General features: G+C 48.2%; 1 protein-coding gene across 1 annotated transcript; it reads right to left on the bottom strand.

Annotated features, from left to right (window-relative positions):
- Window positions 1–35,931: 35,931 nt before the first annotated feature.
- On the bottom strand, window positions 35,932–58,762 carry LOC140719983 (zinc-binding protein A33-like). Its single transcript, XM_073034896.1, has 9 exons — window positions 58,690–58,762; window positions 57,715–58,099; window positions 55,479–55,542; window positions 54,695–54,790; window positions 54,047–54,280; window positions 50,591–50,613; window positions 50,398–50,516; window positions 38,749–38,993; window positions 35,932–35,988 (listed from the first exon to the last, which is right to left on the bottom strand). The coding sequence occupies exons 1-9, from the start codon at window positions 58,760–58,762 to the stop codon at window positions 35,932–35,934; spliced, it is 1,296 nt and encodes a 431-aa protein (XP_072890997.1).
- Window positions 58,763–72,089: the final 13,327 nt, after the last annotated feature.

The following is a 72,089-nucleotide window of genomic DNA, read 5'->3' as shown; positions in this document are numbered from 1 at the left end:
ATTTCGGCGGTACTGAACATTGATTTACAACCCCATCCTATTACCGCAATTTTTGGTTTACCGATGATGGACTTACTTCACTTATCTCCTTCCGCCTGTCGAATGATTGCTTTTCTCACTTTGATGGCTAGAAGATCTATTTTGTTGAATTGGAAGGAAATTAATCCTCCCACGGTATTTCATTGGCTTTCTCAAACTATGTTATGTCTAAATTTAGAAAAAATTAGAAGTGCTGTATTTGATACTTCTATTAAATTTGAAAAGATATGGAGACCATTTATTCAATATTTTCATATGATGTAATGGCCCTGTGCCAGGCTTATCGGTTTTTTTCAGTTTTAATCGTATGTATGTTGAGGAGATCGGAGTTGACGTCATTGATGTTTATGTATGCTTGTGAGATACTATGAACAGCCCTTTTTTTTCTCTTTTTTTAATAAGTTTTTTTAAGTTTTTTTTTCTTCTTTGTTTTTTTTTCTTTTTCTTGATACTAGATTAGTAGATTAGCTAACTTTCTTAGATAGATTTATTTTTTTTTCTCTTTTTTATACTATATATTATGGAATATCTAAACTTACCTTGTTCATATATATACTATATGGTTTATGTTTTGGGAAACTTACTTATGCTGTATTCATTGCATATGTATTTCTTTATGTATAATGGGAGTCTATATATTTGTAATCCCTTACCATTATTTGAATTGTATCTCATTCATAATATTTTAAATATTAATAAAAAGATTGAAAGAGATTCTAGACAAGTCTTTTTAGATAAAATAAAAAAAGCTTGGGAGGATGACCTAAATTGTCAGATTTCTGATGATAGATGGAATAAAATTCTTAAACGGGTTAATAAATCATCTCTCTGTGCTCGTCATTCTCTTCTACAATTTAAAGTGGTTCATAGAGCTTACATTTCTAAACAGAAGCTCTCCAGTTTTTACCCGAATGTTTCTTCACTTTATAATAAATGCAACTCTGCTGATGCCTCTTTAATTCATATGTTTTGGTTTTGCCCTACAATTGAAAAGTTTTGGCAGGAAGTATTTCATACCTTCTCCCAACTTTTTAGGGTACAATTTGACCCAAATCCCCTTACTGCCTTGTTTGATATGATTGCAAATGAAGAAATAACTTTAAATACTCTTAACATACAGGTTTTAGTTTTTACCTCTCTTTTAGCAAGGAGAGCAATCTTGCGTAAATGGAAGGAGTCTACCCCTCCTACATATCTTCAATGGCTACGTGATATTATGTCATATTTAAATTTAGAAAAGATCCGCTGCTCAGCCTTAAATTCGAAACAATCTTTTTATGATATTTGGGGACCTTTCCTAAATTACTTTTCCAATTTATAAAGTTTAACAGTGCACAGACTTTTATGTATATTTTTATCTTCTCTTCTTAAGTGAATATGTTTTTTTTCTAATTATCCATTGTCATCCATCAGCTTTTTTCTTTGGTAGTTGGTAGAGGGTTGACTTTTTTTATATATATAAAACATTTCTTTTATGATGTATGACCTATCTTTAAATTTTTGATTACAGAGTGGTATACTTTTATGTGTTATGCTATAGCATTTTGATCAATTTTATTACAATATATGAATGTACACAAGTTATGTTGAGATATATCTATGTGTTGCACTCTGTAAATCTTTTTTTTTCTTCTGAATAAAAATACTGTAAAAAGAAAGCAGAACCTGTTGGTTGAGTGTAATAACTGTTCCTGAACCTGGGGTTGAGGCTCCTGAGGCTCATGCACCTTCTTCCTGATGGCAGCATTGAGAAGAGAGCATGGCCTGGGTGGTGGGGGTCCTTGATGATGGATGCTGATTTCCTGCGACAGCACTCCGCAGAGATGTGCTCAGTTGTGAGGAAAGTTTTACCCGTGATGTGCTGGGCCATATCTACTATGATGTGCTGGGCCATACTACTGAGGACAGACAGTTCCTGCTTTCTTGTAATTGCACTTGTGTCCCGGGCTTGGGACAGATCCTCTGAAATGTTAACATTGTGGAATTTAAAGTTGCTGAACGTCTCCACCTTTGAGCCCCGATGAGGATTGCCTCATGGGTTCCTGTTTCCTCCTCCAAAGTCCATAACCAGTTCATTGCTCTTGCTCTCATTGAATGAGAGGCTGCTCTAAGACCATAAGAGATAGAAGCAGAATTAGGCCATTTGGCCCATCAAAACTGCTCTGCCACTTCATCATTGTAAATCCATTTTTCCTCCCAGCCCCATTTTCCTGCCTTCGCCGCGTATCCTTTCATGCCCTGACCGATCGAAAGTCCATCATCCTCTGCCTTAGCAAAAGGAAAAGCAGCATCCGTCATCAAGGCAAGATGAGGTGAGGCACCTCCCACTCCATACCCATCCATTTCTGTCCCTCCCCCTTCCCACTCTCTTGCCTACAAACCTCGCTTTCATTCTTACCATTCTCTCTCGCTCCCTCCCCTCTCTCAACTCTCTCCTCTCTCTCACACTCTCCTCCCCTCTTCCACACTCTCTCCCACACTTCCCACTCTCTCCCAACTCTCTGCTTCACTCTTTCCTCCCCAGTATACCCCATTCTCCTACTCTTGAACCCTCTCTCCCCACATTCTCTTCCTTTCACTCTCATCCCTCTTCCCTCCCTCTCCCCTTCCCTTTTCCCCTTTCTCCACCCCTCTCCAGTCTCCCCCACTCTCACCCTCACCCCCACTACACCCCCACTCTCAGATCAATGATTCTGTGCTCTGTTTACACTTGTTTAGTGGATTGTTTGTATCACTTGTTCCTTCATCAATTCCTTCACTCTTTGTTTTAGACTTGGGATTGTGTTTTTCATTATATATTGTACTTCTCACTTACTGTAATCCAACAAACAATCCCGCAGCATCCTCGGGAAGTTCCCACTCCCCACTGATCGAATCCTCTCATCTTGCTGATCTCGGTCCGACACGTCCACTCTTTATTATTTTCCATAGAGGTTGCCTGACCTGCTGAGTTCCTCCAGCATTTTGTGTGTGTTGTTCTCCGTTACTCCTCCTCCTCTCTGCACCTTTCTTTTCCCATTTCTGGCACCTCTCTCCCTTCCTCCATTCTTACCCATCTCTCCCATGCACTCTCACTCCCTCTGTCCCTCTCTCACCCCGACTGTTCATTGCAGTCTCTCTGTCTCCACCTTCATCACTCTCTCTCTCTCACACAACACACAGACCTCTCCCCTGTATTACTCTCGCAATCATTCCCACACTCTCCCTCACTCCAGCCCACTCCATCTCTCCCGCCTCCACGCTACTCCACTCCTTTCTATCCCCCTCTCTCCTTCCCTCCCTCTCTATCCCACCCCTGTTCCCGCTCTCCTTCTCTTGTTTGCCCAAATTTCACGTAAAAGTGTTCTCCCTCTCTGCCTCCCCAGCCTCTGTCTTTGCTCATGTTCTTACCCTCCACCTTCCTTCCTCCTTCCCTCGGTGCCTCTCTTCACCCTCTATCACTGCACCCACTCGCTCATCCCACTCTCACCCTGTTCAACCTACTTACCTGCTCTCTCCCATTCTCCCCCCTATAGTCTACCCTTTGTCTCTTAACATCTCTCTCCCTCACTCTCTTTCTCTCTTCACCACTGTCACATCTGTCCTTCGCCACAGAGAGAGGGGAAAGAGTTAGACGGAGATGGAGAGGGAGGAGTGAAACTGATCGGGTCAGCAATTGATTGTATCGGCATTGGCTTCGTTCAGTGAACCCAGCTCCGCCTTTCTCCCAGACTGCATATCCTTCCCTCCATCCGTGCATTTATAGCACACTGACAGAGAGAGAGGGGGAGACAGACAGACAGACAGACAGGGAGACAGAGAGAGAGGGAGAGACAGAAAGGGAGAGGGGGAGAGAGGGAGAGACAGCAAGAGAGGGAGAGAGAGAGGAACAGAGAGACAGAGAGAGAGGGAGACAGAAGGGAAAGAGAGTGAGTGGGAGAGGGAGACAGAGAGGGGGGAGGGGAAGAGAGACAGAGAGGGAGAGGGAGACAGAGGGGGAGAGAGAGAGGGTGTGGAGAGAGTGAGAGAGAGATAGAGGAGAGAAAGTGAGTGAGAGAGAGTGATAGAGAGTGGGGGGAGAGACAGAGGGAGAGAGAGAGAGGGACACAGAAAGAGAGTGAGACAGAGAGAGGAAGGGGAGAGGTAGAGAGAGAGGAGGAGAGGAGGGGGAGTGAGAGATGGAGACGTACAGGGAGAGGGTGAGAGTGAAATTCCTCTCCTGTCTGGTTCCATTCAGTCCTGTATCTCCATCTTCCCAGTATCTCCTGCTTCTCAACTTCCCCCGAGCTCTTTACCCGTTCTATCTCTCCTCCTTCTACACAATTACTTCTCCCCACATCTCGTCATCCCTTAGTCTCCCTCCTCCCTCGCCCCCTTCGCAATTCCCTCAGCTGTTTCTTCTCTTCCCAATGTCCTGATACTTCCCCTCGCCCTCTCCCTCCCTCTCCGCTGAGGGTTTGACAGTGAATCAGAGTCACCAGAAGTTGAGTAAATCCGTGACCTGCGGAAGCGACAGCAGGTAAAGCCTTTCGGCTGGATGAGGAGGGCGCGGGAGGAATATGTTTCATATGAGTGATGTAGGATTGAGGAAGGTAGGGAGTAAGCAGAGGGTAAGGGGTCAGTGTGAGAGTGGTGTAAGACGGAGGGAGTGGGGAGTAATGGAGGAGAGTGAGGGGGAGGGATAGTAGAGTTTGGGATGAGAGAGGAGAAGCGGAGAGAGACTAGAGAGAGGAAGGTGAGAGTGAGAAAAGAGAGAGAGAAGGACGAGATTCGGGGAAAGCGCGTAAATAGACCCTTCAGTCCGTCTGGACAGTTCCACCCGTGTTCACAGAGCCAGTGCTGTTTGCACACGGTTGGAATTTACTCCTGTAAACCTTCTCCACCCGGTGTCGGGTCGGAGCTGGAGAGCTTTGTGACCTGGTATCAACACTCCCCACCCCCTCCATTTCACCAACACAATAGAGCTGGTTACTGACATTCCTGTTTACATCAACGGCAGAGGATAAGGGGGTTGAGAGCTCCAATCTCCTGAGAGTGAACACCACTAACAGCCTGTCCTTGTCCAGCCACAAGGACACTATCGCCAAGAAAGCTCAGCGGCCTCTCTGCTTCTTCCAGAGGCTGAAGAAAATCGGCGCCTCCTGGACGACCATCATCTATTTTTACAGAACACATCCTGTGCGGAAACACAGGATTGTCAGGATTGTCTGTTGTCACGGCAACAGCACTGGCCACCACTGGAAACATTTCAGAGAGTTGTGAACAAGTTCAGTACATCATGGAAACTGTGGACACTGTTTACACATCTCTCTGCCTCGATAAAACAGTCCACGTTATCAAAGACCCCACACACGTCGAACATTCTGACTTCCTGAGAGATGGACCACTAACTTCACAATCTCCCTAATGCACTGCTGTGATTAATTGGTCTGTATGATTCGTTAAGTTAATTAATTGTCCCTTCACATTTCGCGATCCCACATTCCCAGTCCCGAGGTGATGAATTGACCTTTATGGACGCGATGCGAATCAAAAGTTATCACTGTATCTTCATTCATTGAAAGCAACTGTCCATATTTACGATCACCTCTCCTCTCTTCTTCTCTGTCCCCCCTCTCTCATTCTCTCTGCCTGTCACACACTCGCCCTCTTTCTCTCTGTCTCTCTCTCCCTCTCTCTTCCCCTTCTCTCTACCCCTCTCCTTTCCCCTCTTCTTCCCCCTCTCTTACGTCCTCACTTACCCTCTCTCTCCGCCGCCTATTCTGCAGCACACTAAACGGAAACCACAAGCCTTTATCTTCTGAGAGAACATTGAATCTTTCCAACCGACGAGAAATTATACAGCATCTGTAATCCACTGAGTGTGTAAAACCGTCTTCACAGTGCGGGGTGAGGGAGGGGTGCTGGTCTGGACGGGTGGGTGGCGGAGACAGCAAGCTACAGGAAAGGGGGAATTGGGGAGAAAACGAGAGGCAAGCGAAAGGTTAGGCATAAACGGAGTAAGGAAACAATAAGGGAAAGATGCAGGTTAGTGACTGTGTCGGGAAGAATGTTTGGAGGAAAGAGTGGGAGGGTGCAAAAGAGAATGGATGAGGAAAAGAAGAGATAGAGAAATTGAGGAATTGTATATGTATAGAGAGTGAGAGGGAGAGACGGAGAGAAGAGAGTTAAGGGGGAGTGAGAGGGAGAAAGGGGGAGAGAGAGGACTGTGGAGTAGAGTACCTGGGCACAGGTAAACATTATCTTTGAACTGTCCCACACTCACCTTGAAATCACGTCCTCTGGTAATTGAGATATTCACCTGGTGAACAAACGATGTCGGTTCTCTTCTCTCAGATCTCTACTCAGCCTCAGTCTGCCTCTGGTCTCCCCTCAGCCCCCATCGCTACAGAGGAAACAACTGAAGCCTCTCCAACCTTTCATTCCCTCTGATCCATGAGGAAACCCCTCTATTTCCAGAACATTAACTCTCACCCGATCCTCCCTCCACCGTAACAGGGTTAGAGTTCCTCCTGTTGTCAACCAACGACCAGCGGTTCTGTGGTGGCGATAGAGTCACCCGGATGGTGAGATGTGTCCAGGTGCCAGGGACAGGGATGACAACGATCAGGTCCCTGGCATTCTAAAGGGGGACGGCGAGCAACCAGACTTGTTGGTAAATATTGGTACCAATGACAGGTAGAAAATGTCAGCAGGCCCTGAAAAGAAATTTTGTGAGTTAGGTAAGGGGTTTGGGAACCGATGTGCTACCGCCGGGGATGAGGAAGTTGGTTTGTAGACAGAGACAGTATGTTGTGAGACTGCTGGCAATGAGAGGCTGCTGATAGGGCAACCTGGCAGTCGACAGGATGAGTTGCAATGGAAAAGACCCACAGAATCTAAAAGGCTGAACACAGGACTGAAGGTATTACATTTGAATGCGCGCATTGTACAGACTGACGTGGAGGAAGAGCTACAGACTGGCATACATGAGGCTGAGGGCATCACTGAAAGCGTGGCCCTGTTGGTAAACATAATAAAATCAAACCATCAGAAAGAGCTGGCATAGGGTCGGAAGGTGCTGAGTCGTTGTGGGTAGAGCTAAGGAACTGCAAGTGCAAAGAAAACCCTGGTGGAAGGTATGTGCAGACCCCCAAACAGTAGTAAGGATGTTGTCTACAAACTACAACGGGAGATAGAAAATGCAAGTCAGCAGGTCAATGTTACAATAGTCATGTGGGATTTCAGTTCACAAATAGATTGGGAAAACCTGGTTGGTGCTGGATGGCCCGAGGGAGAATTTCTAGAATGCCTGCGAGGTTGCATCAGAAAGCAGCTTGTGAATAAGCCCAGTATCGCTAAATCATATCGTTTCATTGCGGCCCGGTGGCTGGGGACCATTGCACTAAGGGATCTGCTATTCAGGATAGGGTGTGATGCAATGAATCGGGATTGAATTTGCAATTTGAGAAGGGGGAAGCACAACGTAGATGCAGTGTTGCAGTGGAATGAAGGAAACTGCAGAGGCGTGAGAGAGGAGCTGGCCAAAAGTGATTGGAAAAGACCTTTGGCACCGATAACCTCAAAGCAACAATGGGTGGAATTTCTGTGGCCTCTATTTCCTCATCTCTGTTCATGTCCTCTGCATATTTTGCAACAAAGCTATCAAATACATCATCCAAGTCGTCGCCACATAGCAGAGAATAATCAGTCCCATCACAGACCCCTGTGGAATACCACTGGACATCTGCAGCCAGACAGAAAACGCTCCATTTATTCACACGTTCTGCCTCCTGTCAATCAGCCACTGCTTTATCTGTGCTGGACTCTTTCTGTAATATCATGGGCTCGTAGCTTGTTAAACAGCCTCATGTCTGCCACCTTTTCAAAGGCCTGAAATTCAAAGTACACATCAACCGATTGTCCTTTGTCTATCCCGCTTGTTATTTCTTCAATGAATTTCAACACATTTGTCAGGAAACTATGCTGACTCCGGCCCTTTTTATCATTTGCCCAAAGTTTCCTGAAACATCATCCTTAATAATCGAATCGAACATCTTCCCAAACACTGAGGACGGACTAACTGGCCTAAAGTTTCCTTCCCTCTGCCTCTCTCGCTTCCTGAAGAGTGGAGTGACACTGTTGTACTCCCCTTTCTCCGGAATCCCTCTTCCACACCACACTGTTCCTTATTCTTCACCTATTCCCTATTCTTCCTTATCTCTCTTCATCTCCCCCCTCTGTCTTCTCCCACTTTCAATCCCCATTCTCCCTTCTTTCTCTCAAACTGCAAAAGATACCTTCACTCTCACACCCTCCCCACTCTACCTCCTCTCTCCCACTCCATACCCTGATTGTGTTCTCCTCCGTTCCATGTTCCAGTTTCTCTCTCTGCAACTGGTCCCTCTCTCTCACACTTTCCACTCCTTCCCTCTCTCACATTACCCGATCCCCCTACGTTCTCTATCATTGCACACAGCCCCTTCTCTGTGTCTGCAACTCCCCACGCTGCCTTCCTTCTCTCCCACTGCCCAACTGCCCTCACTCTCTCCCTTCCCTTCTCTCTCACACCGTCCCCACGATGGCTTCCCTCTCTCCCACTGCCCAACCGCCCTCACTCTTTCCCTTCCCTTCTCTCTCACACCGTCCCCACGCTGCCTTCCCTCTCTCCCACTGCCCAACCGCCCTCACTCTCTCCCTTCCCTTCTCTCTCACACCATCCCCATGATGGCTTCCCTCTCTCCCACTGCCCAACCGCCCTCACTCTCTCCCTTCCCTTCTCTCTCACACCGTCCCCATGATGGCTTCCCTCTCTCCCACTGTCCAACCGCTCTCACTCTCTCCATTCCCTTCTCTCTCACACCGTCCCCACGCTGACTTCCCTCTCTCCCACTGTCCAACCGCCCTCACTCTCTCCCTTCCCTTCTCTCTCACACCGTCCCCACGATGGCTTCCCTCTCTCCCACTGTCCAACCGCCCTCACTCTCTCCCTTCCCTTCTCTCTCACACCGTCCCCACGATGGCTTCCCTCTCTCCCACTGTCCAACCGCCCTCACTCTCTCCCTTCCCTTCTCTCTCACACCGTCCCCACGCTGACTTCCCTCTCTCCCACTGTCCAACCGCCCTCACTCTCTCCCTTCCCTTCTCTCTCACACCGTCCCCACGCTGCCTTCCCTCTCTCCCACTGCCCAACCACCCTCACTCTCTCCCTTCCCTTCTCTCTCACACCATCCCCACGCTGCCTTCCCTCTCTCCCACTGTCCAACCGCCCTCACTCTCTCCCTTCCCTTCTCTCTCACACCGTCCCCACGCTGCCTTCCCTCTCTCCCACTGCCCAACTGCCCTCACTCTCCCTCTCTCTTTCCTACTCCTCACACTTCATTCTCTCTCTCTGTTCTCTGTCCCCAATCCCCACGTTCCCACTCTCCACTCTCCTGCCTCTGTCCCCCACTGCCCGCACTCGCTTTTCTTTCTCACATGCATACTGCTCGGTTTCTCTCACTTTTCCCACTCTCCCTCAATTTCTTCTCCTACTCCTGAATCTCCCATCTATCTTTCTCCCTATACTTCACTTCTCCCCACTCTCGCTTCCCTTTCTCCCACTCTCCCTTCTCTTTCTCCCCACTCTCCCTTCCCTTTCTCCCACTCTCCCTTCCCTACTCACACTCTCCACTTCTCCCCACTCTCTCTTTCCCTTACCCCCACTCTCCCTTCTCCCCACTCTCCCTTCCCTTTCTCCCCACTTTCCCTTCCCTTCTCCCACTCTCCGAGTTCATCAAGCTTGTTTGTACGTTTTGATTTGACCACAGCATCTGCAGTGGACTTTGGGTTCAGCATCTAATAGCTCTTGGCTGGACACAGAGCCCAGGGGAGAATGTTCTGTAACACGGGGAAGAAAGCCAGTGCAGGCAGGCAGAATAAGATCCCCGGGTGGAGGGATGAAAGGGAGGGGTTTGAGAGTCTGGCCAGCATGCTGGCAGACCACGGGAAACCAGTGGACCGGTCGGAGCAGTTAGACCCCCGTGGCGAGAAGCTGGGCCACCACGTGGTCTCCCTCCTTCAGGAATCAGGGTTCCCCAAAGCCAGGGGGAGTCAAAGGGGTGTCTCCTGGTTGTTTGCGTCCCTGCTGAGACGCCAGGTGGTCAGAAGGACAAGGAGCTGGAAGAGCTCAGGCAACATAGGTCCTTTGAAAATAAAATTATAAAGTAATTGGGGAAAGTAAAAATTAAAATTAAAATTATTTAGAACTCCATGGAGCATGTGGGGATCCTCCGATATCCAGGCAATCTTTCTCTTCTTTCTTTCTTTTTTTTTCTTTAGACAAGGGTTAAGGGGGGGGGGTTAAGGGGAGGGGGGAGGGTTCATATTATTTTTTCTCTCTCTTACTATTTTATCATTACATTTATTCTTTGTCATTTTCAAAAAAATTAATAAATAAATAAATAAATGATAAAAAGAAGAGCTCAGGCAGCGCTGCTGGACGCCAAGGAGCTCGAGGTCAGGGGGACTGCTCCCCCAAGGAGCTGACCCAACCGGCGGATCGGTACCGTCAACGACCAGACGAGCACCCGGCCGCCTGGCTGCTCCGGCTGTGGGACGAGGGGGGCCTAACCTCAGCCTCTCCCATCAGGAGGCAAGCGGCCTGGGAAGCCTCTCTGACCAGCAGAGCACAAACAATGCGCAGCGCGCGCCACAAACAGGAGTCCGCGAGGGCACTGCCCTGCGGGATCGGGTAGTGACCGCGGTGAGAGCCCGATATCCCACCCTTCTGGAGTGGGATCTCCACAGGCGGCCGCAATGGGGTACGGTCAGCGATGACACTACCCTGCGGGATCAGGTAGTGACCGCGGTGAGAGCCCGATATCCCACCCTTCTGGAGTGGGATCCCCACAGGCGGCCGAATGGGGTACGGTCAGCGAGGGCACTACCCTGCGGGATCGGGTAGTGACCACGGTGAGAGCCCGATATTCCACCCTTCTGGAGTGGGATCCCCACAGGCGGCCGCAATGGGGTACGGTCAGCGAGGGCACTACCCTGCGGGATCGGGTAGTGACCGCGGTGAGAGCCCGATATCCCACCCTTCTGGAGTGGGATCCCCACAGGCGGCCGCAATGGGGTACGGTCAGCGAGGGCACTACCTGCGGGATCAGGTAGTGACCGCGGTGAGAGCCCGATATCCCACCCTTCTGGAGTGGGATCTCCACAGGCGGCCGCAATGTGGTACGGTCAGCGAGGGCACTACCCTGCGGGATCGGGTACCGTCAGCGAGGGCACTACCCTGCGGGATCGGGTAGTGACCGCGGTGAGAGCCCGATATCCCTCCCTTCTGGAGTGGCATCTCCACAGGCGGCCGCAATGGGGTACGGTCAGCGAGGGCACTACCCTGCGGGATCGGGTAGTGACCGCGGAGAGAGCCCGATACCCCACCCTTCTGGAGTGGGATCTCCACAGGCGGCCGCAATGGGGTACGGTCAGCGAGGGCACTACCCTGCGGGATCGGGTAGTGACCGCGGTCAGGGCCTGATATCCCACCATTCTGGAGTGGGATCCCCACAGGCGGCCGCAATGGGGTACGGTCAGCGTGGGCACTACCCTGCGGGATCGGGTAGTGACCGCGGTGAGAGCCCGATATCACACCCTTCTGGAGTGGGATCCCCACAGGCGGCCGCAATGGGGTACGGTCAGCGAGGGCACTACCCTGCGGGATCGGGTCGTGACGGCTGTTATGCCTGCAGCCCCCTCCTTTGTGAGAATCGCAAGATCACTGTTGGGTTGGGTCAGGGGGCGCAGGAAATGAGAGAGAGACGTGCGGAATGTCTCGTTCCCCGGCGATGTAAAGCTACGGGACATGTCCATTGTCTCCTGGAGACAAATTTGTGGATTGAGATACTATGCTACGTGCTACTCCCTCAGGCAAAGTGGGCTGGTTGAGGGAGAGATTGCATCACCCCAACCTGATTGACATCTACGACCCTGCGAGTCTGATTAAAAGAGGGTCTGTAGATAGATAGATAGATAGATACTTTATTCATCCCCATGGGGAAATTCAACTTTTTTCCAATGTCCCATACACTTGTTGTAGCAAAACTAATTACATACAATACTTAACTCAGTAAAAAATATGATATGCATCTAAATCACTATCTCAAAAAGCATTAAAAATAGCTTTTAAAAAGTTCTTAAGTCCTGGCGGTAGAATTGTAAAGCCTAATGGCATTGGGGAGTATTGACCTCTTCATCCTGTCTGAGGAGCATTGCATCGATAGTAACCTGTCGCAGAAACTGCTTCTCTGTCTCTGGATGGTGCTATGTAGAGGATGTTCAGAGTTATCCATAATTGACCGTAGCCTACTCAGCGCCCTTCGCTCAGCTACTGATGTTAAACTCTCCAGTACTTTGCCCACGACAGAGCCCGCCTTCCTTACCAGCTTATTAAGACGTGAGGCGTCCCTCTTCTTAATGCTTCCTCCCCAACACGCCACCACAAAGAAGAGGGCGCTCTCCACAACTGATCTATAGAACATCTTCAGCATCTCACTACAGACATTGAATGACGCCAACCTTCTTAGGAAGTACAGTCGACTCTGTGCCTTCCTGCACAAGGCATCTGTGTTGGCAGTCCAGTCTAGCTTCTCGTCTAACTGTACTCCCAGATACTTGTAGGGCTTAACCTGCTCCACACGTTCTCCATTAATGATCACTGGATTAATGATCACTATTCAGGATAGGGTGTGATACAATGAATCGGGATTGAATTTGCAATTTGAGAAGGGGAAGCACAACGTAGATGCAGTGTTGCAGTGGAATGAAGGAAACTGCAGAGGCGTGAGAGAGGAGCTGGCCAAAAGTGATTGGAAAAGACCTTTGGCACCGATAACCTCAAAGCAACAATGGGTGGAATTTCTGTGGCCTCTATTTCCTCATCTCTGTTCATGTCCTCTGCAGATTTTGCAGCAAAGCCATCAAAGACATCATCCAAGTCATCGCCATATAGCAGAGAATAATCGGTCCATCACAGACCCCTGTGGAATGCCACTGGACATCTGCAGCCAGACAGAAAACGCTCCATTTATTCACACGTTCTGCCTCCTGTCAATCAGCCACTGCTTTATCTGTGCGAGACTCTTTCTGTAATATCATGGGCTCGTAGCTTGTTAAACAGCCTCATGTCTGCCACCTTTCCAAAGGCCTGAAATTCAAAGTACACAACATCAACCGATTGTCCTTTGTCTATCCCGCTTGTTATTTCTTCAGTGAATTTCAACAGATTTGTCAGGAAGCTATGCTGACTCCGGCCCTTTTTATCATTTGCCCAAAGTTTCCTGAGACATCATCCTTAATAATCGAATCCAACATCTTCCCAAACACTGAGGACAGACTAACTGGCCTAAAGTTTCCTTCCCTCTGCCTCTCTCGCTTCTTGAAGAGTGGAGTGACACTGTTGTACTCCCCTTTCTCCGGAATCCCTCTTCCACACCACACTGGTCTCTACTCTTCACCTATTCCCTATTCTTCCTTATCTCTCTTCATCTCCCCCCTCTGTCTTCTCCCACTTTCATCCCCACTCTCCCTTCTTTCTCTCAAACTGCAAAAGATACCTTCACTCTCACACCCTCCCCACTCTACCTCCTCTCTCCCACTCCGTACCCTGATTGTGTTCTCCTCCGCTCCATGTTCCAGATTCTCTCTCTGCAACTGGTCCCTCTCTCTCACACTCTCCACTCCTTCCCTCTCTCACATTACCCGATCCCCCTACGTTCTCTATCATTGCACACAGCCCCTTCTCTGTGTCTGCAACTCCCCACGCTGCCTTCCCTCTCTCCCACTGCCCAACCGCCCTCACTCTTTCCCTTCCCTTCTCTCTCACACCGTCCCCACGATGGCTTCCCTCTCTCCCACTGCCCAACCGCCCTCACTCTTTCCCTTCCCTTCTCTCTCACACCGTCCCCACGATGGCTTCCCTCTCTCCCACTGTCCAACCGCCCTCACTCTCTCCCTTCCCTTCTCTCTCACACCGTCCCCACGCTGACTTCCCTCTCTCCCACTGTCCAACCGCCCTCACTCTCTCCCTTCCCTTCTCTCTCACACCGTCCCCACGCTGCCTTCCCTCTCTCCCACTGTCCAACCGCCCTCACTCTCTCCCTTCCCTTCTCTCTCACACCATCCCCACGCTGACTTCCCTCTCTCCCACTGTCCAACCGCCCTCACTCTCTCCCTTCCCTTCTCTCTCACACCGTCCCCACGCTGACTTCCCTCTCTCCCACTGTCCAACCGCTCTCACTCTCTCCATTCCCTTCTCTCTCACACCGTCCCCACGCTGACTTCCCTCTCTCCCACTGTCCAACCGCCCTCACTCTCTCCCTTCCCTTCTCTCTCACACCGTCCCCACGATGGCTTCCCTCTCTCCCACTGTCCAACCGCCCTCACTCTCTCCCTTCCCTTCTCTCTCACACCGTCCCCACGATGGCTTCCCTCTCTCCCACTGTCCAACCGCCCTCACTCTCTCCCTTCCCTTCTCTCTCACACCGTCCCCACGCTGACTTCCCTCTCTCCCACTGTCCAACCGCCCTCACTCTCTCCCTTCCCTTCTCTCTCACACCGTCCCCACGCTGCCTTCCCTCTCTCCCACTGCCCAACCACCCTCACTCTCTCCCTTCCCTTCTCTCTCACACCATCCCCACGCTGCCTTCCCTCTCTCCCACTGCCCAACTGCCCTCACTCTCCCTCTCTCTTTCCTACTCCTCACACTTCATTCTCTCTCTCTGTTCTCTGTCCCCAATCCCCACGTTCCCACTCTCCACTCTCCTGCCTCTGTCCCCCACTGCCCGCACTCGCTTTTCTTTCTCACATGCATACTGCTCGGTTTCTCTCACTTTTCCCACTCTCCCTCAATTTCTTCTCCTACTCCTGAATCTCCCATCTATCTTTCTCCCTATACTTCACTTCTCCCCACTCTCGCTTCCCTTTCTCCCACTCTCCCTTCTCTTTCTCCCCACTCTCCCTTCCCTTTCTCCCACTCTCCCTTCCCTACTCACACTCTCCACTTCTCCCCACTCTCTCTTTCCCTTACCCCCACTCTCCCTTCTCCCCACTCTCCCTTCCCTTTCTCCCCACTTTCCCTTCCCTTCTCCCACTCTCCGAGTTCATCAAGCTTGTTTGTACGTTTTGATTTGACCACAGCATCTGCAGTGGACTTTGGGTTCAGCATCTAATAGCTCTTGGCTGGACACAGAGCCCAGGGGAGAATGTTCTGTAACACGGGGAAGAAAGCCAGTGCAGGCAGGCAGAATAAGATCCCCGGGTGGAGGGATGAAAGGGAGGGGTTTGAGAGTCTGGCCAGCATGCTGGCAGACCACGGGAAACCAGTGGACCGGTCGGAGCAGTTAGACCCCCGTGGCGAGAAGCTGGGCCACCACGTGGTCTCCCTCCTTCAGGAATCAGGGTTCCCCAAAGCCAGGGGGAGTCAAAGGGGTGTCTCCTGGTTGTTTGCGTCCCTGCTGAGACGCCAGGTGGTCAGAAGGACAAGGAGCTGGAAGAGCTCAGGCAACATAGGTCCTTTGAAAATAAAATTATAAAGTAATTGGGGAAAGTAAAAATTAAAATTAAAATTATTTAGAACTCCATGGAGCATGTGGGGATCCTCCGATATCCAGGCAATCTTTCTCTTCTTTCTTTCTTTTTTTTTCTTTAGACAAGGGTTAAGGGGGGGGGGGTTAAGGGGAGGGGGGAGGGTTCATATTATTTTTTCTCTCTCTTACTATTTTATCATTACATTTATTCTTTGTCATTTTCAAAAAAATTAATAAATAAATAAATAAATGATAAAAAGAAGAGCTCAGGCAGCGCTGCTGGACGCCAAGGAGCTCGAGGTCAGGGGGACTGCTCCCCCAAGGAGCTGACCCAACCGGCGGATCGGTACCGTCAACGACCAGACGAGCACCCGGCCGCCTGGCTGCTCCGGCTGTGGGACGAGGGGGGCCTAACCTCAGCCTCTCCCATCAGGAGGCAAGCGGCCTGGGAAGCCTCTCTGACCAGCAGAGCACAAACAATGCGCAGCGCGCGCCACAAACAGGAGTCCGCGAGGGCACTGCCCTGCGGGATCGGGTAGTGACCGCGGTGAGAGCCCGATATCCCACCCTTCTGGAGTGGGATCTCCACAGGCGGCCGCAATGGGGTACGGTCAGCGATGACACTACCCTGCGGGATCAGGTAGTGACCGCGGTGAGAGCCCGATATCCCACCCTTCTGGAGTGGGATCCCCACAGGCGGCCGAATGGGGTACGGTCAGCGAGGGCACTACCCTGCGGGATCGGGTAGTGACCACGGTGAGAGCCCGATATTCCACCCTTCTGGAGTGGGATCCCCACAGGCGGCCGCAATGGGGTACGGTCAGCGAGGGCACTACCCTGCGGGATCGGGTAGTGACCGCGGTGAGAGCCCGATATCCCACCCTTCTGGAGTGGGATCCCCACAGGCGGCCGCAATGGGGTACGGTCAGCGAGGGCACTACCTGCGGGATCAGGTAGTGACCGCGGTGAGAGCCCGATATCCCACCCTTCTGGAGTGGGATCTCCACAGGCGGCCGCAATGTGGTACGGTCAGCGAGGGCACTACCCTGCGGGATCGGGTACCGTCAGCGAGGGCACTACCCTGCGGGATCGGGTAGTGACCGCGGTGAGAGCCCGATATCCCTCCCTTCTGGAGTGGCATCTCCACAGGCGGCCGCAATGGGGTACGGTCAGCGAGGGCACTACCCTGCGGGATCGGGTAGTGACCGCGGAGAGAGCCCGATACCCCACCCTTCTGGAGTGGGATCTCCACAGGCGGCCGCAATGGGGTACGGTCAGCGAGGGCACTACCCTGCGGGATCGGGTAGTGACCGCGGTCAGGGCCTGATATCCCACCATTCTGGAGTGGGATCCCCACAGGCGGCCGCAATGGGGTACGGTCAGCGTGGGCACTACCCTGCGGGATCGGGTAGTGACCGCGGTGAGAGCCCGATATCACACCCTTCTGGAGTGGGATCCCCACAGGCGGCCGCAATGGGGTACGGTCAGCGAGGGCACTACCCTGCGGGATCGGGTCGTGACGGCTGTTATGCCTGCAGCCCCCTCCTTTGTGAGAATCGCAAGATCACTGTTGGGTTGGGTCAGGGGGCGCAGGAAATGAGAGAGAGACGTGCGGAATGTCTCGTTCCCCGGCGATGTAAAGCTACGGGACATGTCCATTGTCTCCTGGAGACAAATTTGTGGATTGAGATACTATGCTACGTGCTACTCCCTCAGGCAAAGTGGGCTGGTTGAGGGAGAGATTGCATCACCCCAACCTGATTGACATCTACGACCCTGCGAGTCTGATTAAAAGAGGGTCTGTAGATAGATAGATAGATAGATACTTTATTCATCCCCATGGGGAAATTCAACTTTTTTCCAATGTCCCATACACTTGTTGTAGCAAAACTAATTACATACAATACTTAACTCAGTAAAAAATATGATATGCATCTAAATCACTATCTCAAAAAGCATTAAAAATAGCTTTTAAAAAGTTCTTAAGTCCTGGCGGTAGAATTGTAAAGCCTAATGGCATTGGGGAGTATTGACCTCTTCATCCTGTCTGAGGAGCATTGCATCGATAGTAACCTGTCGCAGAAACTGCTTCTCTGTCTCTGGATGGTGCTATGTAGAGGATGTTCAGAGTTATCCATAATTGACCGTAGCCTACTCAGCGCCCTTCGCTCAGCTACTGATGTTAAACTCTCCAGTACTTTGCCCACGACAGAGCCCGCCTTCCTTACCAGCTTATTAAGACGTGAGGCGTCCCTCTTCTTAATGCTTCCTCCCCAACACGCCACCACAAAGAAGAGGGCGCTCTCCACAACTGATCTATAGAACATCTTCAGCATCTCACTACAGACATTGAATGACGCCAACCTTCTTAGGAAGTACAGTCGACTCTGTGCCTTCCTGCACAAGGCATCTGTGTTGGCAGTCCAGTCTAGCTTCTCGTCTAACTGTACTCCCAGATACTTGTAGGGCTTAACCTGCTCCACACGTTCTCCATTAATGATCACTGGATTAATGATCACTATTCAGGATAGGGTGTGATACAATGAATCGGGATTGAATTTGCAATTTGAGAAGGGGAAGCACAACGTAGATGCAGTGTTGCAGTGGAATGAAGGAAACTGCAGAGGCGTGAGAGAGGAGCTGGCCAAAAGTGATTGGAAAAGACCTTTGGCACCGATAACCTCAAAGCAACAATGGGTGGAATTTCTGTGGCCTCTATTTCCTCATCTCTGTTCATGTCCTCTGCAGATTTTGCAGCAAAGCCATCAAAGACATCATCCAAGTCATCGCCATATAGCAGAGAATAATCGGTCCATCACAGACCCCTGTGGAATGCCACTGGACATCTGCAGCCAGACAGAAAACGCTCCATTTATTCACACGTTCTGCCTCCTGTCAATCAGCCACTGCTTTATCTGTGCGAGACTCTTTCTGTAATATCATGGGCTCGTAGCTTGTTAAACAGCCTCATGTCTGCCACCTTTCCAAAGGCCTGAAATTCAAAGTACACAACATCAACCGATTGTCCTTTGTCTATCCCGCTTGTTATTTCTTCAGTGAATTTCAACAGATTTGTCAGGAAGCTATGCTGACTCCGGCCCTTTTTATCATTTGCCCAAAGTTTCCTGAGACATCATCCTTAATAATCGAATCCAACATCTTCCCAAACACTGAGGACAGACTAACTGGCCTAAAGTTTCCTTCCCTCTGCCTCTCTCGCTTCTTGAAGAGTGGAGTGACACTGTTGTACTCCCCTTTCTCCGGAATCCCTCTTCCACACCACACTGGTCTCTACTCTTCACCTATTCCCTATTCTTCCTTATCTCTCTTCATCTCCCCCCTCTGTCTTCTCCCACTTTCATCCCCACTCTCCCTTCTTTCTCTCAAACTGCAAAAGATACCTTCACTCTCACACCCTCCCCACTCTACCTCCTCTCTCCCACTCCGTACCCTGATTGTGTTCTCCTCCGCTCCATGTTCCAGATTCTCTCTCTGCAACTGGTCCCTCTCTCTCACACTCTCCACTCCTTCCCTCTCTCACATTACCCGATCCCCCTACGTTCTCTATCATTGCACACAGCCCCTTCTCTGTGTCTGCAACTCCCCACGCTGCCTTCCCTCTCTCCCACTGCCCAACCGCCCTCACTCTTTCCCTTCCCTTCTCTCTCACACCGTCCCCACGATGGCTTCCCTCTCTCCCACTGCCCAACCGCCCTCACTCTTTCCCTTCCCTTCTCTCTCACACCGTCCCCACGATGGCTTCCCTCTCTCCCACTGTCCAACCGCCCTCACTCTCTCCCTTCCCTTCTCTCTCACACCGTCCCCACGCTGACTTCCCTCTCTCCCACTGTCCAACCGCCCTCACTCTCTCCCTTCCCTTCTCTCTCACACCGTCCCCACGCTGCCTTCCCTCTCTCCCACTGTCCAACCGCCCTCACTCTCTCCCTTCCCTTCTCTCTCACACCATCCCCACGCTGACTTCCCTCTCTCCCACTGTCCAACCGCCCTCACTCTCTCCCTTCCCTTCTCTCTCACACCGTCCCCACGCTGCCTTCCCTCTGTCCCACTGCCCAACTGCCCTCACTCTCCCTCTCTCTTTCCTACTCCTCACACTTCATTCTCTCTCTCTGTTCTCTGTCCCCAATCCCCACGTTCCCACTCTCCACTCTCCTGCCTCTGTCCCCCACTGCCCGCACTCGCTTTTCTTTCTCACATGCACACTGCTCGGTTTCTCTCACTTTTCCCACTCTCCCTCAATTTCTTCTCCTACTCCTGAATCTCCCATCTATCTTTCTCCCTATACTTCACTTCTCCCCACTCTCGCTTCCCTTTCTCCCACTCTCCCTTCTCTTTCTCCCCACTCTCCCTTCCCTTTCTTCGACTCTCCCTTCCCTTCTCACACTCTCCACTTCTCCCCACTCTCGCTTCCCTTTCTCCCACTCTCCCTTCTCTTTCTCCCCACTCTCCCTTCCCTTTCTCCCACTCTCCCTTCCCTACTCACACTCTCCACTTCTCCCCACTCTCCCTTCCCTTTCTTCGACTCTCCCTTCCCTTCTCACACTCTCCACTTCTCCCCACTCTCTCTTTCCCTTACTCCCACTCTCCCTTCTCCCCACTTTCCCTTCCCTTCTCCCACTCTCCGAGTTCATCAAGCTTGTTTGTACGTTTTGATTTCACCACAGCATCTGCAGTGGACTTTGGGTTCAGCATCTAATAGCTCTTGGCTGGACACAGAGCACAGGGGAGAATGTTCTGTAACACGGGGAAGAAAGCCAGTGCAGGCAGGCAGAATAAGATCCCCGGGTGGACGGATGAAAGGGAGGGGTTTGAGAGTCTGGCCAGCATGCTGGCAGACCACGGGAAACCAGTGGACCGGTCGGAGCAGTTAGACCCCCGTGGCGAGAAGCTGGGCCACCACGTGGTCTCCCTCCTTAAGGAATCAGGGTTCCCCAAAGCCCGGGGGGGGGGGGTTCAAAGGGGTGTCTCCTGGTTGTTTGCGTCCCTGCTGAGACACCAGGTGGTCAGAAGGACAAGGAGCTGGAAGAGCTCAGGCAACATAGGTCCTTTGAAAATAAAATTATAAAGTAATTGGGGAAAGTAAAAATTAAAATTAAAATTATTTTGAACTCCATGGAGCATGTGGGGATCCTCCGATATCCAGGCAATCTTTCTCTTCTTTCTTTCTTTTTTTTTCTTTACACAAGGGTTAAGGGGGTGTTAAGGGGAGGGGGGAGGGTTAATATTATTTTTTTTCTCTCTTACTATTTTATCATTACATTTATTCTTTGTAATTTTCTAAAAATTTAATAAATAAATAAATGATAAAAAGAAGATCTCAGGCAGCGCTGCTGGACGCCGAGGAGCTCGAGGTCAGGGGGACTTCTCCCCCGAGGAGCTCGAGGTCAGGGGGACTTCTCCCCCGAGGAGCTCGAGGTCAGGGGGACTTCTCCCCCGAGGAGCTCGAGGTCAGGGGGACTTCTCCCCCGAGGAGCTCGAGGTCAGGGGGACTTCTCCCCCGAGGAGCTCGAGGTCAGGGGGACTTCTCCCCCGAGGAGCTCGAGGTCAGGGGGACTTCTCCCCCGAGGAGCTCGAGGTCAGGGGGACTTCTCCCCCAAGGAGCTCGAGGTCAGGGGAACTTCTCCCCCAAGGAGCTCGAGGTCAGGGGGACTTCTCCCCCGAGGAGCTCGAGGTCGGGGGGACTTCTCCCCCGAGGAGCTCGAGGTCAGGGGGACTTCTCCCCCAAGGAGCTCGGGGTCAGGGGGACTTCTCCCCCAAGGAGCTCGAGGTCAAGGGGACTTCTCCCCCAAGGAGCTCGAGGTCAGGGGGACTTCTCCCCCGAGGAGCCCGAGGTCAGGGGGACTTCTCCCCCAAGGAGCTCGAGGTCAGTGGGACTTCTCCCCCGAGGAGCCCGAGGTCAGGGGGACTTCTCCCCCGAGGAGCTCGAGGTCAGGGGGACTTCTCCCCCAAGGAGCCCGAGGTCAGGGGGACTTCTCCCCCAAGGAGCCCGAGGTCAGGGGGACTTCTCCCCAAAGGAGCTGACCCAACCGGCGGATCGGTACCGTCAACGACCAGACGAGCACCCGACTGCCTGGTTGCTCCGGCTGTGGGACGAGGGGGGCCCAACCTCAGCCTCTCCCATCAGGAGGTAAGCGGCCTGGGAAGCCTCTCTGACCAGCAGAGCACAAACAATGCGCTGCGGGCGCCACAAACAGGAGACAGCGAGGGCACTGCCCTGCGGGATCGGGTAGTGACCGCGGTGAGAGCCCGATATCCCACCCTTCTGGAGTTGGATCCCCACAGGCGGCCGCAATGGGGAACGGTCAGCGAGGGCACTACCCTGCGGGATCGGGTAGTGACCGCGGTGAGAGCCCGGTATCCCACCCTTCTGGAGTGGGATCTCCACAGGCGGCCGCAATGGGATACGGTCAGCGAGGGCACTGCCCTGCGGGATCGGGTAGTGACCGCGGTGAGAGCCCGATATCCCACCCTTCTGGAGTGGGATCCCCACAGGCGGCCGCAATGGGGAACGGTCAGCGAGGGCACTACCCTGCGGGATCGGGTAGTGACCGCGGTGAGAGCCCGGTATCCCACCCTTCTGGAGTGGGATCCCCACAGGCGGCCGCAATGGGGAACGGTCAGCGAGGGCACTACCCTGCGGGATCGGGTAGTGACCGCGGTGAGAGCCCGATATCCCACCCTTCTGGAGTGGGATCCCCACAGGCGGCCGCAATGGGGTACGGTCAGCGAGGGCACTGCCCTGCGGGATCGGGTAGTGACCGCGGTGAGAGCCCGGTATCCCACCCTTCTGGAGTGGGATCCCCACTGGCGGCCGCAATGGGGTACGGTCAGCGAGGGCACTACCCTGCGGGATCGGGTAGTGACCGCGGTGAGAGCCCGGTATCCCACCCTTCTGGAGTGGGATCCCCACAGGCGGCCGCAATGGGGAACGGTCAGCGATGTCACTACCCTGCGGGATCGGGTAGTGACCGCGGTGAGAGCCCGATATCCCACCCTTCTGGAGTGGGATCCCCACAGGCGGCCGCAATGGGGTACGGTCAGCGAGGGCACTACCCTGCGGGATCGGGTAGTGACCGCGGTGAGAGCCCGATATCCCACCCTTCTGGAGTGGGATCCCCACAGGCGGCCGCAATGGGGTACGGTCAGCGAGGGCACTACCCTGCGGGATCAGGTAGTGACCGCGGTGAGAGCCCGATATCCCTCCCTTCTGGAGTGGGATCCCCACAGGCGGCCGCAATGGGGTACGGTCAGCGAGGGCACTACCCTGCGGGATCGGGTCGTGACGGCTGTTATGTCTGCAGCCACCTCCTTTGTGAGAATCGCAAGATCACTGTTGGGTTGGGTCAGGGGGCCCAGGAAATGAGAGAGAGAGACGTGCGGAATGTCTCGTTCCCCGGCGATGTAAAGCTACGGGACATGTCCATTGTCTCCTGGAGACAAATTTGTGGATTGAGATACTATGCTACGTGCTACTCCCTCAGGCAAAGTGGGCTGGTTGAGGGAGAGATTGCATCACCCCAACCTGATTGACATCTACGACCCTGCGAGTCAGGATAAAAGAGGGTCTGTAGATAGATAGATAGATAGATAGATAGATAGATACTTTATTCATCCCCATGGGGAAATTCAACTTTTTTCCAATGTCCCATACACTTGTTGTAGCAAAACTAATTACATACAATACTTAACTCAGTAAAAAATATGATATGCATCTAAATCACTATCTCAAAAAGCATTAATAATAGCTTTTAAAAAGTTCTTAAGTCCTGGCGGTAGAATTGTAAAGCCTAATGGCATTGGGGAGTATTGACCTCTTCATCCTGTCTGAGGAGCATTGCATCGATAGTAACCTGTCGCTGAAACTGCTTCTCTGTCTCTGGATGGTGCTATGTAGAGGATGTTCAGAGTTATCCATAATTGACCGTAGCCTACTCAGCGCCCTTCGCTCAGCTACCGATGTTAAACTCTCCAGTACTTTGCCCACGACAGAGCCCGCCTTCCTTACCAGCTTATTAAGACGTGAGGCGTCCCTCTTCTTAATGCTTCCTCCCCAACACGCCACCACAAAGAAGAGGGCGCTCTCCACAACTGATCTATAGAACATCTTCAGCATCTCACTACAGACATTGAATGACGCCAACCTTCTTAGGAAGTACAGTCGACTCTGTGCCTTCCTGCACAAGGCATCTGTGTTGGCAGTCCAGTCTAGCTTCTCGTCTAACTGTACTCCCAGATACTTGTAGGTCTTAACCTGCTCCACACATTCTCCATTAATGATCACTGGCTCCATATGAGGCCTAGATCTCCTAAAGTCCACCACCATCTCCTTGGTCTTGGTGATATTGAGACGCAGGTAGATTGAGTTGCACCATATCACAAAGTCCTGTATCAGTTTCCTATACTCCTCCTCCTGTCCTGCAGGAACAGCCCCTCAGACGCACCAGAAGAAACGCTAGCGATCCCGTAATAGCGGGAAGCCATTTTGAAGGAGGCTACGTGCGTTCAGTTCCGTTGCCTGGCACTGCTGGCTGGAACCACGGAAAACGGCTTTTAGCTAACAACGGGGAAAGCAACTCCCCCGACTCAAAGGATTGGCATCATAAAAGACCTGGGCAAGTTTAAACCGTCTCTCTTGAACCCAAAACGCTGCAGATTGAATGAACTAACAGTGACTGTTATATTTCCATTGGACAATACATTATCCCCTAGACAACGATAGAGCTAATTCTTATTGATAATTATTATACACGCGCTTTTTTAGATTTAGTATTGACGACGTATATTATCTGTATGTTTGCATTAATCTTATTTTTGTGCCCCTTTATCAATAAATACTTTTAAAAATAGTACCATTAGACTTCAACGGACCTCTCTACCTTTGCTGGTAAGTGACCCAGTTTCGGGGTACGTAACACGGCGGTGAGAGCCCGATATCGCACCCTTCTGGAGTGGGATCTCCACAGGCAGCCGCAATTGGGTACGGTCAGCGAGGGCACCCGGGTTATCAGGGAATGGGCACTGGTCAACGGCATCTGTCAAGGTGCCTGCGACCGCAACTTCCTCGAAGACACAGGAGTGACCGGTGCCCCAGCAGGATACCCGGTCACTACCACGCGTCCCGACTTGAGTCAGTCATCCTGCCCCCCATGGCACCAGCCAGCGGTAGGACCGTACGGGAGGCCATCACCCTCCTGGAGGGACTGGAATATATGCAGAGGGGGGCATCCACCCAGGTCCACAAGACCGAGGCAAGGGTTCCAAACACTACCCCTCCCCGCTTTACACGCAGGCAGCTGTACACAGACCTGCTGTGTGCAGGGGTGGACCGTGACAGCATAGATGGCATCCCCACCCCAACCTATATACCCTGTGGAAGGAGCACTACAGGGGAAAAACTAACTACAATAAGACCACCATCTGCCCCGGCAACCCAGGGGGCACCCCCAGCCCCCAAACCTCCCAGCCAGACCATGCCCACACCAATGCACCCTCTGCACCTCCCTTACCTGAAACTGCTTCGCCTGCCCTCAAGACAGAACTCAGAGATTTCCTGAGACAGGAAATGTCCCACCTCAACCATCAACGCGCCTCACCACAGGGGTGGCAGACCTTCTCCCTCTTCCCCCCCCCATAGGATGAAGGCCAGGGCCCCTGGTGCATTTGCTCTCTCGCCCTCTCCCGCCCGGGGGACCTGAGGCCACATATACCTGTCGTAGTACACTGGGGAAAGGGAAACACGCAGAGGTGGATGGCACTTGTCGATACAGGTGCCCAGCACACCATCCTCCCAGGCAATCCCGCCGCATAGCGCGCTACAGCCCCTTCGAGCGCCAGCTACTAGCCTGTTACCTGGCGTTCATCGACACAGAACACCAAACAGGCCCCGACCCTGTCGTCCTCCGCCCCCATCTCCCCATAATGCGATGGGTCAAGTCCCCTGATTCCTCCCACAAAGAGGGCCGTCCTCCATTGTCCAGTGGAAGCTACATTGCGGAGCGGGCTGAACCCGGTCCTGAAGGGGTCAGCCGCCTCCATGAACAAGTCATGGCTTCCCCCCAGTCCGAGGACCCTGCCCCGGACATCCCCAAGGTACAACCCTCCTCAGCGTGTTGGGGTCAACCCTTCGATTCCCTCCATCCCGACGACAAACTGCACGCCTGGTTCACAGACGGCTCCAGCCGCTGGAAAGGGGGAAACCATTGTGGACAGCGGCAGCACTTCATCCCGCCACGGGCAAAATTAACCACAGAGAGGGAGGGGGGTTCCAGTCAACTTGCCGAGCTGGCAGCAGTAACCCTCCCCCTCCAAAACACCACCGGACCAATCCACATCTACACTGACTCCTGGGCTAATGGCATTGCGGTGTGGATGGCCACACCGGGAGCACCGGATGCACTCCGGCCCTCACCCCATCCTCCCGTCACCACAACAGGGACCGTGTTCCCCTCGTCCTCACCTACCACCCCACCAGCCTCCGGATCCAGCATATTATCCTCCGCCACCTTCTACAGGACCCCACCACTAAGCACATCTTTCCCTCTCTACCCCTCTCTGCTTTTCGCAGGGATCGTTCCCTCCGCGACTCCCTGGTCCACACGTCCCTCCCCACAGATCTCCCACCGGGTACTTATCCCTGCAAGCGTAAGTGCTACACCTGTCCCTACACCTCATCTCTTACCACCATTCAGGGCCCCAAACAGTCCTTCCAGGTGAGGCAACACCTCACTTGTGAGTCTGTTGGGGCATCTATTCCATCCGGTGCTCCCGGTGCGGCCTCCTCTACATCGGCGAGACCCGACGCAGATTGGGGGACCGCTTCGTCGAGCACCTCCGCTCCGTCCGCCACAACAGACAGGATCTCCCAGTTGCCACCCACTTCAACTCTGCTTCACATTCCCATTCGGTTATGTCCATACATGGCCTCCTCTACTGCCATGATGAGGCTAAACTCAGGTTGGAGGAACACCTCATCTACCGTCTGGGTAGTCTCCAGCCCCTTGTCATGAACACCAAATTCTCCAACTTCCGGTAATTACCTCCCCCTCCCTTCCCCCATCCCACTTTCTCTCTGCCTTCTCTTCCAGCTGCCTATCACCTCTCTCATGATTCTGCCTTCTTCTACTACCCATAGTGCTTTCCCCTTACATTCCTTCTTCACCTTTCCTGCCTATCCCCTCCGTGCTTACCCTCCCCCACCCCTCGATCTTTCCTCTGATTGGTTTTTCACCTGGCACCTACCAGCCTTCTCCTTCCGACCCTCACCCACCTTCTTTGTAGGGCCCCTGCCCCCTCCTTCTTCAGTCCTGACGAAGGGCCTCGGCCCAAAACGTTGACTGCTCGTTTCCACGGACGCTGCCTGAGCTGCTGAGTTCCTCCAGCTTGTTTGTATGTGTTGATCTTCATTTAACTGTGTTTCCTAATATGATCTTCCAAACACAAAACTGATTCAAAAGTTCTCCGAATTCCCGTCTGATAAAACGTGAAATCAACTCTTTTATCAAAAATAAAATGCAACCTCTCGATTACCACACATTCCACAAGTTTTCATAAATGAGACGTTCATGATATTGGCCTAAAACAAGGAGGATCAGACGGGGAGCTGAAAGATTTAGAATGGACACTATGACAACAACCATTTTCCAGGAGGAAAGTGGATGGCCAAACCTCGAAATACAATTCAAAAAGTTAATATTTTCACACAAGAAGCTACATACATACCTGTTGAATCAAGAATTTCTACAAGTGTGTCATACATTTTATACCCATTCACAACTCTATACTCTGCCCCTTTCCTTATAAAACTGGCAACATCACCCCTCCACCAACTAACCTGTCAAGCCAAACGACAATATATTCCGTGCACAGGAATAAAAACTTAAAATGTGCAGGTTTCCTGAACAGATATAACATCGGAAGAGTCTGACAAATCAGAAATAAACATCTTAAAGTCTTGACCATTATAAATCAGATTTATTGCATTTCATTGATATATTTTAATACTATTATGTATGTTCACAAGTAGACTGGGATACAGATACCCCACCCAACACAACTTCATTTGAAGCTTCCCACAAAACACCACTTACACCGAGATACCTTTCTGCAGCTTTCACAATAATTTTAATTTCTTCAGTAGGATGAGATGTTTGAGCAGTACAATTCACCACTTTGGTTATAAACATTACAAAATTCATTTTATCCAGCAGTGAAGTATCTTTGGTGAGAGAACTGTGATGCCGGCATATATCCACTGACGTCACAGTCTGTTCTCTGAGTGGGATCACTTTATCCAGTTTACCTGCCCTGCTTGCTGTACTTGTCCTTGAACAGGCCATTCTGCTCACTGTGTTGTTCTGAACCCATTGAACTGGTCATTTCATGCCTTACTAAACCAATCCCTTCTGCCTACACAAGGAACACATCCCTGCATTCTCCTCACATTCACGTGGTATCTAATAGCCTCCATCACATCTGCCTCCCCCACCACCCCTGACATTCACTCCAGACACCCACCACGATGGGAATGGAAAACAAAACTTGAAACGCAAATCTCCTTTAAACATCCCGAGTCAGGTTTTTAACATCATTGTCTTTTAATAATTGTTCTTTTCCAACAGCAGCTATGCAGAGAAAAGATAGGAAATTACACTAAATTACAAAATACTTCAATAGTGCAAAAAGGACCAATCAGAGTGTGTTCCCCCTTTCTCCTGAAGTGCATTCCCTCTGGCATTGGACATTTCCTCCTTAGAGAAAAAATCCCGGCTGTCCACTCTGTGTCTCTCACATTCCTGTAAACGTCTGTCAGACCTCCCTCAGCCTCTGCCACTCCGGAGAAAATTACCCGAGATTGTCCGGTCTCACTTTATCCAGGCAGCATCCTGTTAAGCCTCTTCCACTCACCATCCAAAACCGCATTATTCCTGTATTCGAATGCAATTCTCCAGATGTGATTAAACTAGAGATTTATACAACTGCAACATAACTGTCCGACAATGGAACCACTATCTGGGAGTTATGAACTCGGATTCCAAGATCCCCCTGTAGATCAACACTGTCCAATCTCGCCCCATGAATATAACAGCAACGAGATAATGCTGAGGCTTTATAAGACACGAGTCAGGCCACACTTGGAGTATTGTTAACAGTGTTGGGGCCCATATCTCAGACAGGATGTGTTGTCATTGGAGAGAGTCCAGAGGAGGTTCAGAAAGATTATTTCAGGAATGAAGGGGTTAAAATATGAGCAGCACTTGGCAGCTTTGACCCTGTGCTCACTGGAACTCAGAAAAATGCGAGGGCATCTCATTGAAACCTACCCAATGTTGAAAGGACTGGATAAGGTGGATGCGGAGAAGGTATTTCCTGCGGTGGGACACAGCCACAAAGTCGAGGGGCCACCTTTTCAAACAGAGGTAAGCAGCTTATTTTTTTTTTATTAGCCACGGTGTATTGGATCTGTGGAATGCTCTGCCACAGACTGCGGTGGAGGCCGAGTGTGTGGGTATATTCAAGGCGGAAGTTGATCGTTTCCTGATCGGTCAGGGCATCAAAGGATATGGCGGGAGGTCAGATATCTGGAATTGAGTGCGATCTGGGATCAGCCATGATGGAAAGGTGGCTGACTCAATGGGCTGAATGGCCTAATTCTGTTCCTATGCCTTATGGATTATAAACACACACCCACTCTATCATGATAAATCTCCTCTGCACTCTTCCAGCACAAAACATCCTTTGTACAGAATGCTAAGCGGAACTGAATGTAACTTTTCAAGAACGTTGTCAAGTCAGGCAGCATCTGTTGAGAGGAATAGAGTCGATGGTTGGGACAGAACCCCTCCCTTACGGCACTAACACAGGCCCTTTGGCCCAACCTTTCCATGCTGTCCTCCTGTCCATTTAAACTAATCCCTCTGCCTGTCTTTGACACAGAACACAGAAATCTACAGCACATTACAGGCTCTTCAGCCCACAATGTTGTACCGACCATGTAACCTACTCTAGAGACTGGCTAGGATTTCATGATCGTATATCCCTCTATGTTTCTAAGCTCCATGAACCTATCTGAGAGTCTCTTAAAATATCCTATTGTATCCACCTCCACCATCGCTGCAGGCAGTGCATTCCATGCCCCCACCACTCTCTGTGTAAGAAACTTACCCCTGACATTCCCTCAGTACCGACTTCCAAGCAGCTTAAAACTACGTCCCCTCGTGTTAGTCACTTCAAGCCTGGGAAAATGCCTCTGGTTATCCACATGATCAAAGCCTCTCATCATCTTATTACAATTACTTATGTACAGGTTAGGAGAAATATAGCTTCAACATCACCTCACAGCTCTTGAACTCAATCCCACGGTTGATGAAGGCCATCACACCAGACGCCTTCCTAACAACACTGCCAACCTCCACAGCAGCTTTGAGTGTCATATGGACATGGATCCCAAGATCTGTCTGACCCTCCACACTGCCAAGAATCTTACCATTAATATTATATTGTGTTCAAATTTGACCTGCAGAAATGAATCTCTTCATCCGTGTTGAACTCCATCTGCCACTTCCCAGTTCTGCATCCGAGGCGAGGAAATAGATTGCTGAGCCTCTGGCTAGGATCATTATGTCCTCATTGTCCACGGGAATGGTCGCGGAGGATCGGAGGGAGGCGAATGTTGTCCCCTTGTTCAAAAAGGATAGCAGGGATAGTCCGGATAATTATAGACCATTGAGCCTTACATCTGTGGTGGGAAAGCTGTTGGAAAAGATTCACAAAGATAGGATTTATTGGCATTTAGAGAATCATGGTCTGATCAGTGACAGTCAGCATGGCTTTCTGAAGGGCAGATCGTGTCTAACAAGCCTGATGGAGTTCTTTTAGGAGGTGACCAGGCATATAGATGAGGGTTGTGCAGTGGATGTGATCTACATGGATTTTAGTAATGCATTTGATAAGGTTCCACACGTTAGGTTTATTCAGAAAGTCAGAATGCATGGGATCCAGGGATGTTTGACCAGGTGGATTCAGAATTGGCTTGCCTGCAGAGAGCAGAGAGTTGTGGTGGAGGGAGTACATTCGGATTGGAGGGTTGTGACTAGTGGTGTCCCACAAGGATCAGTTCTGGGACCACTACCTTTCGTGATTTTTATTAATGACCTGGATGTCGGGGTAGAAGGATGGGTTGGCAAGTTTGCAGAAGACACAAAGGTTGGTGGTGTTGTGGATAGTGCAGAGGATTGTCAAAGATTGCAGAGAGACATTGATAGGATGCAGGAGTGGGCTGAGAAGTGGCAGATAGAGTTCAACCTGGAGAAGGGTGAGGTGGTACACTTTGGAAGGACAAACTCCAAGGCAGAGTACAAAGTAAATGGCAGGATACTTGGAAGTGTGGAGAAGCAGAGGGATCTGGGGCTACATGTCCACAGATCCCTGAAAGTTGTCTCACTGGTAAACAGAGTAGTTAAGAAAGCTTATGGGATGTTAGCTTTTCATAAGTCGAGGGATAGAGTTTAAGAGTCGCAATGTAATGATGCAGCTCTATAAAACTCTGGTTGGGCCAGACTTGGGAGTACTCTGTCCAGTTCTGGTCACCTCACTATAGGAAGGATGTGGAAGCATTGGAAAGGGTACAGAGGAGATTTACCAGAATGCTGCCAGGTTTAGAGAGTATGGATTATGATCAGAGATTAAGGGAGCTAGGGCTTTACTCTCTGGAGAGAAGGAGGCTGAGAGAAGAAATGATAGAAGTATAGTTGATATTAAGGGGAATAGATAGAGTGAACATCGAGCGCCTCTTCCCCAGGGCACCACTGCTCAATACAAGAGAACATGGCTTTAAGGTAAGGGGAGGGAAGATCAAGGGGATATTAGAGGAAGATTTTATACTTGGAGAGTGGTAGGTGCGTGGAATACACTGCCCGAGTCAGTGGTGGAGGCAGATCCACTAGTGAAGTTTAAGAGTCTACTAGACAGATATATGATGGAATTTAACCTTAGGGAGGCAGAGTTTAAGGGTCGGCACAACATTATGGGCCGAAGGGCCTGTACTGTGCTGTATGGTTCTATGTTCTATCTATTTCTCGCTGGAATCTCTCTTTTAATTTAATTTTTCATTCAAGGCACGACACAGTACAGAAAACATAATGCATTACATTTTCCTCCATTTTCTTTTATACCTTACCCCTGAACAACACCACAACGTCATCAGTGGGGCCTTCTGGGAGTTGTAGTCATTTGTCCTCGCTCGCTCCCTGTCAAAGCCTGTTTCGTCAGCCACCACAGACGTCACCGAAACAGACCCACCGAGGCGCGAAGGGGAATCACACCCGTCCTTGTGGGCGCCGAGGCCGGCGACACCGACAGAAGCGCATCGCTGATCTCCGCCATGGCGATGGAGCGAAAGAGGAGGGGCTGATCATGGGCCGATTGCTTCCAGCCTATCGTAGCTCTGACGTAACACTGACCCCTGCCGTCATTGGCTGTAGTGCATGTCGCTCAAATGGGAACTCGGAGGGTGATTAGTTTATGTGAATGTCAGTCAGACTTCCTGTCTTTATAAGTTTGGATTTGGATTTATAACGGGACAGGAAGCAAATTGGGAATGTGAGTTTTTATGTGATGTGATGTGTGGAGAGGAAGTAGGTGATTTACTGGAGATTTACTGGAGATAATATTGGAAGGGATATCAAACTTGGAATTGTTCGGGATATGATTTAGAAAATGGGGGGATTTGTGGGGATCATCATATTCCAGTGTTGATTAATGTGGGCAAAATGATTGTTAGTAAAACAGGGAAGATTGTGTTACTGGCTGGGTCATTTGCTGAGATTCATAATCAGGATAATTTAAGCGAAGAAGTTAAACATTGTAGGGATATGTTTTTCAGAGGATACCCTGATGTGCTGGAAGTCAGCTGTAGCAATGATAGTATCACTGATGGAGAGATTTCTTTGTATGAATTTAAGAAGTCTATTAATAATGCATTGGGGTGTCCCCAGGAAAGTGTGATATATGAAATTGTAATTGTATATAATTCGCTTTTGTGAAAATATTAAATGTTTGAATTGTGCACCTACTTTCCTCATGGAAAATGGAAATAGTAGTGCCTATTCTAAAACCTGGCAGATCCCCATTTGATCCTTCTAGTTAAGGGCCTATATCGTGAATGTCTCATTTATGTAAACTTATGGAATGTATGGTAATCATGCGCTTGAGTTATATTTTGGAAAGTGTGGTGATAAAGTGTTTTATTAGAGTGGATTTTGGAAGGGTGAAATGACATTAGATTCAGTTTTAGGTTTGGAAGATGATATTCGGAAAGCACAATTAAATAAAGATGTTGTAATAGCAGTATTTCTTGATACTGAAAAGGGAAATGATATGGAAGAAAGGACTTTTGATTAAATTAGGAGTGAGGGGGACATTATATAATTTTTCTGAGGTTTTTTTGGATGGACTGTCCAAATACCGGTCGGCATGTTATGTTTGTGTTTCTATGAGATAGAGAATGGGATCCCATAAGGCAGTATTTGTAGCCCTTCATTATTTAATATCATGATTAATGATATTTTCTCTGAGATGGGAAAATGGGATACCCTGGGTAAATCACAATATACAGATGACGTAGCTTTATAGATTAGAGGTATTAATTGCAATTTACAATTAATAGGTCAAACAGTGGGCAGATTGGTGAGGATTTTAAACTTTCAGTCGTTAAAACACATTACGTGGTTTATAAACAGCATTAATAGACTTGCACTTGATTTTAAATTATATGATTAATATTTTGAAGAAGTGTCAGTGGTAAGATTTCTCAGTATGTGGATGGATAATAAGCTGACGTGGAAGCACCTATCAGTAAAATAATTGATAAATGTAAAGGAGCTTTAAATCTCCTCAGACATCTATGTGGGTATTCTTGGGTGCAACATGAAAATCTTTGTTGACCAATTATATTTGTTTAATTTCATCTGTTCTTGATTATGTCTGTGTGGCCTATGGATCAGCTTCATCTTCAAATTAAAAATGTTTGTATGTGATACAATTACAGACTTTAAGATTGTGTTCTGGTGCGGTAATGTTGTCTCCTGTTTTGGCTTTACTGATTGCAATGGAACAATTGCCCTCAAAGTAACAGAGGTTCAAGTTGATGTCAACATACTGGATTAATTTGCGGGGGCAAGGAAATGATCATCCTGTTAAAGGTGTGCTGGAGGACGGTTGGGGACATCATAAGAAGAGTGTTTTTGGTTTGGGTGGCTGGGTTCTTATCACGCTGGGAATATGGGTGCATTGGATGATACAATATGTCCCACTGTAGCTTTTTCTGTAACCCCACCTTGTTTTTTTCCAATGACTTCAGTTGATTTTAGGTTACACGATCGGATTGGGTTCTGTCTGAGAGTCTGTTGGTTCATCAGTATATTAATGAAAGTTATTATCATACAGTAACCATTTCTACAGATGAATCAAAAGATAAGTTAACTGGGGATGTTGGTGTGGCTGTTTTTGTGTGCCTGAATTGCAGGTAATGATAAGGAAATTACCTATAGCCATTTATCAGCAAAGGAAGCAGAATTCTTTCCCAACAATATAGGCTTACAGTGGGTGGAGGAAATTGGTCAGAATACATTTCGGTTTTGATGAGTCTTAAACAGGTCATTCTGGCAGTAGGTCAGATTGACTGTTGGAAACTTGTCAAACCGTATTTCATATATAAAGTTTGATTTATATGTCTGCACATTATGGGCCCTGCACATCACACTGTTGAGGGAAATGATGATGTTGACTATTTAGCACCAAAAGCTGTTAAATGTTAAGCTGTGGATATACACCTTCCACTTAGCAAATTAGAAGCTAAAGGGTTGGTAGTGTTAAGATTTAGGGGCTTATGGCAAGACGTAGGATAATGGACATAAGGACAGACACCTTTACAGAATACATAAACCTGTTGGGTTTATAGAAGAAGGGCTTAAAACAAGGCAAGGAATGATATTGACTCGACTTAGCAATGCCCACATTATGCTTAATTATGCCTTGTAACTAATTGGAAAACTTCATTCTGTGTTGTGTACATTTTGTCATTATGAAACTGTCGAAACACATACTATTTCAATGTGAAGCGTACAAGGCTGAAGAAAAATCAAATGCAGTCTTCAGTACAATCTTTGCAAGGGTAGATAGTTTTCAAATAAAAACTATTAAATTATGGGACTGACTTTAAATTAATTCACAGTTTGAGCTGGAAAAGGCATGGAATAATTGTGTTAAACCTAAGGAAATGGCATATAAGGTAGCAAAGGTGAGTGGGATGTTGGATTATTGGGATGCTCTTAAAATCCAGCAAAAGGCAACGAAAAAAGCCATAAGAATGGTCAAGACGAAATATGAGGGCAAACTGGCCAATAATATAAATCAGGATACTAAAAGTTTAGTTTTCAGTTACATGAAGAGTGAAAGGGAGATGAGAGTTGATACTGGACCACTGGAAAATGATGCTGGTGAAGTAGTAATGGGGGACAAAGAAATGGCAGATGAACTTAATGAACAATCTTCACTGTCTTTTCTGGTCAGCACCGCCCCCACTTGTCCCATTTAACCTGTCTCATTGCGGGTGGACTTTAGGACCCGGGGGAGCTCAGGACCCGCCGCCCGCAACTGCTGCTGAATCCCCGGTGTTTCTGTTCGGTTGACAGATGCGGTGAACGAGTTAAAATTAATCAATCGACAATGCTTATTTCGTGTTTATTTCACTCCATAGAACCATAGAACACTACAGCACAGAAAACAGGCCATTTGGTGCTTCTAGTCTGTGTGGAAACTTTATTCCGCTCGTCCCATTGACCTGCACCCAGTCCGTAACCCTCCAGACCTCTCCCATCCAGGTATCTATCCAATTTATTCTTAAAACTTAAGAGTGAGCCTGCATTTACCATGTCAGATGGCAGCTCGTTCCATACTCCCACCACTCTCTGTGTGAAGATCCTCCTAATGTTCCCCCTAAACCTTTCCCCTTTCACCCTAAAACCATGTCCTCTCATATTTATCTTTCCTAATCTAAATGGAAAGAACTTACTCGCATTTACTACCTATACCCCACATAATTTTGTAAACCTCTATCAAATCTCCCCTCATTCTTCTACGCTTCAAGGAATAAAGTCCTAACCTGTTCAATCTTTCCCTGTAACTCAACTCCTGAAGACCTGGCAACATCCTAGTAAATCTCTGCACTCTTTCAATCTCTCCAACCTCTCCATGGATACCTCATGTCTGAACTTTCTGAACTAACCTCCCATGTGGGACCTTGTCAAAGGCCTTACTAAAGTTCATGTGGACAACATCCACAGCCTTTCCTTCACCTACTTAGTTGGTAACCACCTCGAGAAACTCTTCGAGATTCATTAAACACGATCTACCATGCACAAAGCCGTACTGACTATCCTTAATCAGCCCTTGGCTGTCCCAATACTTGTAAATCCGATCTCTCAGAACATCCTCCAATAACTTACATACTACTGATGTCAGGCTCACTGGCCTGTAGTTACCTGGTTTACCATTGGAGCCTTTTTTAAACAACGGAACAACATGAACTACCCTCCAATCCTCCGGCACTGCACCCGTGGCTGAAGAAATTTTAAATATTTCTGTCAGGGCCCCTGCAATTTCTACTCTAGTCTCTCTCAAGGTCCGAGGAAATATCAAGTCAGGCCCAGGGAATTTATCTACCTTTATTCGCTGTAAGGCAGTAAGCACCTCCTCCTCCTTAATCTACAAATGTTCCATGACACTACTGCTTGTTTCCCTTCCTTCCATATACACTATGCCAGTTTCCTGAGTAAATACTGATGCAAAAAAACTGTTTAAGATCTCCCCCATCTCATAAGGCTCCACACATAGACGACCACTCTGATCTTCTAGGGGACCAATTTTGTCCCTTACTGTCCTTTTACTCTTAATATACTTGTAGAAACCCTTCAGGTTTTCCTTCACATTATCTGCCAAAGCCACCTCATGTCTTCTTTTTCCCTTCCTGATTTCCTTCTTTAGTATTTTCTTACGTTTTCTATACTCTTTAAGTAACCCATTTGCTCTTTGTTGCCTCTACCTGCTATACACCTCTCTCTTTTTCTTAACCAGATCGCCAATATCCCTTGAAAACCAAGGTTCCCTATGCCTGTTAACTTCGTCTTTAATCCTGGCAGGAAAATGCAAACTCTGCACCCTCAAAATTTCACATTTGGAGGCCTTCCACTTACTGAACACGTCCTTGTCAGGAAAAAAAAACTTATCCCAATCCACTCTTCCTAGATCCTTTTTCATTTCCACAAAATTAGCCCTTCTCCAATTTAGAACCTCAACTCAAGGACCAGACCCGTCCTTATCCATAATTAACTTGAAACTAATGACATTATGGTCACTGGACCCAAAATGTTCGCCTACACATACTTCTGTCACCTGACTGTTTGGTTTCCTAATAGGAGATCAAGTATTGCATCCTCTCTCGTAGGTACCTCTATATATTGATTTAGAAAACTTCCCTGAAAACATTTCACACACTCCAAGCCATCTAGCCTTTTTACAGTTTGGGAGTCCCAGTCAATATGTGGAAAGTTAAAATCCCCTACTTCCTGTTTCTTACATCGGTCTACTATCTTTATACAGATTTGCTCCTCCAATTCTCTCTGACTATTGGGCGGTCTATAATACACCCCTGTTAGTGTGGTCACACCATTCCCGTTCCTCAGCTCCACCCATATGACCTCTGTAGACAAGCCCTCCGGGCTGTCCTGTCTACGCACAGCTGTGATATTTTCCCTGACTAGTAATGCCACTCCACCCCCTTTCATCCCTCCCCCTCTATCACGTCTGAAACAACAAATATTTCTATCATGTATAAACCTTAGGTGGGAGGTTATCTTTTTGTATTAATGTATTAAAAATAAATTATAAATTCTACAATGAGAATTACAAATTCTCTTACTGAAGGATTCATATTCAAACAGTATCCAACAAATCAGATTCTTGCATATATGGAAACTGAGATAATTATTTTTGTAAAAATCTCTAACCTGAAGATATTGCAGTAAGTGTGTATGAGAGAGAGAATATTTACTAATTAACTCTTCAAATGTCATCAATCGACCATCACAAAATAAATGATAATAAAAATAAATAAATCTGCAAAAAAAAAACAGATCTCCTTAATCACTAAAGATTAAACAAGTTTGGGAGAGAGAACTTAATATGACCTTTGTTAATGAAGATGGTCAATTCTTCTTTGATATGTGCCAATCAGTGTTTAATTCAATTTAAAATTGTTCACTGTTACAATTTCACAAAGGAGAGACTATCCAAAATATTTCCTAACATAGACAATTATTGCGATAGGTGTAAAACTGAAGTAGCCACTTTTTCACATATGTTCTGGTCATGTTCTTCATCAAAATCTTTTTGAAAATCTTTATTTTCTACAATTTCTAAAGCTCTGAAAATTAATTTACAACCTAATGTACAAACCTTTGATTGCTGTTTATACATGCAGTCCTCGCATGACCTTTATCCTCCTCCACCTCACTATCTGCTCTAACACTCTGGTTCCCCTCCCTCTGCAAATCTAGTTTAACCCCCCCCCCCCACCGAGCAGCACTGGCAAATCTACCCGCAAGGATGTTGGTCCCCCTCCAGTTCCGGGGCAAACCATCCCGTCGGAACCGGTCCCACCTTCCCGGGAACAAAGCCCAATTGTCCAGAAACGTGAAACCCTCCCTCCTGCACCATCTCCTTAGCCACGTATTTAGCTGCACTCTCCGCACATTTATATTTACAGGGACTTTACTCCTGACGCCGGTCCCGGGACCCGACCCGTTTACAGACCCGGAGCGGAACCGGAGCAGATTCTCAGCCACTGGTTTTCATCCCAGGGCGCGAAGAAAGGATAAAGTTTCCCCGTGAATTTATTCCCAGTGAAGGTGTGGAGATGGGACTTGGTCTCCGCGTTGTAAAATGAAACTGTCCCGGACTCGTAACTGACATATACTCCCACCCTCCCGGGGATGGGACCGGCAGCGAGACGGGACCCGGGGGAGGGGAGACCGTCCACGTCACAATCCCGATGTAACACGTCACAATCCCGCCCGATGACCCAGAATCCGGTCTCCGGACTCAGTCTGACCCCTCCCTTCCTCTCCACAGACTCTGCGGCGACTCCCAGACACCAGACCCGATTCCCCGTCACCTCCACCTCCCAGTAATGTCTCCCCGATGTGAATCCCTCCGATCCCAGTACACAATCCCAGTATGTGAATCTCTTCCCGGTGTCAGGGAGATTCCTCTGGGTCCCGGTATATCTCACACTCTTCCGATCCTCAGACACCTCGAGACCCGGATGCGCCGTTTCCACATCCAGGGTGACAGAGACTGGGGGGAGAAGCAGAGAATTAGAGAGTCCCCGGGGATCGGGGGGAGACTCGGACAGCGCGGCCCCGGGGATCGGGGGGAGACTCGGGCCGCGCGGCCCCGGGGATCGGGGGGGAGACAGGCAGCGCGGTCCCGGGGATCGGGGGGAGACTCGGACAGCGCGGCCCCGGGGATCGGGGGGGAGACAGGCAGCGCGGCCCCGGGGATCGGGGGGAGACTCGGACAGCGCGGCCCCGGGGATCGGGGGGAGACTCGGACAGCGCGGCCCCGGGGATCGGGGGGGAGACAGGCAGCGCGGTCCCGGGGATCGGGGGGGAGACAGGCAGCGCGGTCCCGGGGATCGGGGGGAGACTCGGGCAGCGGGGTCCCGGGGATCGGGGGGGGGGGGGGGGAGACTCGGGCAGCGGGGGTCCCGGGGATCGGGGGGAGGTTTGACCCGACGAAAGCGGGTGGACAACTAATGTCTCCCCAAGGGTTTTCCACTGAACAGGGAAACATCCTCCCTGACTCCTGCCTGTTGACCCCTGAAAGAATTTTGTGTTTCCATGAGATCTCCTCTCATTCTTCAAAACTGGGAACAGAGAACATAGAATCGGACAGCACAGGAACAGACCCGTCATACAATGTTCACATTCATTTGTGAGTGTGAAGTGCGGGAGTGTGATGGTTTGAGACAGTAAAGGAGGTGATAATGGGAACCAGTAGGGGAGAGATGAATGGCAGATTGAACCAGGAGGGGGAGGGGTGGAAACCCCGTGGGTGAACTGTGTGTCTAGAGTTAATGAGAAGCTAGAGGGGGCAAAGATGGCAGGTGAGGATGACTTTGTCCCCTTTCCCACAACCCCATCCCCCGCAGCCCCTCATTAGGACAGGGGATGAATTTGCAGAGACCCTTAAGCAACACAGGTCCTGATGAAGTGTTTCAGTCTGAACTGTGGACTGTTTACTCTTTTCCATAGAAACTTCCCGGCCTGCTGTTCCCCCAACAATTTGTGTGTGTTACTCTGCTTTAAATATACTCAATTATTTGGCCTCCACAGTTGCCTGTGGCAGATTCACTATCCTGTGGATAAAGGAATTCCTCCTCATCTCTGTCCTAAATGGACATCCCTATAGTCGGAGGCTGTGCTTACTGTTCTCGACCCACCCACATCCTCCCAACATCAACTCTCTCCAGACAGGTGTCAGAGAGATCTGGCGAGACCCTTCATCAGGACCTGTGTAGCTTGGATTACCAGCATCTGCAGATTTTCTCCTGTTTGATTTTTAAAGCAGAAGTTAATAAGTAAACATCTTGATTAGTCAGAATCTCAAAAGTTATGGGGAGGAGGCGGGAGAATAGGGTTGATGGGGATAATAAATCAGCTATTCTGCTAAACTCCCGTGACTACAGTCCCAGAACCATCAAACACTACTCATATGTTAACACTTTCATTCCTGGAATCATTCTTCTGAATCTTCTGGACCCCCTCCAATGCTAGTACATGTTTTCCGATAGAGGAGACCCAAAACTGCTCACAATACTCCAAGTGTGGTCTGATCAATGCCTTATAAAACCTCAGAATTACATCCTTGCTCTTGTATTCTAATCCTCTCGAAATGAAAGCAAACATTGAGTTTGCCAATCTTACCACTGACACAAACTGCAAGTTAACCTTCAGGGAATCCTGCACAAGGACACCCATGTCCCTTTGCACCTCTGATTTTTGAATTTCGCCCTGTTTACAGAATTGTCTATGTGTTTAATTCCTTCGACCAAAGTCGTACCTGCCTAAGTTTGTACCTGCCAAACTCTACCTGTGCTACAAGATCCTTATTCCGTATACTGGTACATTCAAATAGGACCATAAGTCAAAGCAGCAGAAGCCGGCCATTCGGTCGATTGAATCTGCTCCGCCATTTTATCATGAGCTGATCCATTCTCCCATTTTCCCACTCCCCCACCTTCTCACCATGACCTTTGATGCCCTGGCTACTCACATACCTATCAATCTCTGTCTTAAATACACCCAATGACTTGGTCTCCACTGCCGCAAGAAATTCACAGATTCACCACCCTCTGGCTAAAAAAATTTCTTCGCATCTCCGTTCTGAATGGGCGCCCTTCAATCCTTAAGTCATGCTCTCTCGTACTAAACTCCCCCACCATGGGAAACAACTTTGCCACATCCACTCTGTCCATGCCTTTTAACGTTCAAAATGTTTCTGTGAGGTTCCCCTTCATTCTTCTAAACGCCACGGAGTACAGTCTAAGAGCGGTCAAATGGTCCTCATATTAACCCTCTCATTCCCGGAATCATTCTAGTGAATCTTCTCTGAACCCTCTCCATTGTCAGAACATCCTTTCTTAAATAAGGAGCCCAAAACTGCACACAGTATTCCAAGTGAGGTCTTACCAGTTCCTTATAGAGCCTCAACATCACATCCCTGCTCCTATACTCTATTCCTCTAGAAATGAATGCCAACATTGCATTCGCCTTCTTCACCACCGACTCAACCTGGAGGTTAACCTTAAGGGTATCCTGCACGAGCACTCCCAAGTCCCGTTGCATGTCAGAACTTTGAATTCTCTCTCCATTTAAATAATAGTCTGCCGTTTATTTCTTCTACCAACGTGCATGACCACACACTTTTCAACATTGTATTTCATTTGCCACTTCTTTGACCATTCTCCTAGTCTATCCAAGTCTCTCTACAGACTCTCTGTTTCCTCAGCACTACCGGCCCCTCCACTTATCTTTGTATCATCAGCAAACTTAGCCACAAAGCCATCTATTCCATAATCAAAATCGTTGATATACAACGTAAAAAGAAGTGGCCCCAACACGGACCCCTGTGGAACACTACTGGTAACCGGCAGCCAACCAGAATGGGATCCTTTATTTCCACTCTGTTTCCTGCCAATCAGCCAACGCTCTATCCACATATGTAAATTTCCAGTAATTCCATGGGCTCTTATCTTGTTTAGCAGCCTCATGTGCAGCACCTTGTCAAAGGCCTTCTGAAAATCCAAATACACAACATCCACTGCATCTCCCTTGTCTAGCCTACTTGTAATCTCCTCAAAAAATTTCAATGGGTTTGTCAGGCAGGATTTTCCTTCAAGGAAACCATGCTGAGTTTGGCCTATCTTGTCATATGCCTCCAGGTACTCGGTAACCTCATCCTTGACAATTGACTCCAATAACTGCCCAACCACCGATGTCAAGCTAACAGGTCTATAATTTACTTTTTGCTTCCTTGCCCCCTTCTTAAATACCAGAGTGGCATTTTCAATCTTCCACTCCTCCGGAACCATTGCCAGAGTCTACTGACTTTTGAAAGATCATTGCTAATGCCTCCGCGATCTCCACAGCTACTTCCTTCAAAACTCAAGGGTGCATTCCATCTGGTCCTGGAGATTTATCTACCCTCAGACTATTCAGCTTCCTGAGTACTTTCTCTGTCGTAATTGTGACTGCGCACACTTCTCTTCCCTGACACCCTTGAGTGTCCGGTATACCGCCGATATATTCCTCAGTGAGGACTGATGCAAATACTCGTTCAGTTCCTCAGCCATCTCCTTATCTCCCATTACAATTTCTCCAGCATCATTTTCTATCGGTCCTTTTGTAAGCTTTTAAAAACTTCCCAATCCTCTGTCCTCCCACTAATTTTTGCTTCCTTGAATGCCCTCTCCTTTGCTTTTACTTTGGCTTTCACTTCTCTTGTCAGCCACGGTCGCATCCTTTTTCCATCCGAAAATTTCTTCTTTTTTGGAATATATCTGTATTGCACCTTCCTCACTTCTCGCATAAACTCCAGCCACTGCTGCTCTGCCGTCCTCCCGCTAGTGTCCCTTTCCAGTCAAATTTGGCCAGTTCCTCTCTCGTGCCACTGTAATTTCCTTTACTCCACTGAAATACCGACACATCGGATTTCGGCTTCTCTTTCTCAAATTTCACGGTGAACTCAGTCATGTTACGATCACTGTCTCCTAACGGTTCCTTCACCTCAATCTCTCTAATCACCTCTGGTTCATTACACAATATCCAATCCAGTACCTCTGATCCCGTAGTGGGCTCAACAACAAGCTGTTCTGAAAAGCCATCCCGTAGACATTCTACAAATTCTCTGTCTTGAGATCCAGTGTTGACCTGATTTTCCCAATCCACTCGCATGTTAAAATCCCCCACAATTATCATAACACTGCCCTTCTGGCAAGCCTTTTCTATTTCCTGTTGTAATTTGTAGTCCACCTCACTGCAGCTGTTATGAGGCCGGTAGATAACTGCCATCAGGGTCCTTTTACCCCTGCGATTTCTTAGCTCAACTCATAAAGATTCTTCCGATCCTATGTCACCTCTTTCTAATGATTTATTATCATTTCTTACCAATAAAGCCACGCCACCCCCTCTGCCTACCTGCCTATCCTTCCGATACACCGTGTATCCTTGGACGTTCAGCTCTCAGAGACATGCATCCTTTAGCCACGTCTCAGTGATGGCCACAAAATTATACCTGCCAATCTGTAGCTGTACGACAAGATCATCCACCTTATTCCTTATGCTGTGTGTATTTAAGTATAACACCTTAAGTCCAGTATTTGGTACTTTTTGTTTTGATTGCACTGCAACTCATCCCATTGGCTACAAATTTGCCGCATCACCTTCCTGTCCTTCCTGACATCTTTACTGCTCACTATCTTAGATTTATTTCTGTTTTCCCCCTCCTCCGCTCTATCATTCCGGTTTCCCATCCCCCTGCCAAATTAGTTTAAACCCTCCCTAACAGCTCTATTAAACATTCCCGCTATGATATTGATCCCCGTCGGGTTCAGGTGTAACCCGTCCTTTTTGAACAGGTAATACTTCCCCCAGAAGAGATCCCAATGATCCAAGAATCTGAAGCCCTGACCCCTGCACCAGTCTCTCAGCCACGCATTCATCTGCCTGATCCTACTATTCTTGCCCTCGCTAGCACGTGGCACAGGTAGCAATCCTGAGCTTACTACCCTGGAGGTCCTGCTTCTCAGCTCCCTTCCTAACTCCCGGAAATCTCTCTTCAGGACCTCCTCCCTTTTCCTCTCTATGTCATTGGTACCAACATGAACCAAGACAGCTGGCTGCTCGCCCTCTCCCTTCAGGATATTCTGGACCCGATTCGAGACATCCCGTACCCTGGCACCCGGGAGGCAGCACACCATGCGGGTATCTCTACCAGGCTCACAGAATCTCCTGTCTGTTCCCCTGACTATGGAATCCCCTATGACTACCGCATTCCTCTTCTCCCTCCTTCACTCCTGCACAACAGCGCCAGGCTCAGTGCCAGAGACCCGGTCACCGTGGACGTCCCCTGTCAGGTCATCCCCCTCAACAGCATCCAAAACGATATACTTGTTGCTGAGGAGGGCAGCCACAGGGGTGCTCTCCACTATCCGGGCATTTCCCTTCCCTCTCCTGACAGTCACCCAGTTTTCTGACCCCTGTAGCCTAGGGATGACTACCTCCCTGTAGCTCCTGTCTATCACCTCTTCATTTTCTCTAATAAGCAGTAGGTCATCAAGTTGCAGCTCCAGATCCCTAACACGGTCTCCGAGGAGCTGAATCTCGGTTCACCTGGTGCAGATGTGGCTATCAGGGAGGCTGGAGGTCTCCCAGGATTCCCACATCTGACACCCTGAACAAAGCACTAACCCTGCAGACAACCTACCTAATTCTACAGGAATGAAACAAAGAAAGATAGGTCTACTCACCCACTTACTTCGCCAAACACACGAACTTTTTAAACCGTTAGCTAATGTGCCCTGCTGTTCCCCCATCCATCCGGGCCGATTTGCCAAGGGGAGAAAAAGAGTCGGTGCCTCGCTCTCGACTCTTCCCGTTTCCGCCTAAGCCCGTTGAGCCAAAGCCCTACACTCTGCTGCCACCCACTCCGCTGCCCGCTGTATAGGGTGGTCATCTTTTTAAACTCTCCGCGCTGTCCTGCGCAGTCTCGCCGTTCTTGTACGCCAAGTTTTTTACAGAACTGCCTTTCTTCAGAATTTAGCTCCCACGCCGCCCTTCTTGTCCCAATCTAAAAAAAACACCTTCAGTCGTGTATTCATCAGCCTATTCCACACTGTCCACAGGAAATTCAGCAAGGCCTTTGATGTCGTTGATAGACCACACTTGGAGCATTCTCTGCATTTCCAGTTCCCGAGTATGGGGAGGATGTCATTACACTGGACAGGAGGCTTCAGGAGGATGTTACCAGGACTGGGGGCTTGGGTTAAAAACAGAGAGTGGATAAGCTTGGGCTATTCAGCTGTCGTGTAGGATGTTCAGGTATGACCCCTTATTGAGGTAAATAATTCATAAGGGGCTTAAATAGCATTTCTTTTTCCAAGATATGGGAGTACAGAACCAGAGGCCTCAGATTGAAAGTGAGATGGGAAATTTTTCTGAGTGGTCTATCGGGTAACATTCTCATAGAGAGGGAGGTTGGTAAATGGAATTTACCATCAGACGCTGTACAAACAGGTAAAAATAAAAGATTTTAAAATAAATTTGGGCAGGTACACAGATGGGAAATGGTTAGAGGGATGGGGGTGGGGGGTGCAAACACACACAAATGGTCCATGCTCAAGAAGACATCTTAGTCTTGCAGATTGATGAAGTGGGCCGTGGGTTCAACATCCGTTAAACCCTCCCAGATCATCCTCCTGAGGAATCTCACCCCGGAGTCTGTCTGTGAAGTGTTGATGTGACATCACGTCAGAGGGCAGCTCAGTGCCACAGAACAGACAGACTGGGTAAGGACGGAAGATTTCAATCCTAAATGGGAATGTGTGCCTATTTCTGTGGCCGTGTGTCACACTTGACTGAGTTGTTTAAATGAATAAATGACTTTCTCTGAAGAGATTGGTTTCCAGGTTACTGAGGGAAATAACAACGTACATTGCTGAGGCTCTGACTACAATCTGCCAGTCCTTCCTGTGTATGTGTGTGAGGGAGCTTTGCCAGGCCGGTTATGCTGTGTGTGCTTCTCCCGAGATGAAATCTTGACCCATGTCAATGCTTGTTGGTGTGTCCGAGCTCATTCTCACAATGCTTCAATGTAGTGGTCTGATCACCATAAGACATAGGAGCAGAATTAGGCCATTTGTCCATCGAGTCTGCTCTGCCATTCAATCATGGCTGATCCTTTTTTTCCCTCCTCAGCCCCACTCCCTGGCCTTCTCCCCGTAACATTTGATGCTGTGTCCAATCTAGAACCTATCAAGCTCTGCCATAAATACACCCAACAAGTTCCACAAATTCACCAGCCGCTGGCTCAAATTTCTTCGCATCTGTTTTAAATAGACCCCCCTCTATCTTGAGGCTGTGCCCTCTTGTCCTAGACTCCACCACCATGGGAAACATCCTTTCCACATCTACTCTGTCTAGGCCTTTCAAAATTCGAAAGGTTTCAATGAGATCCCCCCTCATCTTTCTAAATTCCAGCGAGTACAGACACAGAGTTATCAAACGTTCCTTGTATGATAACCCTTTCATTCCTGGAATCATCCTTATGAAATGAACCTTCTGCAATGCCAGCACATCTTTTCTTAGATGAGGAGCCCAAAACTGTTCACAATACTCAAGGTGAGGCTTCACCAGTGCCTTATAAAGCCTCAGCATCACATCCTTGCTCTTGAATTGAATGCTAACATTGGATTTGCCTTCCTCACCACTGACTCTACCTGCAAGTTAACCTTTAGGGTGTCTGCAGAATGACTACTAAGTCCATTTTCAACTCAGCTTTTTGGGTTTTCTCCCCATTTGAAAAAAAATATCTGCACATTATTTCTACGACCACAGTGCATGGCCATGCATTGCCCAACATTGTATATCATTTGCCACTTTCTTTCCCATTCTCCTCATCCAAGTCCTTGTCCAGCCTAACTGTTTCCTCAACACTACCAGCCCCTCCACCAATCTTCGTTATCATATGCAAACTTGGAAACAAAGCCATCTACTCTAGGACAAGAGGGTATGACTTCATGATTGAAGGACGTCCTTTTAGAACTGAGATGCGGAGAAACTACTTTATTCAGTGTGTGGAAAATCTATGGAATTTGTTGCCACAAGTGGCTGTTAAGGCCAAGTCATATTTATGGCAGAGATAGATAGGTTCTTGATTAGCCAGGGCATCAAAGGGTATAGGGTGAAAGCAGGGGAGTGGGGATGACCGGAAGAATTAGATCAGCCCATGACTGAATGGTGGAGTAGACTCGATGGGCCAAATGGCCTACTTCTGCTCCTATATCTTATGGTCTGTTCCATCAGCTAAATCTTGATATACAGCATAAAATGAAGGTGTCTTAACACTGACCCCTGTGGAACACGAGTCAGTGGCAGCCAACCAGAAAACCTTTACTCTCATTCGCTGTTCCCTACCAATCAGCCAATGTTCTAACCATGCCTGTAACTTTTCTGTAATACCATGCCGTCTTAACCTGGTTACCACCTTCATGTGTGGCACCTTGTCAAAGGCCTTCCGAGATTCCAAATATACAACATCCACTACATCCCCTTTATCGATCCTGCTTGTAATCTCCTCAAAGAATCCCAACAGGTTTGTCAGGCAGGATATTCCCTTAACGAAGCCATGCTGACTTGTCCTATCTTGTCCAGTGTCACCAAGTATTCCATAACCTCATACTTAACAATTGACTCCAATTTCTTCCCAACCACAGAGGTGAGGCTAACTGGTCAATAATTTCCTTTCTGCTGCCTTCCTCCTTACTTAAAGAGTTAAGTGACATTTGCCATTTTCCAGTCCTCTGGCACCATGCCAGGGTCCAATGATTTTTGAAAGATCATTTGAAATGCCTCCATAATTTCTACTGCAACCTCTTTCAGAACACTAGGGTGCAGTTCATCTGGTCCGCGTGACTTATGTACCTTTAGTTCTTTCAGCTTTTTGAGCACCTTCTCCTTTGTAACAGTAACTGCACTCACTTCTCTTCCCTCGCACTCTTCAACACCGGGCACAGTGCGAGTGTCCTCCACCTTCTCCCTTGTAACAGTAACTGCACTCACTTCTCTTCCCTCGCACTCTTCAACACCGGGCACAGTGCTAGTGTCTTCCACGGTGAAGACTGGTGCAAAATATTTGGTTTATCTGCCATCTCTTTATCCCGCGTTATTATATATCCGGCCTCATTTTCTAGTGGTCCTATATCCACTCTCATCTCTGTTTTTTTTTACAATACTTGAAAAACAATTTGATATTGTTTGCTAACTTGTTTTACAAAGACCGGTGTGTAAAAAGGGCCTGAAGGATCTTTGGAGACCAGAGTCACCCCAACCACAAACTGTACCAGTTGCTACCATCCGGGATACGGTACTGCAGCATAAAAGCCAGGAGCAACAGGCTCCGGAACAGCTTCTTCAACCAGGCCATCAGACTGATTAACTCATGCTGAGACAACTGTATTTCTCTGTTATATTGACCAGCCGGTTGTACATATTATTCATCATAATTTACTACAAATTGCGCATTGCACATTTAGATGGAGACATAACGTAAAGATTTTTAATCCTCATGTATATGAAGGATGTAAGTAATAAAGTCAATTCAATTCAAATCGATTTCTTGTTTATTTTTTCCCACCCAATCATCCTCTTAGTTCCTCTCTGTAGATATTTAAAAGCTTCCCAATCCTCTGTCTTCCTGCTAATTTTTGTTTAGTTGTATTCCCTCTCTTTTGCCTTTACATTAACTTGTCTTCCCTTGTCAGCCACGGTTTTACTATTTTGCCATTTGAGTATTTATTTATTTTTGGAATACATCTATCCTTCACCTTTCTTACTTCCCCAGAAACTGACACCATTTCTGCTCTGCTCTCATCCCTGCCAGCATCTCCTTCCAATTTGCTTTGGCCAACTCCTCTCTCAGACCACTGGAATTTCTTTTACTCCTCTGAAATACTACAATGGCAGACTTTAATTTCTCCTTATCAAATATCAAGTTGAACTCAGTCTTGTTGTGAGCACTGCTTCCTAAGGTTTCTTTTAACTACTCACCTCTGGTTCAATACATAACACCCAATCCAGTAGAGCTATTCCCCGAGTAGGCTCAACGACAAACTGCTCTAGAAAGTCATCACATTGCATTCAACAAACTCACTCTCTTGAGATCCTTTACCAACCTGATTTTCCCAATTGACCTGCATGTTGAAATCTCCCATGATTATCATAACATTGTCCTTTTCATCAGCCTTTTCTATTTCCAGTTGTAATCTGTGGGCCTCAACCCACTGACTGTTGGGAGGCCTGTATATGACTGGTGTCAGTGTCATTTTTACTTTTGCAGTTCCTTACCTCAACCCAGAAGATTCAACATCTTCCAATCTTATGTCACATCTAGCTGCTGATTTACCAGCAGAGCCACACCACCCCATCAGCCTTCCTTCCTTCCTCCGATACATTGTGTAACCTTGGACATTCAGGTCTCAACTACAACCATCCTTCAGCCACGTTTCCGTGATGGCCACAACATCATACCTGACAATCTGTAATAGTGCAACAAGATCATCCACCTTATTTCTCATACTCCATGCATTGAGATATAACACTTTGTGTACTGTATCTGCTACCCTTTTTAATTCTGCATCCCTAATGCACTGATACTCATCCTGCTGGCTGTAATTGTGTCCTCGCATCTGTCCGCCCTATCTGACAGTCTGACTGCACGCAATCTTTGCATTTTTATCATCAGTCCTATCCAGAGTCCCTTCACTCTCGTTCCCACCCCACTGCCAAATTAGTTGAAACCCTCCCTAACAGCTCTATCGAACCTCTCTCAGAGAATATTGTTCCCCCTCGGGTTCAGGTGCAACCTGTCACTTTTGAACAGGTCATACTTCCCCCAGAAGAGATCCCAATGATCCAAGAAGCTGAAGCTCTGCCCCCTGCACCAGCTTCTCAGCCACACATTCAGGAGGGGGTGGGGTGAAGACCTGTGTCAGTCAGAGTCTGCACTCCCAGCTCACAAAGGACTTGTGTATTTCCCTGACAATCCCGGTCACCACACTGATACCTGCTTTTATTCCCTACAATATTATCGTCAGTATTAAATTCCCAGCTCCTGTGGAAGGATTCAAATTCATGTTTTGGCGTGTTAGTGCAGTGTGCCTGGGATCAGGACACAGTGGTTCATCTGCCAGTCCCGTGTATTGGTTGTATTGTGACCCTGTGCTGGTGTGTTCAGGGGTCTGACTTCTCCAGCTGACCATGTGACAGTGATCGCTCCCAGTCGGTGGGGTTGATGTGGAATAAACTTTGGTTCCCCTTAATTATAATTATAAATATAGGTTCTCCTCCTATAATTATAGACAATCCTTGCTTCAAATTAGAACGCAACTGAACAAGGAGAAATGAATCTTTGTAAGTTTTACCTCGGTTAATGGCATCAAGTGTTTCTCTCAGCACTGTGTTCAACAAATAGAGGTGATCAAATTTTTCAACCGGTAGGGCCTCATCTGTCACTGACAATTCCTGGACATCATCATTAATCCTGTAAATATTAAACTGCTGGTTATGAACTGCAATTTTGAACTATACAGGTTTTCACAAAAAAGTATGTCCTACCTCCTGTTCCAATGAGCTTCCTCCTGAAATAAATCAAACACAAATCTGATTAGACTTGGACTTACTGTCCACATCCTGAATTTCATCCAAATCATTACAAGGTGTTGAAAATTCCCACTCACACACATGAACAATAGAGAACCACGGGGTAAATGACAGGGAAAGTTTCTGAATGTCAGACCATTACTAAGAGGATGAAACTTACAGGGAAGACAGGACAGGTTGTCCATTTTCATCTGGATATGATATCAGGGTGACAAGATGGAGGAATTTAAGATCAGTGATGGATTTAATTGTGAGAGGTGGGGGGTGAAGTACCTCTCTTTATGGGAAGAATTGTGGGAGGTGAAATTCCAGATTGATTTTAATAAATCCCATAAGAAATTTAGTGAAGTGGAACTCGCTGCCACAGGAGTGGTTGAAGCGGAACAGCAGAGATTGAATGTAATGGGGAAACTGGATAAACACGTGAGCGACCATCGAGTTCGGTGCTGTGTTGCTGGGTGTGGTGAGTATGTGGGAGGAGAATTTTGAAGCAGGGAAATTGATAGAAGATGATGGACCGAATGGCCTGTTTCTGATGGAGACTGGACGAGATGTACCCCAGGCCACTGTGGGAGGAGATTGTTTCTGATGGAGAGCGAACGAGATGTACCCCAGGCCACTGTGGGAGGAGATTGTTTCTGATGGAGACCGGACGAGATGTACCCCAGGCCACTGTGGGAGGAGATTGTTTCTGATGGAGACCGGACGAGATGTACCCCAGGCCACTGTGGGAGGAGATTGTTTCTGATGGAGACCGGACGAGATGTACCCCAGGCCACTGTGGGAGGAGATTGTTTCTGATGGAGACCGGACGAGATGTACCCCAGGCCACTGTGGGAGGAGATTGTTTCTGATGGAGACCGGACGAGATGTACCCCAGGCCACTGTGGGAGGAGATTGTTTCTGATGGAGACCGGACGAGATGTACCCCAGGCCACTGTGGGAGGAGATTGTTTCTGATGGAGACCGGACGAGATGTACCCCAGGCCACTGTGGGAGGAGATTGTTTCTGATGGAGACCGGACGAGATGTACCCCAGGCCACTGTGGGAGGAGATTGTTTCTGATGGAGACCGGACGAGATGTACCCCAGGCCACTGTGGAAGGAGATTGTTTCTGATGGAGACCGGACGAGATGTACCCCAGGCCACTGTGGGAGGAGATTGTTTCTGATGGACAGCGGACGAGATGTACCCCAGGCCACTGTGGGATGAGATTGTTTCTGATGGAGACCGGACAAGATGTACCCCAGGCCACTGTGGGAGGAGATTGTTTCTGATGGAGACCGGACGAGATGTACCCCAGGACACTGTGGAAGGAGATTGTTTCTGATGGAGACCGGACAAGATGTACCCCAGGCCACTGTGGGAGGAGATTGTTTCTGATGGAGACCGGACGAGATGTACCCCAGGACACTGTGGAAGGAGATTGTTTCTGATGGAGACCGGACGAGATGTACTACAGGCCACTGTGGGAGGAGATTGTTTCTGATGGAGACCGGACGAGATGTACCCCAGGCCACTGTGGGAGGAGATTGTTTCTGATGGAGACCGGACGAGATGTATCCCAGGCCACTGTGGGAGGAGATTGTTTCTGATGGAGACCGGATGAGATGTACCCCAGGCCACTGTGGGAGGAGATTGTTTCTGATGGAGACCGGACAAGATGTACCCCAGGCCACTGTGGGAGGAGATTGTTTCTGATGGAGACCGGACGAGATGTACCCCAGGACACTGTGGAAGGAGATTGTTTCTGATGGAGACCGGACGAGATGTACCCCAGGCCACTGTGGGAGGAGATTGTTTCTGATGGAGACCGGACGAGATGTACCCCAGGACACTGTGGGAGATTGTTTCTGATGGAGACCGGACGAGATGTACCCCAGGACACTGTGGGAGGAGATTGTTTCTGATGGAGACCGGACGAGATGTACCCCAGGCCACTGTGGGAGGAGATTGTTTCTGATGGAGACCGGACGAGATGTACCCCAGGCCACTGTGGGAGGAGATTGTTTCTAAAGGAGACCAGATGAGATGTACCCCAGGCCACTGTGGGAGGAGATAGTTTCTAAAGGAGACCGGACGAGCTGTACCCCAGGCCACTGTGGGAGGAGATTGTTTCTATAGGAGACCGGATGAGATGTACCCCAGGCCACTGTGGGAGGAGATTGCTGAGCCTCTGGTGATTATCTTTGCATCATCAATGGGGACCAGAGGTTCCAGTGGATTGGAGGGATGCAGAGGTCATTCCCTTATTCAAGAAAGGGAGGAGAGATAGCCCAGAAAATTATAGACCAGTAAGTGTTACTTCAGTGGTTGGTAAGTTGATGGAGAAGATCCTGAGAGGCAGGATTTATGAACATTTGGAGAGGCATAATATGATCAGGTATAGTCAGCATGGCTTTGTCAAAGGCAGGTCGTTCCTTATGACCCTGATTGAATTTTTTGAGGATGTGACAAAACACATTGATGAACGTAGAACAGTAGATGTAGAGTATATGGATTTCAGCAAGGGATCCAAGGGGACATTGATTTGTTCAACCAGAATTGGCTTGTCCACAGAAGACAAAGTGTGGTTGTAGACAGGTCATATTCTGCATGGAGGTTGGTGCCTCAGGGATCTGTTGTGGGACCCCTTCTCTTTGTGATTATTATAAATGCCCTGGATGAGGAAATGGAGGGATGCGTTAGTAAATTTGCTGATGACACAAATGCTGGGGATGTTGTGGATAGTGTGGAGGGCTGTCAGAGTTTACAGCAGGACATCGATAGGATGAAAACTGGGCTGAGAAGTGGCAGTTTGGAGTTCAACCCAGATAAGTGTGAGGTGGTTCACTTGGTAGGTCAAATAAGATGGCAGAATATGGTATTAATGGTAAGACTCTTGGCAGTGTGGAGGATCAGTTGTCTGGTGAAAAACAGTTTACTGCCATTTGTAAATGCTGTGTCTAGGAGCGACGCATCTGTTTTCTGTCTTTGATTGCCCTGTCTGCATTGTGTTCTGTTACGTGATTGTTATGGTAACTAGTCACGCGTGTGGGGTGTGGTAATAGTGAAGGGAATAAGTTACGTATTCGTGCTTTGTTCTGGGCAGTCTTGAGCTGAGGACGGATGGATATCATATCGTTTGTTAACCGCTTTGTTGCTGATTAATTTACGATTAATTACGCTGAAGTTTCATTGCTTCATGATTGTCTGTTGCAGATAAAGGATCGAATACAAATCTTCGACATTTTGGAAGGTGATTATTCGTGTGATTGACGTGTGCGTCATACAGGTCGAACAATCTGTGTGAGATCACCAGCAGCGGCAATTGATTTGTTAGAATTGGCCGCTGTGCTGTGTTTATTTCAAATATACCACTGTTCATTTAGTGCCCTTTGACAGAAACAAATTGAAATGTAATCCCTCACCTTGAGAAATATCACACCGTCTTTTTGATCCATCTGTTCCTTTAACTTAGTGATTTCCTCCTGAATAATCCTTATATTCTCTTGGAGAGCTAGAAGATTTTTCTCCATTTTGTCGAGAATCCTCTTCTCTTCTTCTTTGAGATCCCTGAGTAAGCTCTGCTCTTTCTCAGTGATAATCTGGCGCAGTTCAGCAAACTGGGATGTGATGTAGGTCTGAATGCTGGGTGACTGTTTCTGTCAAATGAAAGTGAAGATTAATTTACTGTATTGCTGTGTTGTATTTCCTGATGACATTAAGGAGACCATTTGGTCCATTAATGTCCATGCTAGCTCTGAAACATTCCCATCAACCCCATTCACTGACGTTTTCCTGAAATCTATTCTCCCCATTGACCCATTTACTCCCATCTGATACACACACACCCTCCCCACCTTTACAGGGTTAACGGTAATTAGCCATTCATCCGGCATGCCCTTGGGATGTGTCATAGTCTCTTGTGGTCACAGGGAGAGCATGCAAACTCCACACAGACAGCAACAGAGGTCAGGATCGAACGCTGGTCACTGGAGCTGCGATACTCAGCTATTCTGCATTAAAGGGAGCAAAACTCGACTGTAATATCAGAAATTCCGCTCAGGAAGCCTCACCCGAACTCCGGAAATCTTCTCTTTCTGTTGCTGCTCCTTTTTCTGGAAGTATGATTTCTTTTTTGTGAGAGAGTCTAAGGAAGATTTTAGCTGATCCTGGAAGTCAGAGAGCGAAGGAAATAGAAACAAAGATGCATCAAAAGAAACAGGTGATCAAACCCGATTATCACACAAAATGCCGGAGGAACTCAGTGAGTCAGGCAGCATCTATTCAGGGGAAATAAACAGTCGGTGTTTCGGGATGAGACCCTTCATTAGGACTGGGAAGGAATGGGACAGAAGCCAGAATAAAAAGGTTGGGGATGAGAACCAGCTGACAGCTGACGGATGAGACAACGTGAGGGGGAACGTGGGGGAGGGTGATGAAGTGAGAAGCTGGGAGGGGACAGGTGGAAGAGGTAAAGAGCTGGAGAAGAAGGAATCTAGTACGAGAGGACAATCGACCATGGAAGAAACGGGAGGAACTGGGCTGTTTGCGGTCCTGAATGGTGACGAGGGAGGAGGTTAGGAGTCAGGTCCCACTTGTCCCGTTTGCAGGTATCAGTGTCAGGAGGGAGATCAGTGGGGAGGAGCGAGTGGATCAGGGCGATACAGGATGTGGACCGCGATCCGTATGGAGAGCGGAGAGTTGCGGGGTGCGGAGTTGGGCTGTGGGACGGAGAGATGCTAGAATCCCGTTGGAAATGGCGGAAGTTGCAGAGAGTGATGTGTTTGTTTTGGAGGCTCATGTGATATTATGTAGGAGAAAGGAAATGTGTTAAGTATCAAATTAACGTTAGATTACCTTGTAGATTTTAACAGCTTCTTTAATCGGCTTGAAGCGGTGCTCTCTGTGTTCCTGCGCGTCTCTACAGATCAGACAGATCAGTGTCTTGTCCGTTTCACAAAACAGCTTCAGTTCTTCCTCATGTTCCTCGCAGTGATGTTTACTTTCCTTCCCTTTCGGATTCAGGTTTAGATTTCGAGCTTTTTCAGCCAGATTTGCTAAGGCCCGATTCACCCTGAGGGTGCGGTCAGCAAACTCCTCTCTACATTCCGGGCAGGAGTTTCTCTCCTCCCTTTCCCAACACCGTGTGATACAAGAGCGACAGAAGTTGTGTCCACACTCTAGTATAACCGGATCGGTGAAGAAATCCAGGCAGATGGGACAAATTGTCTCCTCGGTCCAACTCTCGGCCGGTCCTTTCGAAGCCATGTTAACTCCCAGCACTTCCTGATTCAGAATGCTTTCACTTTCGGGGAGCTGCTGATCCCCTGCAGTACCGTGATTGTCCACTACACGCGCTGCAGACTCAGGGAATGAACATTAAGCTGCTCTCTGTGGGAAGGAATTGTGGTATCTATATCAGGGAAGGATCAGAAACAGATTAAGCTGGTCAGAACAGAATGAAAACTCAGCCATGGACTGCCTAAGCCCGGCTATGAAAGGAGGAGTGTTGGGGATGGGGCTAGCAAACCCATCCCATAAAAGCCCAGTGTGACAGAAACGTCAACTGAATCTCCACAGGCCTCATCCCTGGGATCAGAAGGACCTTCCCCTGGAAGACGATTGAATTTGTGTGGTGAAAGCAGAGGCCACAGGGCTGATCAACCCTCGGAGAGCTGCTGGTGGCCGCCTGTGTCCCGATCGGCGTGATGGGCTAAAGAAGAAGCAGAACAGAAATGAAGCCGGAGAGAAGAGCCTGGTTCAGTCTGAGGCCGGACTGAAAGGGACAAGTTCTGAAAAGAGACTGCAGATGCTGGAATCTCGAGTAAGAAACATGAGGCTTGAAGAACTGAGTGGGTCGGGCAGCAACTGCAGAGAGAAATGTACAATCGACTTTCCGGGTCGAGATCCTTCATCTGGACTGTCTCAACCCGAAATGTCGATTTTCCATTTCCCTCCACAGACGCTGCCTGACGAGCTGTGTAACCCCAGCAGCTCGTTTTTACTTTTCTCCAGGTATAAAGAGAGTCAGGCTGGGGGGTGACACGATGGGACAGTAAATATTTAAAATGATTATTAAATGAGTTCATACCATGCGAGTGGGGATGTGGAGGATATTGTGCAGTGAGGAGACAGATGCAGTGGTGATGACCGACTTGTGGCTGCAGGAAAAAGCACAGGACGGGACATTCTATGTCACAAGGTATTGGATTCGGTCCAGTACATCACGGGGTGGAGCCCTCCCCAACATCGAGCACATCGACATGAAACGCTGTCGGAGCTTCCATCATCAGAGATATTCACCACCCAGGCCAGGATCTTTTCTCGTGCCTCACTCGGGTAGAAGCCTCAGGACTCGCACCACCAGGGTCAGAAACAGTTACTACCCCTCAGTCATCAGGCTCTTGAACAAATCAAAGATAACTACGCTGACTTGCCCATCCGCTGAGATGCTCCCACAACGAATGATCACACTGGGCCTGTCTCCGAATGAGAGAAATAAGAGACAGACACAGTCTCGCAGGGCTGGGCCAGGAATGATGTTTCCTCCGGGTGGAGTGTGTAGCCAAGCGCCACAGACTCAAAACCCGAGGTCATATTTGGGGGCTCGGCAGGAAAATAGTGATTCTGAGTGAATAACAGAATCAGAGTGAGGGGCCGAATGGCCACGTCAGCGCCTGCTGCTTATTTTCTAAATTGCGAGTTTACCTTTGCGCCTTGTTCTCCCTTGGCCTTCAGCCTGTCGGATTGCACAGGGGAGCGGTGAGAGCTCCGGAGATCCATCAGCAGCCGCTGCGGTTATTTCATGCTCTTGTTATTTATCCTGTTTCTCCATATTTGCATTTGCACAGTTTGTTACCTTCAGCACTCTGGCTGATCTGTCATGACGCTGTTATAGTTACTACTCTACAGAATTCTTTTTAGTATGTGTGCAGGAAAATGAATCTCGGTGCTTTATGTGGTGATTTATTTGTACTCCGATAATAAAATTTACTTTGAACTTTGAGCCTCAGGGAACTTGCTTTGATTCTGAGAACAAACTGTGACTGACACCTCCGGCTCCCGGCAGCAGCCCGACCTCAGACAAACTCACAGCCAATCAGAGAACAGCGCTGGAACAAACATGCTCTCATTGGTGGAGCGTGTCATTGGGCGGGACACCGAGCGCTCAGAATGGAACTGGAAGCGACTGGACCCGGTGAGAAGTTGGAGATCGGGAGCGGTACTTCGGGGAAAGTCTGCAACACCAGCCGGGGTCTTAATTCCTTCAGGTGGCAGAGGTGAGGAGACTGGGTGAGAGTCCGTGAGATGTTTCAGCAACACGGAGAGTGCCTGGTCTTTCCCCGCCGTGGATCGGAGCCGGTTGTCCGAAGCTGCCTCCCAGACCCGTCCCCTGTTGCTGGGAGACAGGAGATGCCCCGCAGTGGCTGCCAATGGATCTCCGGAACTCTCACCGCGTCTCTGTGCAATCCGACAGGCTGAAGCCCAAAGGGAAAGACTGCACAGGTAAACTTGTGCTTTAGGAAATAAACATGATCGGTGTGGCCATTCGACCCCGTGTGCCTTCTCTGCCCTTCATTCATCGCCACTTTCCCGCAGTGTTTCCGTCACCGCTGTGGCCCTGAATTTGCCTTTTGAACTTAGAAACCTTGTGGAGAAAATTCCAAAGATTCACTGCACTCTGGGTGGGGAAATTCATGTGAGACTGTCTCAGTCAGACCACCTCTTATTTCTCTACTTTTGAGACCGTCCCAGCCTGTGTAATATCTCAGTGGACACACACACCCCCACCCCATCAGTCAATGTGGGAAACCTTCTCTTCATTCCCTGCATCCCAGAGGCTGACTCCGGGAGGGAGACCAGACCTGTACACAGTGTTCCATGTCCACTCTCACTAGGACCCCATGTACAGTATCGCCAGCATCAACGATAGAATGAATGGCTTCCCGCTTGCAGAACAGGTGGAGCATCTCACTGTGGTGTGAACTTGCTGATGTATCTTCAGGCTGGATGACTGAGTAGTTCCCCTCCCTCACAGGTGAATGGCCTCTCCCCACGGTGAGCTCACTGGCGAGTAGGCTGTGAGTGAATCCCTTCCCACACTGAGAGAAGGAGAATGGCATCTCACTGGGATCAACCATCTGGCAATTCAGAAAGGTGAATAAGATGATGAGGGATAGAGGTTTTTTCCCAAGACTGAAATGGCTCACAGGAGGGAGCATAGTTTTAAGGTGCTTGGAAGTCGGTACGAGGGGGATGTCAGAGGTAAGTTTTTCACACAGAGTGGTGAGTGTGTGGAATACACTGCGAAGGTGGGAGAAGTGGATACAATAGGGTATTTCAAGAGACTCTCGGATAGATACATGGAGCTAGGATGAATAGAGGGCGATGTAGTAGGGAGATTCTAGGCAGTTTCTCAGTTAGATTGCATGATCTGCACAACATTCTGGGGCGAAGGGCGTGTAACGTAATGTAGATTTCTTTGTTTCTGTATGAACTCCTCACCTTCTAACAAGGCAAGGATCAGGCATCCAGAGTGACCATCGAATTCTCCGACTGTATTCCTGTCTGCATCAGAATGGGCTATTTCTGTCTTCAATCAACCTGTGATTTGGCTCAATTTGTCCTTTGGTATTATTTCAGTTCTGGCCATGTCCCACAACACTGCAAAGAGAACTTGTTTCTACATGTCTGATCCTGGAGATTTTCTAATTCCTTGGATTCCCTCCCCCCAGTTGATTGACAGTGATGAACCCATTGATGGCAATGACATGAAAGTAGTTATTCTCATTGGAATGTGGCACTTTTGTTATGTGAAAGCCATAACTCAGCTGGCATCGAGGACAAAGCTGTTTTATATCCTTCTTTACCCAGAGAGAACTAAATCTGACGGAAGGATTTTTTTTGCCATACAGCACTAATTGACATTTTTACTGATTGGAAAGTAGACTTTTAATCCAAGATTAACTCGGAAATATATTTTTGTTCCGAGTTACTAATCCTTGCATTTATACAGCTGGGCCTCGGCAGTGTTTGGGAGATAAATTCGCTCACATTTACTCCGACTGCACCGGAACAACGCTGGCAGCGTCACCCATGGCTACTCTTTTACCCAGAAGGCCCCGCGAACGAGAAACCTGTCTGCCACCAAAAGATCCAGCGATGCGCATGCGCCGCAGAAATGGCGCGTTCATGAGCTGAAAACTCCCCGAGACCCGGGTACGGATCGTGGGGCTGAAAAAGAGGGAACTGACTGGGGTTGTCCTGGGGTGCAGGACCAGTGCGGCAGGAGCTCACAGTAATAACCCTTCAATCGCGTTTCAGACACCGGAGATTAATTCCCGCCCGGAGACCCTCCTACCTGCAGCCGGTCCCTGTGTGCCTCTCGTCTACTGAGCGCATGCGCAATATTCGGGACAGCCTCCTACTTCCGCGCATGCGCATGTCAGTAAACAGGAGGAAATCTGCAGATGCGGAAATCCAAAGCAACAGACGGGAAATGCTGGAAGAAAATCAGAGGGGCCGGCAGCAACTATGCAGAGGAGAGAACAGTCGGCGTTTCAGACCGAGACCCTTCAGGACTGGAAAGGAAGGGAGGGAGTAAGAATGTGGGGGGAGGTGAGATAACTGTGTGAACAGAAACGTGGACAGGACAGTTCTTTGTTGGTCTCCAGTACCACTCATCACCACTTCCGGCAGAGAACCACCGGCAGTGCAAACTGGGGTCTGTCTGTCAGGAAGGCAGTAATCCAGGAGACAGTGAGTTTGTCTACGCCCATCCTTTGCAGGTTGTTGCACTGAAGACGTGACTGGACTGTATTGAAGGCACTAGCGAAATAAAATAAAAAGCGATTCACACAATGCCAATGGGAGTGAGCTCGCTGCAACAGGTAGATTATGTATCCACACCCTCATGAGGTTGGTAGGCAAAGTCTAGAGCGTCCAGGGTAAGTCAGGACCAGCCTCTCCATCACCTTCATCGCATGAGATGTGAGGGCAATTAGTCTGTCGTCATTAAGTTCAGATGGAGTCGCCTTATTGAGCAAAGGAACCAAGCAGGAAGTCTCCCACAGCACCGGTATCTTTTCCCGACTCAGTCTCAGATTGTAACGGTGAGACAAAATTCCAGAGAGCAGGCTGACACAGGCTGTTCACCTGCTCCTTGTTTGCAAAAGGACTCATCCAGACATCCGATTTGCAGAAACACCAGTGCGTTCACACTGGGGAGAAGTCGTTCTCCTGCTCCTAGTGTGGGAAAAGATTCATTCAGTTACCTGAGCAACTGAAACACCAGACATTTCACGCAACGGAAGCAGCTGTGCACCTGTTCAGAGTGTGGGAAGAGTTTCATTCAGTTAACCCACCTTGAGAGGCTCCAGCGAGTTCACAATAAGTAGAGGCCACACTTCTGTCCTGAGTGAGCACAGAGATTTACTCAGTCATCCCACCTGCTTAAACTCCAGCAACTTCACTCCAGGGAGGAAGTTCAAGTCAGCTGTCTGTTAAATGTTTAAACACGATGGTGATTAAATCTAGCTGCGAGTTGACAAGGACTGTTACTGTCAGATTCTTGCAGCAGCTCCTCACACCCAGGACTGAACACTGGTCACGCAGCATTACAGGGGTTTGTTAGACCAGAACTTCATCAGGTATAGGAGCACAATCAGGCCAATCGGCCCATTGAGTCTGCTGTGGCATTTCATCAGGGCTCAATTCCGGTTCATCGTTCAACACCCAATCCGGAATAGCTGATCCCCAGTGGGTTCAGCCACCAGTTGCTCTAAACAGACATCTCGTAGGCATTCTGCAAATGCCCCCTGTTGGTAACCAGCACTAACCTGATTTTCCCCAATTGGTATCCCCCATGACTGCGGTAACATTGTCCTTTTGACATACATTTTGTCTCCCGTTGTAATTTGTAGACCACATCCTTACTACTGTTGGGGGTCTGTATATAATTTCCCTCAGGGTCTAATGACAATTAAACTTTTTTCGCTCTTCTCACAGAGATTCTACATCTTCTGATCCTATGCCGCTTCTTTTGTTCATATTTACCAGCAAAGCCACCCACCCCCTTTGCCTACCTACCTATCCTCCTGAAACAACGTGTCTCCTTGAACGTTAAGCTCCGGGTTATAATCTTCTGTCAGCCACGGTACAGTGATGTACACAAATCACACTGTGCTAAAAGTTCATCACTGTTATTCAGTACGCTGCACACATTCAAAGTTCACACCTTCCGTCCTGCATTCATCGCCCTTATCGATGTTGTCCCACTTTCACGCTGAATTCATCCGGTTGACTGCAATTTTGCCCTGACATCAGCCTCTGCTTCCTGGTGCTCTCACTGCACACTATACCTGTTGCCCACTAACTACCTCATCCCCAGCACAATCACTCCGGTTCCCGTCCCCCTGACAAGTTATTTTAAACAGGAACTCTAACCAACCTGCCACGAGCAGACTGGACCCGCCAGGTTCCTGTTGTGCAGATCATCCCATCCCCTGAAGAGATGCGAAATGACCCAGAGACCTGATGCAATGCCCCTGCACCAGCTCCTCAGACACACATTCATCTGCCCAATCCTCACTTTCTTTCCCTCTTTTGAAATGTTGCCTCACCTGAAAGGACTGTTTCTGATCCAGAATGGAGCTGAGGGAGGAAGTAAGTGAGAGCGTGTAGAACTTCCCTCACTTGCAGGGATATGTTCCAGGAGGGAGATTAGAGGGGGGAGGGGTAAGATAAAAGATTGGAAGGTAGGAAGCGGTTTAGTCAAGATAACCGTGCAAATCTGTCGGGTTATAAAAAATGTCAGCAATCGTGAATGTGTTTTGTGAGCCCTGCCACCTGCCACAGTCGGCGTCTTTCTCGGGTCAGCTGTCACCTGAATGCGCCAGGCTGGATGGTGGAGGGTTTTACAGAGATGGCGAGTGGTGTAGAGGTCAGGCTGGTTTACAAAATGGCGATGGGTGTAGGGTCAGAAGGGTTTTCACAGATGGTGAGGGCCTCAAAGGTTGGAGGTATTAACAAAAATGGGGAGTGGTGTAGGGGTTGGAAGGGTTTTGCACAGGGCTAGGAGTGTAGGAATGCTTCACCACCACTGTGGAAATGTACTTCACTTGTCATACTAAAGTGGCCTGTAACCAGCTGGAGTCTGTATTGTATCAGAGAGCTTTGCTAATAATGTTCGTGCAACATGACGCTGATGGTACCTGAGCACTTGAGTGCAGACCCGCAGCTGTGTCACTGGAAGAATGCCAAATATTCTGATTCAGCAGATAACAGAATGCACCCTGTCCTTGAACTGATGTTCAAAGGGGTGACAGTACTGTTTCTTTTTGACAAAGCTATTGCCAGCTCTCGGGCAGTGCTACTCTTCCCTTGCTGCAAGTATACATAATCGCTCTGAATATTCATCCACTCTGAGTAAATTGTTGTTGGTGACAACACGTAGTGTAAAGGTGCTTAACACCATCTCCTACCTGGACACCCCCTCTTACCTGCACATGCACCTCACTCTCCACCACTTCGCCATCTCACGTCTGTACCACAAGTCTCGGAACTGAAATACCCATTCCGTCCATCGAATCTTCTCCACCATTCGATCATGGCTACCGGATGTTTCCTCTAAACCCCACACTGCCCCCTTATCAACCATCAACGCATCATTTACTTACGTAAAGCCCGTTACCCCACTGGTGTTTGGGGCAGCAATGAAGAGATTGCCGGAGAGGTCCACCGGGATGTTGTGTGGATTAGAGGCATGAGCTCCTGTGTAAGGAGAGTTCGGACGAACTTGGGCTGTTTTCTCTGGAGTGGAGGAAGCTCAGTGTGACCTGAGGGAACTTGGTCAGATGACGAAAGATCTCGATAGAGTAGGCAGCTGCCATTTTCACCTTCCGAGTCACAATGTCTAACCCCGGAGAGCATGCATTTGGAGACATGAGGGAGCTGTGGAATTCATTGCCATGGACCGCTCAGAGGCCGGATCACAGTGTTTACATAATCAGAGACTGACCAGTACTGGATTCCTAAAGGCGTCGAAGGTCATGGGGAGAAGGCAGGAGAATGGGATTGAGAAGGAAAATAACAGACACTGGGACAGGCACAGAAAGAGGAAACATTAGAGTGAGACGTGTCAAGCACGGAGAGATGGGACAGACTCAGATAGGGGTTCTTGTCTGGCACGGAGCAGTGGGGCTGAACACCGGTTCATTTTCCACTCTCGGACCTTCACTGAGACCATTTCTCATCAGCACATGTTTCACAAACAGTACATTTCAATTATCAAGCTCAAAGTAAATTTATTAACAAAGTGTGTTAACCAGATGCTATAGAACAATTCATTTTCTCGTTGGCGAGACAACTCAATACCATGCATTGCCCAGCCTGGGATAGGGAATGGCACCAATTTCAGAGGAATTGTTTTGTGACTCTGGGGCTTTGTGAAGGAACCCTAACTCCATCCTCCTCATTCCCCTTTTCCCTCCTGACTCCCCTCCCTCACACTCCAATGCATGTGTTTGTGTGTGAGAGTGAGAGACCTGCATGCTCACTCACCCTCCATCAACGATGTCCTCTCTCCACCTACACACTCACACTCTGTGCACACTGCAATCCCTGTAGGCTCAAATGATCGAAAAATGTAATGCCCTCCCTCCTGCACCAACTCCTTCGCCACGTGTTAAACAGTTTATCCTTCCTATTCCTGGCACATGGCACAGATGGCAGTCCTGAGATCACAGCCCAGTATGAGCTGTCTCTTTACTTGGCACCTCACTTCCTGAACTTCCTTTGCAGAACCTTGTTCCCATCTGAGCCTCAGAGCCATACCAAGCGCCAGAGACCCAACAGCTGTGACTTTCCTTTGTGAGGTCATTCCCCCATCCCACCGGTGTGTAAAGTGATATACCTGTTGTTCAGGGGATGGCCACAGGGGTGCGCTGCACTCTCCTTCCTGACTGTCACTCAGTTTCCGGTGCCGTGACCTTGGGTGCAACTACTTCTCTCTATATAACCTACCTATCACCACTTCGCCATCAATCCCTTCCCTTCCTTCCCTCAGTAGTCAAGGGTGCATTTCATTCGATCCCGGCGACCTATCTAACTTAATATCTTTCAAAAGCTCCAGCACATCCTCTTTCTTAATGATTATACACTCAAACAATTCAGTCCACTGTAAGTCATTGCCACAGCTGCCGAGGTCCTGTTCACTGGTGAATACTGAAGCAAAGTATTCATTAAATACCTCCACTACCTCCTTCCGCTCCATGCGCACGTTTCCACGGTTGCACCCGATTGGTCCTATTCTCACACGGCTCGTCCTCTTGCTCTTCACGTTATTGTAGAAAGCCTTGTGGTTTTCCTTAATCCTGCTCGCCAAGGCCTTCTCATGGCTCCTGCTAGCTCTTGTAATTTTCCAGAGCTTCAACAGTACCTATTTCTTGAAACTTTTGTTAGCTTTTCTTTTCTTCATAACGGGATTTTCTACATCCTTTGTACAGCATGGTTCTTTTACCCTGCCACCCTTCCCTCGCCTCAATGGACCATACCTATGCAGAATGCCATACAAATATTCCCGGGACATTTGCCATATTTCTGCAGTGCATTCACCTGAGAGCATCTGCTCCCAATTTATGTTCCCAATAGCATCGTATTTCCCCTTACCCCAGTGAAATGTTTTCCCAAATTGTCTGCTCCTATCCCTCTCCAGACGCCATGGTGAAGGAGATAGAGTTGTAGTCGCTCCCTCCAAAATCCTCTCCCACCGAGAGGTCTGACGCCTGACCAGGTTCATTTCCCGAAACCGGAAATCTTGCCACAGATGCGGCTTCAAGAGTCTGAACATAGAATCCAAATCAAGTGCAGGTCTATTCATCCGATGTGTGTATTAGCTACTGACGTCTTAAATCCGGAATGATTTACCTGATGTTCGAACGGATTAACTGCTAGTAACATCCAAAATACAGTAAAATAGATTTTCTTACCGCTAATCTATAAAGCTGCATTATCTACATACATCATCTACCCACCACAGTACCCGTCCCAGACAGTATCAAAAAATAATGCTATTACATCTTTATTTAACAGTCTTCCAAACATAAAACTGAATCGAATGTGTTCTACACTTCCGAAATGCACTCTGATAAAACCTCTCTTTTCCAGAATATAATTCAAACGCTCTATCACCATAAGTTCCATGAGTTTACATCAATGATTTATGAACGATTTAGCCTCTGACCAGAAGAATCAGACGGGGAGCTCCCAGGTTTCAGAGTCGGCACTACAACTGCCAGATTCCATCAGAAAGGAAGATGCCCTAACTTCCAAATACGATTAAAACATACATTGAAATATTATCACAAGAGATATTGTCAGGGCATATGACTGACCATACAGCAACACACATCATTCTTTCCTGCCGACATCTGACCTGCATTAAGAAAAGATTTTTTTAAATTTACAGAAGGAAAATCCTACATCAGTGATACTACCATTGGTGCAGCTGACTTCCCACACATTTAGGAATTCATTTAGAACGTCCACATCTGCCGACACCTCAAAATCCGTGCCCAACCTCAAATCCGTGCGCATCCTCAAATCCGTGCCCAACCTCAAATCCATGCCCACCCTCAAATCCGTGCATTCCCTCAAATCCGTGCCCACCCTCAAATCCGTGCACTCCCTCAAATCCGTGCCCACCCTCAAATCCGTGCGCACCCTCAAATCTGTGTGCGTCCTTCTAATCTGCGTGCTCCCCAAATATGCACACAGTCCAACCCGAGCGCACCATCAAATCCGTCTGCACCCCCAAGTCAGCCTTCACCACCAAATCGGAGGGCAACCCGCAAATCCAATGCTGCTCCCTAATCTGCGTGCACCCCCAAATATGCGTACAGACAAACACACCTTGTGTAGCAGAACAATCAGCCCATTGATTGATGGCAACACGTCTATGTGCAGGGACCCAAAGGAAACCGACATGTTAATCTAATACATTGTATATGAGATTATGTTGGCTGAGCTTCCAACAGTAAACCCTACCGACTGCTGGAATGACCATCTTAAAGACTCATCAACACCGAAAAGGAATCTGATCAAATTACAACTTTGCAAGGACAAGTTTCACCCACCAACGCTAAGCCTAAAATGACAGCAACTAATTCTGAAGTACAAACTGGAAAATGGTCAGTACGTCGTTTCTTTATCGTCTCTGCAATTCGGGCACAAAAAACAGTCACACCAACGTTCCCAGTAAAATTATTTTTAGAAACACCTGTAAAAATGGCTAACATATCATACTAATTTTCTTTAAAATGCTGATGACCCCAAAGACTCCCAGTCATAACAGAATCCTTGGAATTTATTAAATCATATTTATTAAAACATATCCACCCAATACTGAACCCTCTCTCCCTGTGACGTTTCCACACATTTAACAGGATGATCATTTCTTTGCCCCTCGAATCAATCCAGTACGTTCACATCAACTTGAACCACCGCATCCGGAAGCGTCATTGTCCCGTTCCAGCCGGTCAATCCGAAACAGGGGACCACCTTATGGCACCACAACACAATCTGAGAGGTTGTGCGTGTAACACATCCAAACAAGTTTAAAATGACTGCACATCTGTCTGAAATCGCCCATCATTTTCCTAAACTCCAGGGAATAACTTCCTAACCTATTCAACCTTTTCCTACAACTCAGTTGCTCAATTCCCAGCAACCTTCCTGTAAATTCTCTTTGCACTCTTTCAATCAGATTCATATTTTCCCTGTAGGTTTGTAACAAAAGCTACACGAATGCGGCCTCGCCAGCATCTTATACAGTTTCAACATACCATACCGTCTTCTGTACGCAATGCTTTCATTTCTGAACGCCGATGTGCCAAAAGCTCTCTGTACGCCACATACAAGTCATTATGATTCTGTATTCCTAGATCTCTCTCTTCTACCGCATTTTCCGTTGCTCAACTGATCACCTGATTTGTCCACGCCAAGTGTAACATCTCACACTGGTCTGCATTAAAATTCATCCGCAATGTTTCAGCCCATTTTTCCATCTGGTCCAAATCCCCCGGCAAACTTTGATAGCCTTTCTGATTGTCTACAATACAACACAATCTGGATGACATCCACAGATTTGATCCGGTTCATCACATTAACATTCAGATTGCTGATATGGATGACAAACAACAACATCCCTGCGCCACTCCACTAGTCACAGGCTTCCAGTCAGAGAGGCAACCGACTGTTTCCACACTCTGCCTCCTCCAATTCACTACCTCATTCCGAATGCCCAGCGACTCAACCTTCTGAATCAAGTCCGAAGCTGGACCTCGGCAATGGCCTTGCTAAATTACCTGTAGACCACATCCACTGACTTTCTTCCATCAGATTTCTTAGTAAGCACCTCTGAAGACTCTGTGAGACTGATTCGATATGGAAGCATCACGCACAAAGCTATATTGACTATCTCTAATCAGGCACTGGCTCTCCAAGTCCGTATATATCCGGTTCCTTAGAATAACTTCCAATAGCGTTCCAACTAAATATTTTTTGAGAGTTTCGCTCAGGGCTAACAACCCGGGCTGGCCAAACAGAACAGTCACAGAAACGGCAGTGAAGAACAGTCCAACATCCGTGTGCGCTGGTATTCCTCTGTCTCCACCAGGGACTTGCATAGCTCACTGGTGAACCGAGTGGAAGCTACTGACACGATAATGGAAGTTGTGACCACCGCCAGGACCCACACTGAAACTGGTTTCAGCCAACAACCAAGAGAGTTGGAGCGGCTTCATTACTGTTCTAAACCTCTCATCCTCCGACACCCCCCAAACAGGCCGACACCTATATATCCATGCGCACCCCATATCCGCCCACAATCAGAATCTATCAGCATCCGCAAGAGAGCACACATCCTTATTGGGTGATACCCAAATCCACATCAGATTATACCAGAGCAAGATTCAGTTCAAAGTGATCTCAAAATGGAGGGCTGCAAGTACAGTCTTCCAAAATGGCCTCCTCCATCGTCAAGCACATGCCAAGAGAAAAGTTCAAAGTTTAAAGATTATTTATAATCAATGTATGCATAAATTGTACAATTTTCATACTCATCAGAGCCCTGGATCTTCTGACATTCCCGAATCTGTGCGCATCTCCAAATACGCGCTCACCCTTCACATTATCGATGAACGTATCCCCACTCACCTGCAATGCATGTCCCCTGGAGTTAGTCATTTCAACCCTGGGAAATGGATACATTTGGTCGACTCTATCTTTGCCTCTCATAATCATATAAACCTCCATCGAATCTCTCCTCAGCGTCCAACGCTCCAGAAGAATCAAATCAAGTTTATCCGGACTCTGGTGGTAGCACATGTTCTCTGAACCGGGCAGCACCATCCAGAGACAGAGAAGCAGTTTCAGCGACAGGTTACTATCGATGCAATGCTCCTCAGACAGGATGAAGAGGTCAATACTCCCCAATGCCATTAGGCTTTACAATTCAACTGCCAGGACTTAAGAACTTTTTTTTTAAAGCTATTATTAATGCTTTTTGAGTTAGTGATTTAGATGCATATCATATTATTACTGAGTTAAGTATTGTATGTAATGAGTTTTTGCTACAACAAGTGTATGGGACATTGGAAAAAATGTTGAATTTCCCCATGGGGATGAATAAAGTATCTATCTATCTATCTATCTATCTATCTATCTATCTATCTATCTATCTATCTATCTATCTATCTATCTATCTATCTATCTATCTATAGTGGGGTGATCAAAACTGTATCCAATACTCCAGATGTGGCATAACCAGAGTTTTGTAGAGGTGCAGCATAATCTCCTGACTTTTGAACTCAATTTCTCGTCTCATAAAAACACGAATTCCATAAGCCTTCTAAAACACCACTTTCAACGAGATATTGCTTTGGATCCAAGATCTCTCTGCATAGCAACACTGTTGAGGATCTTGCCTTTACAATGTACCATCTCCTTGCATTTATCGTAGTTAACCCCCACCTGCCATTTCTCAACCATTATCTGCAACTGATCTATATTGTGCTGCATTCTTTGCCAGTTTTCTACAAGATCCAAAGCTCCACAGATCTTGTAATTATCGGCAAATTTACCAACACAGCCATTTCCATCTTCATCCAGGTCATTTATATACATCACAGACAGCAGAGCTCCCAGCACAGAACCCTGTGGAACACCGCTAATTGCAGGCTTCCGGCTCCAATAAGTCCCTTCAATCACTACACTCTGTCTTCTGTGTGCAAGCCTATAATTTTATTCAGAGACTCGTGGATGCCTGGTATGGTGGTAAAAGGAAATACATGAGAGGTTCTGAAGAGTCGTGTGGGATAGGCACATGGATGTCAGGAAGTTGAGGGATATGAACATGGTGTAGGTAGGACGGATTAGTATTCGGGTGTTTTTGATTTGCTTTGGATCTGGCTCGGCACAACACGGTGGGCCGAATGGACGGTTCCTGTTCTGTACTCTTCTATGTTCCATGTGTCGAGTAAAGCATAAACCATTTGTCTGTTCCCACCTCCTCACCACAATGTAATAGTTATCTTGTGCTTATGCGGGCGGAGGGAAAATCATCGCTCTTGTGCTTCTTGATTTCGTCTCTGGGGATTCAGTGTCACTCAACCCTGCCACTTTACTCTGGCCCGCGCCTTCGTTAACTCAGTTAACCATGCCTTAATGAGATTTTCCTCCCCCTTACACAAATTTCAGGCTTATTGTTATGAATATGCTAAGGTGATAGGATTACTGCGTGATTGAAGTGGGGGATGATGTTGGATTGCAGGGAATGAGTGTCGAGGTGTGGGTTAGGGTTTACACGGGTGTGTAGGAGGGGAGTAGGTGTTAGTTTAGCGTAGGGTCGGGAGATGGAGATGCAGGTCTCCACATGGGGAGAGAGCGGGGTGGATGAGAGCTGGTGTTAAGTGAGCTTGTTCGTGGGGCTGTGGCCAGAGTTAGTCGGGGTGCAGTCCGGGATATTTGTGTTGTAGGATTATGGTTAACGGTAAGGCTGGCGATGTACATGTTGGGCTGGGGAGACAGACTTGTGGAGTTTAGGGTAAACCGGAATGTGCGGCTCTGGCAGAACAACTTTTATCTGCCCCACGCCTTTCATTAACCTAGTCCAAAAAACACGGCTTAATTAACCAGGTGTGTAATGGAACGCGTCATCAGTAATGTAAACTGTTTTCGTTGGGGGTAATTCAGGACTTTAATCACTCGATGCCCTCACCAGGGCGACCCAGCAGGGTTGCTCAGGCCAGGCTTGTGACACTCCCACGGGCAAAGATAATGGAAACCATGACATCCCGAGTTTAAGGTATTTCAGATCTCGTTATTTGATTCTACTTTAACAATTTCGGTCTGAGGCTTCATCTCGAAGTAAGACGGAACCTCCCTACTTTAAGTTTACGGTAATCTGTATTTTGCATCTGGGTGTGGTGGGTCGTCCGGTGTATATTAACAGGGTTTACTGGAGATTCAGAGTCACTCCACCCTGTCACTGAGAGTTTAGGGCAACTTGTTTTCTGTGGTTCCAGTTTAACTAATCGGATCCCTCTCGCCTTCTTGGTATCTTGGCCTTTTCACTGACTGGGAAAACGAAGAGTATGTCGCTGTTTGATTCGGTTGTGATTATGGGGGCAGTGGGAAAATCATCCCTTGTGTTTCTTGATCTCTTCACTCGAGATGCAGTATTACGCAACCCCACCAAGTTGTCCTGGCCCATACATCAGTGTTAGTTCAGTTTAGGATTTAGTGACAGGAATCTGCGAATTTCGATTTCAGTTTATGATTTACGGTCAGACATGTGGGGCGTTTCAGATCTGATTCGCGTTTAGGGACAGGGATGAGGTCAGATTATATTTAAGGTGAGGGATGTGGAGAGTCAGAGGTCAGGTAAGCTTTTGCTTGGCCTCCACAGGTGCACGTGGCAACACATTCCACAGATTTACCACCCTCCGACTAAAGTAATTTCTCCCTATGTCCGTTCTTAAAGGTCGTCTTTCAATCCTGAAGTCGTGTCCTCTTGTCCTAGAATCCCCTACCATGGGAAATAACTTTGCCATATCTAATCTATTCTGGCCTTTTAACACTTGGAATGTTTCGTTGTGATCCCCCTTCATTCTCCTGAACTGCAGGAAAGACAGCTCAAGGGCTGCCAGACGTTCCTCATACGGTATCCCGTTCATTCCTGGAATCATTCTCGTGAATATTCTCTAAACCCTCTCCGATATCAGTATATCATTTCTAAAATAAGGATTCCGGCCTCTACATTAATCGAAAGTTTTTCTCAAGCTTTGTTATGTCCCAGTTTGGAATAAAAATTAGAAGTAGAACTTTTGATCCCCGGTTCGATTTTGAGAGAAGATGGGGCTCTTTTGCCAAATATGATCATTTAATTTGAATTATTTTATAAGGTTTCCT

The sequence above is a fragment of the Hemitrygon akajei genome, unplaced genomic scaffold (assembly GCF_048418815.1).
Source record: "Hemitrygon akajei unplaced genomic scaffold, sHemAka1.3 Scf000034, whole genome shotgun sequence".
NCBI classification, from domain to species: domain Eukaryota; kingdom Metazoa; phylum Chordata; class Chondrichthyes; order Myliobatiformes; family Dasyatidae; genus Hemitrygon; species Hemitrygon akajei.
Note: the sequence above shows the minus strand (reverse complement) of the source record. Positions and strands in the feature narration are given on the sequence as shown.

What these genes read in the sequence shown, in the direction of transcription:
- LOC140719983 (XM_073034896.1), bottom strand. Translation starts at nt 58,762, where the DNA reads ATGGTTGATCCCAGTGAGATGCCATTCTCCTTCTCTCAGTGTGGGAAG. An exon ending in ACGGTGTGATATTTCTCAAG is followed by an intron (nt 50,614 to 54,046) that starts GTGAGGGATTAC and finishes GATTTATTTCAG; the next exon opens with GAGGAAGCTCATTGGAACAG. An exon ending in GAAGCTCATTGGAACAGGAG is followed by an intron (nt 50,517 to 50,590) that starts GTAGGACATACT and finishes TAATATTTACAG; the next exon opens with GATTAATGATGATGTCCAGG.